Here is a 72089-nt window from a genome sequence, read left to right on the forward strand (position 1 = left end):
CCTAGTTGTCCTGACGCTAACCCTAGTTGTCCTGACGCTAACCCTAGTTGTCCTGACAGTAACCCTAGTTGTCCTGACGCTAACCCTAGTTGTCCTGACGTAACCCTAGTTGTCCTGACGCTAACCCTAGTTGTCCTGACGCTAACCCTAGTAGTCCTGACGCTAACCCTAGTTGTTCTGACGATAACCGTAGTTGTCCTGACGCTAAACCTACTTGTCCTGACGCTAACCCTAGTTGTCCTGACGCTAACCCTACTTGTCCTGACGCTAACCCTAGTTGTCCTGACACTAACCCTAGTTGTCCTGACGCTAACCCTACTTGTCCTGACGCTAAACCTACTTGTCCTGACGCTAACCCTAGTTGTCCTGACGCTAACCCTAGTTGTCCTGACGCTAACCCTAGTTGTCCTGACGCTAACCCTAGTTGTCCTGACGCTAACCCTAGTAGTCCTGATGCTAACCCTAGTTGTTCTGACGCTAACCCTACTTGTCCTGACGCTAACCCTACTTGTCCTGACGCTAACCCTACTTGTCCTGACGCTAACACTAGTTGTCCTGACGCTAACCCTAGTTGTCCTGACGCTAACCCTACTTGTCCTGACGCTAACCCTACTTGTCCTGACGCTAACCCTAGTTGTCCTGACGCTAACCCTAGTTGTCCTGACGCTAACCCTAGTTGTCCTGACTCTAACCCTAGTTGTCCTGACGCTAACCCTAGTTGTCCTGACGCTAACCCTAGTTGTCCTGACGCTAACACTACTTGTCCTGACGCTAACCCTACTTGTCCTGACGCTAACCCTAGTTGTCCTGACGCTAACCCTAGTTGTCCTGACGCTAAACCTAGATGTCCTGACGCTAACCCTAGTTGTCCTAACGCTAACCCTAGTTGTCCTGATGCTAACCCTAGTTGTAATGACGCTAAGCCTAGTTGTCCTGACGCTAACCCTAGTTGTCTTGACGCTAACCCTAGTTGTCCTGACGCTAACCCTAGTTGTCCTGACGCTAACCCTAGTTGTCCTGACGCTAACCCTAGCTGTCCTGACGCTAACCCTAGTTGTCCTGACAGTAACCCTAGTTGTCCTGACGCTAACCCTAGTTGTGCTGACGCTAACCCTAGTTGTCCTGACTTTAACCCTAGTTGTCCTGTCGCTAACCCTAGTTGTCCTGACGCTAACCCTAGTTGTCCTGACTTTAACCCTAGTTGTCCTGACGCTAACCCTAGTTGTCCTGACGCTAACCCTAGTTGTCCTGACGCTAACCCTAGTTGTCCTGACAGTAACCCTAGTTGTCCTGACGCTAACCCTAGTTGTCCTGACGTAACCCTAGTTGTCCTGACGCTAACCCTAGTTGTCCTGACGCTAACCCTAGTAGTCCTGACGCTAACCCTAGTTGTTCTGACGATAACCCTAGTTGTCCTGACGCTAACCTTACTTGTCCTGACGCTAACCCTACTTGTCCTGACGCTAACCCTAGTTGTCCTGATGCTAACCCTACTTGTCCTGACGCTAACCCTACTTGTCCTGACGCTAACCCTAGTTGTCCTGACTCTAACCCTAGTTGTCCTGACGCTAACCCTAGTTGTCCTGACGCTAACCCTACTTGTCCTGACGCTAACCCTACTTGTCCTTACGCTAACCCTACTTGTCCTGACGCTAACCCTAGTTGTCCTGACGCTAACCCTAGTTGTCCTGATGCTAACCCTAGTTGTCCTGACGCTAACCCTAGTTGTCCTGACGCTAACCCTAGTTGTCCTGATGCTAACCCTCGTTGTAATGACGCTAAACCTAGTTGTCCTGACGCTAACCCTAGTTGTCCTGACGCTAACCCTAGTTGTCCTGACGCTAACCCTAGTTGTACTGACGCTAACCCTAGTTGTCCTGACAGTAACCCTAGTTGTCCTGACGCTAACCCTAGTTGTCCTGACGCTAACCCTAGTTGTCCTGACGCTAACCCTAGTTGTCCTGACTTTAACCCTAGTTGTCCTGACGCTAACCCTATTTGTCCTGACGCTAACCCTAGTTGTCCTGACGCTAACCCTAGTTGTCCTGACGGTAACCCTAGTTGTCCTGACGGTAACCCTAGTTGTCCTGACGCTAACCATAGTTGTCCTGACGCTAACCCTAGTTGTCCTGACTTTAACCCTAGTTGTCCTGACGCTAACCCTAGTTGTCCTGACTTTAACCCTAGTTGTCCTGACGCTAACCCTAGTTGTCCTGACGCTAACCCTAGTTGTCCTGACGCTATCCCTAGTTGTCCTGACGCTAACCCTACTTGTCCTGACGCTAACCCTAGTTGTCCAGACGCTAACCCTAGTTGTCCTGACGCTAACCCTAGTTTGTCCTGACGCTAACCCTACTTGTCCTGACGCTAACCCTACTTGTCCTGACGCTAACCCTAGTTGTCCTGACGCTAACCCTAGTTGTCCTGACGCTAACCCTAGTTGTCCTGACGCTAACCCTACTTGTCCTGACGCTAACCCTACTTGTCCTGACGCTAACCCTACTTGTCCTGACGCTAACCCTAGTTGTCCTGACGCTAACCCTACTTGTCCTGATGCTAACCCTACTTGTCCTGACGCTAACCATACTTGTCCTGACGCTAACCCTAGTTGTCCTGACGCTAACCCTACTTGTCCTGACGCTAACCCTACTTCTCCTGACGCTAACCCTAGTTGTCCTGACGCTAACCCTAGTTGTACTGACGCTAACCCTACTTGTCCTGATGCTAACCCTAGTTGTCCTGACGCTAACCCTAGTTGTCCTGACGCTAACCCTACTTGTCCTGACGCTAACCCTAGTTGTCCTGACGCTAACCCTAGTTGTCCTGACGCTAACCCTACTTGTCCTGACGCTAAACCTACTTGTCCTGACGCTAACCCTAGTTGTCCTGACGCTAACCCTAGTTGTCCTGACGCTAACCCTAGTTGTCCTGACGCTAACCCTAGTAGTCCTGACGCTAACCCTAGTTGTTCTGACGCTAACCCTACTTGTCCTGACGCTAACCCTACTTGTCCTGACGCTAACCCTACTTGTCCTGACGCTAACACTAGTTGTCCTGACGCTAACCCTAGTTGTCCTGACGCTAACCCTACTTGTCCTGACGCTAACCCTACTTGTCCTGACTCTAACCCTAGTTGTCCTGACGCTAACCCTACTTGTCCTGACGCTAACCCTACTTGTCCTGACGCTAACCCTAGTTGTCCTGACGCTAACCCTACTTGTCCTGATGCTAACCCTACTTGTCCTGACGCTAACCCTACTTGTCCTGACGCTAACCCTAGTTGTCCTGACGCTAACCCTACTTGTCCTGACGCTAACCCTACTTCTCCTGACGCTAACCCTAGTTGTCCTGACGCTAACCCTAGTTGTACTGACGCTAACCCTACTTGTCCTGATGCTAACCCTAGTTGTCCTGACGCTAACCCTAGTTGTCCTGACGCTAACCCTAGTTGTCCTGACGCTAACCCTACTTGTCCTGACGCTAACCCTAGTTGTCCTGACACTAACCCTAGTTGTCCTGACGCTAACCCTACTTGTCCTGACGCTAAACCTACTTGTCCTGACGCTAACCCTAGTTGACCTGACGCTAACCCTAGTTGTCCTGACGCTAACCCTAGTTGTCCTGACGCTAACCCTAGTTGTCCTGACGCTAACCCTAGTAGTCCTGACGCTAACCCTAGTTGTTCTGACGCTAACCCTACTTGTCCTGACGCTAACCCTACTTGTCCTGACGCTAACCCTACTTGTCCTGACGCTAACACTAGTTGTCCTGACGCTAACCCTAGTTGTCCTGACGCTAACCCTAGTTGTCCTGACGCTAACACTACTTGTCCTGACGCTAACCCTACTTGTCCTGACGCTAACCCTAGTTGTCCTGACGCTAACCCTAGTTGTCCTGACGCTAAACCTAGTTGTCCTCACGCTAACCCTAGTTGTCCTAACGCTAACCCTAGTTGTCCTGATGCTAACCCTAGTTGTAATGACGCTAAGCCTAGTTGTCCTGACGCTAACCCTAGTTGTCTTGACGCTAACCCGAGTTGTCCTGACGCTAACCCTAGTTGTCCTGACGCTAACCCTAGTTGTCCTGACGCTAACCCTAGTTGTCCTGACAGTAATCCTAGTTGTCCTGACGCTAACCCTAGTTGTCCTGATGCTAACCCTAGTTGTCTTGACGCTAACCCTAGTTGTCCTGACGCTAACCCTAGTTGTCCTGACGCTAACCCTAGTTGTCCTGACGCTAACCCTAGTTGTCCTGACGCTAACCCTAGTTGTCCTGACAGTAACCCTAGTTGTCCTGACGCTAACCCTAGTTGTCCTGACGCTAACCCTAGTTGTCCTGACGGTAACCCTAGTTGTCCTGACGCTAACCATAGTTGTCCTGACGCTAACCCTAGTCGTCCTGACTTTAACCCTAGTTGTCCTGACGCTAACCCTAGTTGTCCTGACGCTAACCCTAGTTGTCCTGACGCTATCCCTAGTTGTCCTGACGCTAACCCTACTTGTCCTGACGCTAACCCTAGTTGTCCAGACGCTAACCCTAGTTGTCCTGACGCTAACCCTAGTTTGTCCTGACGCTAACCCTAGTTGTCCTGACGCTAACCCTACTTGTCCTGACGCTAACCCTAGTTGTCCTGACGCTAACCCTAGTTGTCCTGACGCTAACCCTACTTGTCCTGACGCTAACCCTACTTGTCCTGACGCTAACCCTACTTGTCCTGACGCTAACCCTACTTGTCCTGACGCTAACCCTAGTTGTCCTGACGCTAACCCTACTTGTCCTGATGCTAACCCTACTTGTCCTGACGCTAACCCTACTTGTCCTGACGCTAACCCTAGTTGTCCTGACGCTAACCCTACTTGTCCTGACGCTAACCCTACTTCTCCTGACGCTAACCCTAGTTGTCCTGACGCTAACCCTAGTTGTACTGACGCTAACCCTACTTGTCCTGATGCTAACCCTAGTTGTCCTGACGCTAACCCTACTTGTCCTGATGCTAACCCTACTTGTCCTGACGCTAACCCTACTTGTCCTGACGCTAACCCTAGTTGTCCTGACGCTAACCCTACTTGTCCTGACGCTAACCCTAGTTGTCCTGACGCTAACCCTAGTTGTCCTGACGCTAACCCTACTTGTCCTGACGCTAAACCTACTTGTCCTGACGCTAACCCTAGTTGTCCTGACGCTAACCCTAGTTGTCCTGACGCTAACCCTAGTTGTCCTGACGCTAACCCTAGTTGTCCTGACGCTAACCCTAGTAGTCCTGACGCTAACCCTAGTTGTTCTGACGCTAACCCTACTTGTCCTGACGCTAACCCTACTTGTCCTGACGCTAACCCTAGTTGTCCTGACGCTAACCCTAGTAGTCCTGACGCTAACCCTAGTTGTTCTGACGCTAACCCTACTTGTCCTGACGCTAACCCTACTTGTCCTGACGCTAACACTAGTTGTCCTGACGCTAACCCTAGTTGTCCTGACGCTAACCCTAGTTGTCCTGACGCTAACACTACTTGTCCTGACGCTAACCCTACTTGTCCTGACGCTAACCCTAGTTGTCCTGACGCTAACCCTAGTTGTCCTGACGCTAAACCTAGTTGTCCTCACGCTAACCCTAGTTGTCCTAACGCTAACCCTAGTTGTCCTGATGCTAACCCTAGTTGTAATGACGCTAAGCCTAGTTGTCCTGACGCTAACCCTAGTTGTCTTGACGCTAACCCGAGTTGTCCTGACGCTAACCCTAGTTGTCCTGACGCTAACCCTAGTTGTCCTGACGCTAACCCTAGTTGTCCTGACAGTAATCCTAGTTGTCCTGACGCTAACCCTAGTTGTCCTGATGCTAACCCTAGTTGTCTTGACGCTAACCCTAGTTGTCCTGACGCTAACCCTAGTTGTCCTGACGCTAACCCTAGTTGTCCTGACGCTAACCCTAGTTGTCCTGACAGTAACCCTAGTTGTCCTGACGCTAACCCTAGTTGTCCTGACGCTAACCCTAGTTGTCCTGACGGTAACCCTAGTTGTCCTGACGCTAACCATAGTTGTCCTGACGCTAACCCTAGTCGTCCTGACTTTAACCCTAGTTGTCCTGACGCTAACCCTAGTTGTCCTGACGCTAACCCTAGTTGTCCTGACGCTATCCCTAGTTGTCCTGACGCTAACCCTACTTGTCCTGACGCTAACCCTAGTTGTCCAGACGCTAACCCTAGTTGTCCTGACGCTAACCCTAGTTTGTCCTGACGCTAACCCTAGTTGTCCTGACGCTAACCCTACTTGTCCTGACGCTAACCCTAGTTGTCCTGACGCTAACCCTAGTTGTCCTGACGCTAACCCTAGTTGTCCTGACGCTAACCCTACTTGTCCTGACGCTAACCCTACTTGTCCTGACGCTAACCCTACTTGTCCTGACGCTAACCCTAGTTGTCCTGACGCTAACCCTACTTGTCCTGATGCTAACCCTACTTGTCCTGACGCTAACCCTACTTGTCCTGACGCTAACCCTAGTTGTCCTGACGCTAACCCTACTTGTCCTGACGCTAACCCTACTTCTCCTGACGCTAACCCTAGTTGTCCTGATGCTAACCCTACTTGTCCTGACGCTAACCCTACTTGTCCTGACGCTAACCCTAGTTGTCCTGACGCTAACCCTACTTGTCCTGACGCTAACCCTAGTTGTCCTGACGCTAACCCTAGTTGTCCTGACGCTAACCCTACTTGTCCTGACGCTAAACCTACTTGTCCTGACGCTAACCCTAGTTGTCCTGACGCTAACCCTAGTTGTCCTGACGCTAACCCTAGTTGTCCTGACGCTAACCCTAGTTGTCCTGACGCTAACCCTAGTAGTCCTGACGCTAACCCTAGTTGTTCTGACGCTAACCCTACTTGTCCTGACGCTAACCCTACTTGTCCTGACGCTAACCCTACTTGTCCTGACGCTAACACTAGTTGTCCTGACGCTAACCCTAGTTGTCCTGACGCTAACCCTACTTGTCCTGACGCTAACCCTACTTGTCCTGACTCTAACCCTAGTTGTCCTGACGCTAACCCTACTTGTCCTGACGCTAACCCTACTTGTCCTGACGCTAACCCTAGTTGTCCTGACGCTAACCCTACTTGTCCTGATGCTAACCCTACTTGTCCTGACGCTAACCCTACTTGTCCTGACGCTAACCCTAGTTGTCCTGACGCTAACCCTACTTGTCCTGACGCTAACCCTACTTCTCCTGACGCTAACCCTAGTTGTCCTGACGCTAACCCTAGTTGTACTGACGCTAACCCTAGTTGTCCTGATGCTAACCCTAGTTGTCCTGACGCTAACCCTAGTTGTCCTGACGCTAACCCTAGTTGTCCTGACGCTAACCCTACTTGTCCTGACGCTAACCCTAGTTGTCCTGACACTAACCCTAGTTGTCCTGACGCTAACCCTACTTGTCCTGACGCTAAACCTACTTGTCCTGACGCTAACCCTAGTTGACCTGACGCTAACCCTAGTTGTCCTGACGCTAACCCTAGTTGTCCTGACGCTAACCCTAGTTGTCTTGACGCTAACCCTAGTAGTCCTGACGCTAACCCTAGTTGTTCTGACGCTAACCCTACTTGTCCTGACGCTAACCCTACTTGTCCTGACGCTAACCCTACTTGTCCTGACGCTAACACTAGTTGTCCTGACGCTAACCCTAGTTGTCCTGACGCTAACCCTAGTTGTCCTGACGCTAACCCTAGTTGTCCTGACGCTAACACTACTTGTCCTAACGCTAACCCTACTTGTCCTGACGCTAACCCTAGTTGTCCTGACGCTAACCCTAGTTGTCCTGACGCTAAACCTAGTTGTCCTCACGCTAACCCTAGTTGTCCTAACGCTAACCCTAGTTGTCCTGATGCTAACCCTAGTTGTAATGACGCTAAGCCTAGTTGTCCTGACGCTAACCCTAGTTGTCTTGACGCTAACCCTAGTTGTCCTGATGCTAACCCTAGTTGTCCTGACGCTAACCCTAGTTGTCCTGACGCTAACCCTAGTTGTCCTGACAGTAATCCTAGTTGTCCTGACGCTAACCCTAGTTGTCCTGACGTAACCCTAGTTGTCCTGTCGCTAACCCTAGTTGTCCTGACGCTAACCCTAGTTGTCCTGACTTTAACCCTAGTTGTCCTGACGCTAACCCTAGTTGTCCTGACGCTAACCCTAGTTGTCCTGACGCTAACCCTAGTTGTCCTGACGCTAACCCTAGTTGTCCTGACAGTAACCCTAGTTGTCCTGACGCTAACCCTAGTTGTCCTGACGTAACCCTAGTTGTCCTGACGCTAACCCTAGTTGTCCTGACGCTAACCCTAGTAGTCCTGATGCTAACCCTAGTTGTTCTGACGATAACCCTAGTTGTCCTGACGCTAACCCTACTTGTCCTGACGCTAACCCTAGTTGTCCTGACGCTAACCCTAGTTGTCCTGACGCTAACCCTACTTGTCCTGACGCTAACCCTACTTGTCCTGACGCTAACCCTAGTTGTCCTGACTCTAACCCTAGTTGTCCTGACGCTAACCCTAGTTGTCCTGACGCTAACCCTAGTTGTCCTGACGCTAACCCTACTTTTCCTGACGCTAACCCTACTTGTCCTTACGCTAACCCTACTTGTCCTGACGCTAACCCTAGTTGTCCTGACGCTAACCCTAGTTGTACTGACGCTAACCCTACTTGTCCTGATGCTAACCCTAGTTGTCCTGACGCTAACCCTAGTTGTCCTGACGCTAACCCTAGTTGTCCTGACGCTAACCCTAGTTGTACTGACGCTAACCCTACTTGTCCTGATGCTAACCCTAGTTGTCCTGACGCTAACCCTAGTTGTCCTGACGCTAACCCTAGTTGTCCTGACGCTAACCCTACTTGTCCTGACGCTAACCCTAGTTGTCCTGACGCTAACCCTAGTTGTCCTGACGCTAACCCTACTTGTCCTGACGCTAAACCTACTTGTCCTGACGCTAACCCTAGTTGTCCTGACGCTAACCCTAGTTGTCCTGACGCTAACCCTAGTTGTCCTGACGCTAACCCTAGTTGTCCTGACGCTAACCCTAGTAGTCCTGACGCTAACCCTAGTTGTTCTGACGCTAACCCTACTTGTCCTGATGCTAACCCTACTTGTCCTGACGCTAACCCTACTTGTCCTGACGCTAACACTAGTTGTCCTGACGCTAACCCTAGTTGTCCTGACGCTAACCCTACTTGTCCTGACGCTAACCCTACTTGTCCTGACTCTAACCCTAGTTGTCCTGACGCTAACCCTACTTGTCCTGACGCTAACCCTACTTGTCCTGACGCTAACCCTAGTTGTCCTGACGCTAACCCTACTTGTCCTGATGCTAACCCTACTTGTCCTGACGCTAACCCTACTTGTCCTGACGCTAACCCTAGTTGTCCTGACGCTAACCCTACTTGTCCTGACGCTAACCCTACTTCTCCTGACGCTAACCCTAGTTGTCCTGACGCTAACCCTAGTTGTACTGACGCTAACCCTAGTTGTCCTGATGCTAACCCTAGTTGTCCTGACGCTAACCCTAGTTGTCCTGACGCTAACCCTAGTTGTCCTGACGCTAACCCTACTTGTCCTGACGCTAACCCTAGTTGTCCTGACACTAACCCTAGTTGTCCTGACGCTAACCCTACTTGTCCTGACGCTAAACCTACTTGTCCTGACGCTAACCCTACTTGTCCTGACGCTAACCCTAGTTGTCCTGACGCTAACCCTAGTTGTACTGACGCTAACCCTAGTTGTCCTGACGCTAACCCTACTTGTCCTGACGCTAACCCTACTTGTCCTGACGCTAACCCTAGTTGTCCTGACTCTAACCCTAGTTGTCCTGACGCTAACCCTAGTTGTCCTGACGCTAACCCTAGTTGTCCTGACGCTAACCCTACTTGTCCTGACGCTAACCCTACTTGTCCTTACGCTAACCCTACTTGTCCTGACGCTAACCCTAGTTGTCCTGACGCTAACCCTAGTTGTACTGACGCTAACCCTACTTGTCCTGATGCTAACCCTAGTTGTCCTGACGCTAACCCTAGTTGTCCTGACGCTAACCCTAGTTGTCCTGACGCTAACCCTAGTTGTACTGACGCTAACCCTACTTGTCCTGATGCTAACCCTAGTTGTCCTGACGCTAACCCTAGTTGTCCTGACGCTAACCCTAGTTGTCCTGACGCTAACCCTACTTGTCCTGACGCTAACCCTAGTTGTCCTGACGCTAACCCTAGTTGTCCTGACGCTAACCCTACTTGTCCTGACGCTAAACCTACTTGTCCTGATGCTAACCCTAGTTGTCCTGACGCTAACCCTAGTTGTCCTGACGCTAACCCTAGTTGTCCTGACGCTAACCCTAGTTGTCCTGACGCTAACCCTAGTAGTCCTGACGCTAACCCTAGTTGTTCTGACGCTAACCCTACTTGTCCTGATGCTAACCCTACTTGTCCTGACGCTAACCCTACTTGTCCTGACGCTAACACTAGTTGTCCTGACGCTAACCCTAGTTGTCCTGACGCTAACCCTACTTGTCCTGACGCTAACCCTACTTGTCCTGACTCTAACCCTAGTTGTCCTGACGCTAACCCTACTTGTCCTGACGCTAACCCTACTTGTCCTGACGCTAACCCTAGTTGTCCTGACGCTAACCCTACTTGTCCTGATGCTAACCCTACTTGTCCTGACGCTAACCCTACTTGTCCTGACGCTAACCCTAGTTGTCCTGACGCTAACCCTACTTGTCCTGACGCTAACCCTACTTCTCCTGACGCTAACCCTAGTTGTCCTGACGCTAACCCTAGTTGTACTGACGCTAACCCTAGTTGTCCTGATGCTAACCCTAGTTGTCCTGACGCTAACCCTAGTTGTCCTGACGCTAACCCTAGTTGTCCTGACGCTAACCCTACTTGTCCTGACGCTAACCCTAGTTGTCCTGACACTAACCCTAGTTGTCCTGACGCTAACCCTACTTGTCCTGACGCTAAACCTACTTGTCCTGACGCTAACCCTAGTTGACCTGACGTTAACCCTAGTAGTCCTGACGCTAACCCTAGTTGTTCTGACGCTAACCCTACTTGTCCTGACGCTAACCCTACTTGTCCTGACGCTAACCCTACTTGTCCTGACGCTAACACTAGTTGTCCTGACGCTAACCCTAGTTGTCCTGACGCTAACCCTACTTGTCCTGACGCTAACCCTACTTGTCCTGACTCTAACCCTAGTTGTCCTGACGCTAACCCTACTTGTCCTGACGCTAACCCTACTTGTCCTGACGCTAACCCTAGTTGTCCTGACGCTAACCCTACTTGTCCTGATGCTAACCCTACTTGTCCTGACGCTAACCCTACTTGTCCTGACGCTAACCCTAGTTGTCCTGACGCTAACCCTACTTGTCCTGACGCTAACCCTACTTCTCCTGACGCTAACCCTAGTTGTCCTGACGCTAACCCTAGTTGTACTGACGCTAACCCTAGTTGTCCTGATGCTAACCCTAGTTGTCCTGACGCTAACCCTAGTTGTCCTGACGCTAACCCTAGTTGTCCTGACGCTAACCCTACTTGTCCTGACGCTAACCCTAGATGTCCTGACACTAACCCTAGTTGTCCTGACGCTAACCCTACTTGTCCTGACGCTAACCCTAGTTGACCTGACGCTAACCCTAGTTGTCCTGACGCTAACCCTAGTTGTCCTGACGCTAACCCTAGTTGTCCTGACGCTAACCCTAGTAGTCCTGACGCTAACCCTAGTTGTTCTGACGCTAACCCTACTTGTCCTGACGCTAACCCTACTTGTCCTGACGCTAACCCTACTTGTCCTGACGCTAACACTAGTTGTCCTGACGCTAACCCTAGTTGTCCTGACGCTAACCCTAGTTGTCCTGACGCTAACCCTAGTTGTCCTGACGCTAACACTACTTGTCCTAACGCTAACCCTACTTGTCCTGACGCTAACCCTAGTTGTCCTGACGCTAACCCTAGTTGTCCTGACGCTAAACCTAGTTGTCCTCACGCTAACCCTAGTTGTCCTAACGCTAACCCTAGTTGTCCTGATGCTAACCCTAGTTGTAATGACGCTAAGCCTAGTTGTCCTGACGCTAACCCTAGTTGTCTTGACGCTAACCCTAGTTGTCCTGATGCTAACCCTAGTTGTCCTGACGCTAACCCTAGTTGTCCTGACGCTAACCCTAGTTGTCCTGACAGTAATCCTAGTTGTCCTGACGCTAACCCTAGTTGTCCTGACGTAACCCTAGTTGTCCTGTCGCTAACCCTAGTTGTCCTGACGCTAACCCTAGTTGTCCTGACTTTAACCCTAGTTGTCCTGACGCTAACCCTAGTTGTCCTGACGCTAACCCTAGTTGTCCTGACGCTAACCCTAGTTGTCCTGACGCTAACCCTAGTTGTCCTGACAGTAACCCTAGTTGTCCTGACGCTAACCCTAGTTGTCCTGACGTAACCCTAGTTGTCCTGACGCTAACCCTAGTTGTCCTGACGCTAACCCTAGTAGTCCTGATGCTAACCCTAGTTGTTCTGACGATAACCCTAGTTGTCCTGACGCTAACCCTACTTGTCCTGACACTATCCCTAGTTGTCCTGACGCTAACCCTAGTTGTCCTGACGCTAACCCTACTTGTCCTGACGCTAACCCTACTTGTCCTGACGCTAACCCTAGTTGTCCTGACTCTAACCCTAGTTGTCCTGACGCTAACCCTAGTTGTCCTGACGCTAACCCTAGTTGTCCTGACGCTAACCCTACTTGTCCTGACGCTAACCCTACTTGTCCTTACGCTAACCCTACTTGTCCTGACGCTAACCCTAGTTGTCCTGACGCTAACCCTAGTTGTCCTGATGCTAACCCTAGTTGTCCTGACGCTAACCCTAGTTGTCCTGACGCTAACCCTAGTTGTACTGACGCTAACCCTAGTTGTCCTGACAGTAACCCTAGTTGTCCTGACGCTAACCCTAGTTGTCCTGACGCTAACCCTAGTTGTCCTGACGCTAACCCTAGTTGTCCTGACGCTAACCCTAGTTGTCCTGACTTTAACCCTAGTTGTCCTGACGCTAACCCTATTTGTCCTGACGCTAACCCTAGTTGTCCTGACGCTAACCCTAATTGTCCTGACGCTAACCCTAGTTGTCCTGACGCTAACCCTACTTGTCCTGACGCAAACCCTAGTTGTCCTGACGCTAACCCTAGTTGTCCTGACGCTAACCCTAGTTGTCCTGACGGTAACCCTAGTTGTCCTGACGCTAACCCTAGTTGTCCTGACGCTAACCCTAGTTGTCCTGACTTTAACCCTAGTTGTCCTGTCGCTAACCCTAGTTGTCCTGACGCTAACCCTAGTTGTCCTGACGCTAACCCTACTTGTCCTGACGCTAACCCTAGTTGTCCTGACGCTAACCCTAGTTGTCCTGACGCTAAACCTTCTTGTCCTGACGCTAACCCTAGTTGTCCTGACGCTAACCCTAGTTGTCCTGACGCTAACCCTAGTTGTCCTGACGCTAACCCTACTTGTCCTGACGCTAACCCTAGTTGTCCTGACGCTAACCCTAGTTGTCCTGACAGTAACCCTAGTTGTCCTGACGCTAACCCTAGTTGTCCTGACGTAACCCTAGTTGTCCTGACGCTAACCCTAGTTGTCCTGACGCTAACCCTAGTAGTCCTGATGCTAACCCTAGTTGTTCTGACGATAACCCTAGTTGTCCTGACGCTAACCCTACTTGTCCTGACACTATCCCTAGTTGTCCTGACGCTAACCCTAGTTGTCCTGACGCTAACCCTACTTGTCCTGACGCTAACCCTACTTGTCCTGACGCTAACCCTAGTTGTCCTGACTCTAACCCTAGTTGTCCTGACGCTAACCCTAGTTGTCCTGACGCTAACCCTAGTTGTCCTGACGCTAACCCTACTTGTCCTGACGCTAACCCTACTTGTCCTTACGCTAACCCTACTTGTCCTGACGCTAACCCTAGTTGTCCTGACGCTAACCCTAGTTGTCCTGATGCTAACCCTAGTTGTCCTGACGCTAACCCTAGTTGTCCTGACGCTAACCCTAGTTGTACTGACGCTAACCCTAGTTGTCCTGACAGTAACCCTAGTTGTCCTGACGCTAACCCTAGTTGTCCTGACGCTAACCCTAGTTGTCCTGACGCTAACCCTAGTTGTCCTGACGCTAACCCTAGTTGTCCTGACTTTAACCCTAGTTGTCCTGACGCTAACCCTATTTGTCCTGACGCTAACCCTAGTTGTCCTGACGCTAACCCTAATTGTCCTGACGCTAACCCTAGTTGTCCTGACGCTAACCCTACTTGTCCTGACGCAAACCCTAGTTGTCCTGACGCTAACCCTAGTTGTCCTGACGCTAACCCTAGTTGTCCTGACGGTAACCCTAGTTGTCCTGACGCTAACCCTAGTTGTCCTGACGCTAACCCTAGTTGTCCTGACTTTAACCCTAGTTGTCCTGACGCTAACCCTAGTTGTCCTGACGCTAACCCTAGTTGTCCTGACGCTAACCCTACTTGTCCTGACGCTAACCCTAGTTGTCCTGACGCTAACCCTAGTTGTCCTGACGCTAAACCTTCTTGTCCTGACGCTAACCCTAGTTGTCCTGACGCTAACCCTAGTTGTCCTGACGCTAACCCTAGTTGTCCTGACGCTAACCCTACTTGTCCTGACGCTAACCCTAGTTGTCCTGACGCTAACCCTAGTTGTCCTGACGCTAACCCTACTTGTCCTGACGCTAACCCTAGTTGTCCTGACGCTAACCCAAGTTGTCCTGACGCTAACCCTAGTTGTCCTGACGCTAACCCTAGTTGTCCTGACGCTAACCCTACTTGTCCTGACGCTAACCCTAGTTGTCCTGACGCTAACCCTAGTTGTCCTGACGCTAACCCTAGTTGTCCTGAGGCTAACCCTAGTTGTCCTGACGCTAACCCTAGTTGTCCTGACGCTAACCCTACTTGTCCTGACGCTAACCCTACTTGTCCTGATGCTAACCCTACTTGTCCTGACGCTAACCCTACTTGTCCTGACGCTAACCCTAGATGTCCTGACGCTAACCCTAGTTGTCCTGATGCTAACCCTAGTTGTCCTGAAGCTAACCCTAGTTTTCCTGACGCTAACCCTACTTGTCCTGACGCTAACCCTAGTTGTCCTGACGCTAACCCTAGTTGTCCTGACGCTCACCCTACTTGTCCTGACGCTAACCCTACTTGTCCTGACGCTAACCCTAGTTGTCCTGACAGTAACCCTAGTTGTCCTGACGCTAACCCTAGTTGTCCTGACGTAACCCTAGTTGTCCTGACGCTAACCCTAGTTGTCCTGACGCTAACCCTAGTAGTCCTGATGCTAACCCTAGTTGTTCTGACGATAACCCTAGTTGTCCTGACGCTAACCCTACTTGTCCTGACGCTAACCCTAGTTGTCCTGACGCTAACCCTAGTTGTCCTGACGCTAACCCTACTTGTCCTGACGCTAACCCTACTTGTCCTGACGCTAACCCTAGTTGTCCTGACTCTAACCCTAGTTGTCCTGACGCTAACCCTAGTTGTCCTGACGCTAACCCTAGTTGTCCTGACGCTAACCCTACTTGTCCTGACGCTAACCCTACTTGTCCTTACGCTAACCCTACTTGTCCTGACGCTAACCCTAGTTGTCCTGACGCTAACCCTAGTTGTCCTGATGCTAACCCTAGTTGTCCTGACGCTAACCCTAGTTGTACTGACGCTAACCCTAGTTGTCCTGACAGTAACCCTAGTTGTCCTGACGCTAACCCTAGTTGTCCTGACGCTAACCCTAGTTGTCCTGACGCTAACCCTAGTTGTCCTGACGCTAACCCTAGTTGTCCTGACTTTAACCCTAGTTGTCCTGACGCTAACCCTATTTGTCCTGACGCTAACCCTAGTTGTCCTGACGCTAACCCTAATTGTCCTGACGCTAACCCTAGTTGTCCTGACGCTAACCCTACTTGTCCTGACGCAAACCCTAGTTGTCCTGACTAGTGTTGAGCATTCCGATACTGAAATATCGGGTATCGGCCGATATTCGCGGTATCGGTATTCCGATACTTAATTCCGATACTATTGCAATATCGTATACCGGAATCGGAAGTTCCCATAATGCAATGAGACATTTTCATTTTATTCAGCCAATGAGGATCCTAAGAAGTGTGGGCACATCCTGTTAGGCATGTAGGCATCTTAACTAATGGCATGGCTGTGATTGGCTGCTGAAATGATGTCATGATGCACTATAAAAGCCACCGCCGCCATTTTGAGCTCACTCTGCTGTGAATTCAGTTAGGGATAGGACGCTGTTGTTCTGAGGGACAGTTTTAGCTACCTATTTGCTCTATACTGCTTTACCCAAGCTACTTTCTAAATCACTGTGCCTTGCAGTGCTAGTGCACAGTTCCCTGTGCTGTTCACCGCTATCTGCAAGGTCTGTGTGTGTGAGTGCAGCTCACCCTGTAGTGTGTGCTTCAGCCAAGTCTGGTTGTAGTGCACTCAGTGTGTGTCACTGCCTCATACATTGTCCTTTTTTGCCAATTCATAATTTTTCCTGATATCTCCTATTAGTGTGGTGGTTCCATCTGTATTCAGCTAAATTGGTTCCAAACACACTATATAGGAGTAGATAGAGAAATTTTTTTCCGTCTTGCAGCACTAGTGCACAGTGCTCTGCATCTGTACTGTTCACCGCTGTCTGCAAGGTCTGGTGTGTGAGTGCAGCTCACCCTGTAGTGTGTGCTTCAACCCCGTCTGGTTGTAGTGCACTCAGTGTGTGTCACTGCCTCATACATTGTCCTTTATTGCCAATTCATAATTTTTCCTGATATCTCCTATTAGTGTGGTGGTTCCATCTGTATTCAGCTAAATTGGTTCCAAACACACTATATAGGAGTAGATAGAGAATTTTTTTTCCGTCTTGCAGCACTAGTGCACAGTGCTCTGCATCTGTACTGTTCACCGCTGTCTGCAAGGTCTGGTGTGTGAGTGCAGCTCACCCTGTAGTGTGTGCTTCAACCCCGTCTGGTTGTAGTGCACTCAGTGTGTGTCACTGCCTCATACATTGTCCTTTATTGCCAATTCATAATTTTTCCTGATATCTCCTATTAGTGTGGTGGTTCCATCCATATTCAGCTAAATTGATTCCAAACACACTATATAGGAGTAGATAGAGGAGCCTTTCTGCAGCATTGGGCCCTGCAGCCCCAGCCAGATTAGTATTAGCCTATTTTTTGCAGCCTCATCTATTGCATTGTAGGTTACCTTCCTACATTGTAATAGCTACAAAAAGTTTGTGATACTATCGTTATTACATCTTTAGGCACATCCAGTGTCTTTTTGTGACAAAAAAAACCTAAATAAAGTTCACCAAACACTCCACTTTACAGTTGTGTAGGCCACATTAGCTCATATTAAAGTCTAGTCCACACTTTATAAAATTAGTGTTTCTTATACCTGTTAGCAGCTGTTCAGGAATAAGCACACTAAGCCCTTAGTACTTTTCTGCCTATCTTTATCAGTCTACCAAGATGAAGAAGGCAGGGAGTAAGGCATGTGGTCGTGGTCGTGGGCGTGGGCGTGGAGTTTCTGCAGGGAGAGGACGTGAGGATTCTGTGCCTGCAGGGAGAGGACGTGGGGATTCTGTGCCTGCTGCGGGCACCAGTGACTCAGCATCCCCCAGTTTTACCAGGGAACAGTCCTTTATGCGCAGCTTTGTAGGAGCTAGCCGTACCCCACTGCTGCGCGAGGACCAAATTGAAGCCGTTGTCGGATGGATGGCAGCTAACGCATCGACTTCAATTAGTTCCAGATCCTCTCAGGTCCTGAGCACTGAAGAGCACCCATCTGTCTCTTCACCACCTGCCAAATTGCCCAGGCAGTCAGAGAGCCCTGGACAGGAGCCATCTCTACTTCTGTTCTCTGAATCTCTTGGCTTGGAAAGAGGGGGCCAGCCAAGCAGAATTCGAGAATTTGAAGAAGAGGTAGTATGCAGTGATGCGCAACCGTTTTGTCTCTCTGAATCTGAAGAGGCGGGTGGGCCAGTGCCTATGGTCAGCAGCACACCTCAGTACGCATCTGATGATGAGACTCAGGTGCCACTTTCTGGTGCGTACTGTGCTGTCGAGACTACCCAGGAGAAGCAGTTGTTTGAAGAGGGTGGTGTAGATGATGAGGTCCTTGACCCATCATGGCGTGAGGGACAGGAAGGTGGTGGGAGCAGCTCTGAGGAAGAGATTCCCCGAACGGCCCAAAAAGGAGGGAGAGGGAGGGGGCAGACTTGGTTGCCTGTAGCCTCCACTTCGGCACCCATTAGGAGCATGGCTCTTCCAAAATCCAAAGCGGGCGCTCCCAAGACTTGCAGTGCCTGGTCCTTTTTTGACACAGTTGCAGATGACATTTGCTTTGTCAAATGCAAGCTGTGTAATCAGAAGGTGAAAAGAGGGAAAAGTGTCAGCAACCTCAATACCACAAATATGTGGAAACATGTGCGGACCAAGCACGTGGTGGAGTTACACAAACACACTGAAGACCTAGGCCAACCTACAGCGCCACCTACCACCTCTTCAGCTCGTGTTGTAGCCTCTTCCTCCAGCTCACACACAGCTGGTTCGGCTTCCTCACAGGATCGCCATGGAAGAATCTCTGGCACTGTTGTACAGAGACACAGTGTAATTCCACCCACAGCACCACTTTCCCAGTCATCCTCACACTCCCAGGCCAGTCTACAGCCATCGTTAGCACAGGCATGGGAGAAAAGGCGCCCATACTCGGCAAACCACCCCCGAGCACAGGCTCTGAATGCTGGCATTGCTAAACTACTGGCCCTTGAAATGCTATCATTCAGGCTGGTGGAGACTGACACATTCCGTAACTTTATGGCATTGGCAGTCCCACAATACAACGTGCCCAGCCGCTTTTATTTCAGCAGGCAAGCCGTCCCTGCCCTGCAACATCATGTGGAGGGAAAAATTAAACATGCGCTACAAAACGCCGTCAGTAGCAAGGTCCACCTGACCACTGATGCGTGGACCAGTAAGCATGGACAGGGACGATACCTTTCCCTCACTGCCCATTGGGTAAATGTTGTGGAGCCGGGTACAGATCTTGAGAGTGGCGCTGTACGTGTTCTGCCAACTCCAAGGATTGCAGGAATCCAGTCTGTACACATTGACTCCTCCTCATACTCCAGTTCCTCTGAATCAGCGCTGCAGGAGCCGTCACGGTCTACCTCCACATCGACCCGTGAACAGTTACCTGTTATGATGACCGATATGAGCACAGCCGTGGCCAAACGTCAACAGGCCGTATTAAAATTAATTTCTTTGGGGAATCGAAGCCACACAGCGCAGGAGCTCTGGAATGCCATCAAGCAGCAGAGTGACGTGTGGTTTGTGCCAGCGAATCTCCAGCCAGGCATGGTAGTGTGTGACAATGGCCGAAATCTGGTGGCAGCTCTGGGCCTAGGCAACCTCACTCACATCCCATGTCTGGCACATGTGCTCAACTTGGTCGTGCAGAGTTTTTTGAGGGACTATCCGGATCTTGATGCACTGCTTCACAAGGTCCGCATAGAGTGCGCTCACTTGCGGCGTTCCAGCAATGCAAGATCACGCATTGCAGCTCTGCAGCGCCGATTATGTCTTCCGGAACATCGCATCATATGTGACCTACCCACCAGGTGGAATTCAACGTTACATATGTTGGAGAGGTTGTGTGAGCAGCAGGCAGCAGTAATGGAGTACCAGCTGCAGCAGGCGCAAACAAGTCGCAGTGCGCGCCGTTCACACTTCACCACCACTGAGTGGGCCTCTATGAAGGACATTTGCCACGTTTTGCGTGCCTTCGATTATTCCACGCGGATGGCGAGTGCAGATGATGCACTAGTCAGCATGACTATCCCCCTTATCTGCCTGCTTGAAAAAACACTGCAAGCACTAAGGGACGAGGTTTTGGAAGAGGTGGAGGATGAGGAGTCACAAATGCCATCTGCTTCTCTACAGTCTGCGCAACGTGGTTCCTCACAAAGGCCTAGGCAGGGGACACTTTGTGAGGAGGATGAGGAGGAGTCAATGGATGAGGAAGACATCTGTCCAGAGGAGGGAGGTACACAATGCTCTAGTAGTCAGTATCTAGAGCGAGGGTGGGGTGATGCAGAGCAGGCAGAGATCACGCCTCAAGCAGGGGACAGCGTTTCTTGGCCAGTTGGCAGTCTGCAGCACATGGTTGATTTCATGCTGCAGTGCCTCAGAAACGACCGCCGCATCGCCCACATTCTCAACACGGCTGATTATTGGGTGTCCACCCTCCTAGATCCTCGCTACCGGGACAACTTACAAAGCCTCATAACACCATTGAACCGGGAGCGTAAAATGCGGGAGTACCAAGACGCACTGGTGCATTCCATCATGTTCTCCATTCCAACCGAGAGCAGTGCTGCTAGTGCTTTACAAAGCAGCTCAGTGCGTCGAGGCAGTGGAGGAAGCTCTGCACAAAGAGGGAGCAGAAGCAGCGCCTCAGCACAAGGCAAGACCAGTATGGCCGAAATGTGGCAAAGTTTTGTGTCCCCGCCGCCACAAATGTCTACACCATCACAGACAGCTCCAGTCAGCAGGAGGCAACGTTTCCGTCAGATGGTGACAGACTACATGTCTTGCCCTCTTAGTGTACTCCCAGACGGCTCTTCTCCCTTCAAGTTTTGGGTCTGTAAGCTGGATACATGGCCAGAGCGTAGTCAGTATGCACTGGAGGTGCTAGCTTGCCCTGCTGCTAGTGTATTATCGGAACGCGTCTTTAGTGCCGCAGGTGGTGTACTAACAGACCGTCGCATGCGACTATCCTCCGATAACGTTGACCGGCTTACTTTTCTCAAAATGAACAAGGCCTGGATCTCTCATGAATTTGCCAGTCCTCTTCCAGAATAAATAATTGGTTGGCAACAGTATCCAGGTCTCCTGTTCTGTTCATGTTTCTACCACCTGAACTGTAATCCCTGAGCTCCAACACCGCCAGTTGGCGCTCGGAAGTGCCGTCTGCACAGTCAACACTTGCTGCCGTGTTATTGGGGTTCAGTAACGTCAGCTGTTCTCCTGCTGTGCGGACGGCAATTTCTCCTGATTTGTCCACATCCACTGTACTACACATTTTAAAGTTGCTCCAATTACTCCTCTGGCTCCTCTGTTTTCATTCTTATCCCTGGGCTCCAGCACCGCCAGTGGGCGCTCGGAAGTGCTGTCTGCACAGTCAACACTTGCTACCATGTTATTGGGGTTCAGTAACGTCAGCTGTTCCCCTGCTGTGCGGACGGCAATTTCTCCTGCTCTGTCCACATTCTCACTACTACAGATTTTAAAGTTGCTCCAATTACACCTCTGGCTCCTCTGTTTTCATTCTTATCCCTGGGCTCCAGCACCGCCAGTTGGCGCTCGGAAGTGCTGTCTGCACAGTCAACACTTGCTACCATGTTATTGGGGTTCAGTAACGTCAGCTGTTCCCCTGCTGTGCGGACGGCAATTTCTCCTGCTCTGTCCACATTCTCACTACTACAGATTTTAAAGTTGCTCCAATTACACCTCTGGCTGCTCTGTTTTCATTCTTATCCCTGGGCTCCAGCACCGCCAGTTGGCGCTCGGAAGTGCTGTCTGCACAGTCAACACTTGCTACCATGTTATTGGGGTTCAGTAACGTCAGCTGTTCTCCTGCTGTGCGGACGGCAATTTCTCCTGATTTGTCCACATCCACTGTACTACACATTTTAAAGTTGCTCCAATTACTCCTCTGGCTCCTCTGTTTTCATTCTTATCCCTGGGCTCCAGCACCGCCAGTTGGCGCTCGGAAGTGCTGTCTGCACAGTCAACACTTGCTACCATGTTATTGGGGTTCAGTAACGTCAGCTGTTCCCCTGCTGTGCGGACGGCAATTTCTCCTGCTCTGTCCACATTCTCACTACTACAGATTTTAAAGTTGCTCCAATTACACCTCTGGCTCCTCTGTTTTCAGTATTATCCCTGAGCTCCAACACCGCCAGTTGGCGCACGGAAGTGCCGTCTGCACAGTCAACACTTGCTGCCGTGTTATTGGGGTTCAGTAACGTCAGCTGTTCTCCTGCTGTGCGGACGGCAATTTCTCCTGCTTTGTCCACATCCACTGTACTACACATTTTAAAGTTGCTCGAATTACACCTCTGGCTCCTCTGTTTTCATTCTTATCCCTGGGCTCCAGCACCGCCAGTTGGCGCTCGGAAGTGCTGTCTGCACAGTCAACACTTGCTACCATGTTATTGGGGTTCAGTAACGTCAGCTGTTCTCCTGCTGTGCGGACGGCAATTTCTCCTGCTTTGTCCAAATCCACTGTACTACACATTTTAAAGTTGCTCGAATTACACCTCTGGCTCCTCTGTTTTCATTCTTATCCCTGGGCTCCAGCACCGCCAGTTGGCGCTCGGAAGTGCCGTCTGCACAGTCAACACTTGCTGCGGTGTTATTGGGGTTCGGTAACGTCAGCTGTTCCCCTGCTGTGTTCACGGCAATTTCTCCTGCTCTGTCCATATTCACTGTGCTACTTATTTAAAACTTGCTCCAATTACACCTCTGGCTCCTCCGTTTTTAGTATTTACCCTGGGCTCCAATACCGCTAGTTGCTGCTCAGAAGTGCCGTCTGCACAGTCAACGCTTGCTCCAGTGTTATTGGGATTCAGTAACGTCAGCTGATCCCCAGCTGTGTGTCCGGCAAATTCTCCTGCTTTGTCCACATCCACTGTAGTACGGATTTAAAACCTCCTCCAAATACACCTCTGGCTCTTCTGTTTTTAGTATTTACCCTGGGCTCCAGCACCGCCAGCTGGTTCTCGGCAGTTCCATTGGCTCTTGTACCTTCTGCTACCCATCCGGGTTCCAGTACCGTCAGCTGGTCCTCGGTAGTTCCATTTGCTCTTGTATCTTCTGCTACCCATCCGGGTTCCAGTACCGTCAGCTGGTTCTCGGCAGTGTCTTTGGCACGGGTACTCCCTCCTGCCCAGCCTGGTTCCAGCACGCCAGCTGTTTCCGGGTAGTGTCAACGTCACTTTGCCTCCAATGCGTTGTCCTGTCGTGTTGCGGTCGGGTTAGCCGACTCTATGGTGCCTGCAGTTTAGGTGACTCCTATGTGGGCTGCGGGATCTGGCAATGAAGGCTGGTTCCATAGTGCCAATAGGACAAGCACCCTCTGTAGGACTGTGGGTTTTGGTAACTGCGGCCGGCTCGCGGCCTTGAACTTTTTTTTTACATGGGTACCTTCTGCTACCCATCCGGGTTCCAGTACCGTCAGCTGGTTCTCGGCAGTGCCTTTGGATTAGGTGCCTCCTTCTCGGTATCCAAGTTCCACCAACGTCTGCTGGTCCTTGGTAGTGCTTTCTGGCACAGGTACCTCCTGCTTAGTAACCGAGTTCCAGTAACATCAGCTGGTCCTCGGTAGTTCCATTGGCTCTTGTACCTTCTGCTACCCATCCGGGTTCCAGTACCGTCAGCTGGTCCTCGGTAGTTCCATTTGCTCTTGTATCTTCTGCTACCCATCCGGGTTCCAGTACCGTCAGCTGGTTCTCGGCAGTGTCTTTGGCACGGGTACTCCCTCCTGCCCAGCCTGGTTCCAGCACGCCAGCTGTTTCCGGGTAGTGTCAACGTCACTTTGCCTCCAATGCGTTGTCCTGTCGTGTTGCGGTCGGGTTAGCCGACTCTATGGTGCCTGCAGTTTAGGTGACTCCTATGTGGGCTGCGGGATCTGGCAATGAAGGCTGGTTCCATAGTGCCAATAGGACAAGCACCCTCTGTAGGACTGTGGGTTTTGGTAACTGCGGCCGGCTCGCGGCCTTGAACTTTTTTTTTACATGGGTACCTTCTGCTACCCATCCGGGTTCCAGTACCGTCAGCTGGTTCTCGGCAGTGCCTTTGGATTAGGTGCCTCCTTCTCGGTATCCAAGTTCCACCAACGTCTGCTGGTCCTTGGTAGTGCTTTCTGGCACAGGTACCTCCTGCTTAGTAACCGAGTTCCAGTAACATCAGCTGGTCCTCGGTAGTTCCATTGGCTCTTGTACCTTCTGCTACCCATCCGGGTTCCAGTACCGTCAGCTGGTCCTCGGTAGTTCCATTTGCTCTTGTATCTTCTGCTACCCATCCGGGTTCCAGTACCGTCAGCTGGTTCTCGGCAGTGTCTTTGGCACGGGTACTCCCTCCTGCCCAGCCTGGTTCCAGCACGCCAGCTGTTTCCGGGTAGTGTCAACGTCACTTTGCCTCCAATGCGTTGTCCTGTCGTGTTGCGGTCGGGTTAGCCGACTCTATGGTGCCTGCAGTTTAGGTGACTCCTATGTGGGCTGCGGGATCTGGCAATGAAGGCTGGTTCCATAGTGCCAATAGGACAAGCACCCTCTGTAGGACTGTGGGTTTTGGTAACTGCGGCCGGCTCGCGGCCTTGAACTTTTTTTTTACATGGGTACCTTCTGCTACCCATCCGGGTTCCAGTACCGTCAGCTGGTTCTCGGCAGTGCCTTTGGATTAGGTGCCTCCTTCTCGGTATCCAAGTTCCACCAACGTCTGCTGGTCCTTGGTAGTGCTTTCTGGCACAGGTACCTCCTGCTTAGTAACCGAGTTCCAGTAACATCAGCTGGTCCTCGGTAGTTCCATTGGCTCTTGTACCTTCTGCTACCCATCCGGGTTCCAGTACCGTCAGCTGGTCCTCGGTAGTTCCATTTGCTCTTGTATCTTCTGCTACCCATCCGGGTTCCAGTACCGTCAGCTGGTTCTCGGCAGTGTCTTTGGCACGGGTACTCCCTCCTGCCCAGCCTGGTTCCAGCACGCCAGCTGTTTCCGGGTAGTGTCAACGTCACTTTGCCTCCAATGCGTTGTCCTGTCGTGTTGCGGTCGGGTTAGCCGACTCTATGGTGCCTGCAGTTTAGGTGACTCCTATGTGGGCTGCGGGATCTGGCAATGAAGGCTGGTTCCATAGTGCCAATAGGACAAGCACCCTCTGTAGGACTGTGGGTTTTGGTAACTGCGGCCGGCTCGCGGCCTTGAACTTTTTTTTTACATGGGTACCTTCTGCTACCCATCCGGGTTCCAGTACCGTCAGCTGGTTCTCGGCAGTGCCTTTGGATTAGGTGCCTCCTTCTCGGTATCCAAGTTCCACCAACGTCTGCTGGTCCTTGGTAGTGCTTTCTGGCACAGGTACCTCCTGCTTAGTAACCGAGTTCCAGTAACATCAGCTGGTCCTCGGTAGTTCCATTGGCTCTTGTACCTTCTGCTACCCATCCGGGTTCCAGTAACATCAGCTGGTCCTCGGTAGTTCCATTGGCTCTTGTACCTTCTGCTACCCATCCGGGTTCCAGTACCGTCAGCTGGTTCTCGGCAGTGCCTTTGGATTAGGTGCCTCCTTCTCGGTATCCAAGTTCCACCAACGTCTGCTGGTCCTTGGTAGTGCTTTCTGGCACAGGTACCTCCTGCTTAGTAACCGAGTTCCAGTAACATCAGCTGGTCCTCGGTAGTTCCATTGGCTCTTGTACCTTCTGCTATCCATCCGGGTTCCAGTACCGTCAGCTGGTCCTCGGTAGTTCCTCAGCTTTCTTGTACCTTCTGCTACATTTCCAAGTTCAAGCTTTTTGAAATGGTTCTTGGTAATCACTCTGGATCTCCCTGACGAGGACCCTGAAGACGAGGACCCTGAAGACCAACCCTAAGAAGACGAGGACCCCGAAGACAATGACCCTGAAGACGAGGACCCTGAAGACCACCCCGAAGAAGACGAGGACCCTGAAGACCACCCCGAAGAAGACGAGGACCCTGAAGACCACCCCGAAGAAGACGAGGACCCCGAAGACGAGGACCCAGAAGACCAACCCGAAGAAGACGAGGACCCCGAAGACGAGGACCCCCGAAGACGACGACCCTGAAGACCACCCCGAAGAAGACCAAGAAGATGACCCTGAAGAAGTTGACCAAGAAGACAAAGAAGAGAAGACAAGCACCAAGATACAGAAAAACAAGAGACAGAAAACCAAGAAGCAGAAATACAAGAAGCTGCAGAACAAAAAGCGGAAGAACATTAAGCATAAGACTAAAAATCAGAGCAAAAGATAATATCTAAATTATAAGCAGAAGATGACTAAGCAGTGTATGGGGGTGAGTCCGTTCCTCCTCGTGGTGCCCCTGGAAAAGACCTGCTGCTGCAGGCCAAACTGAACGCGGACAAATCCTGTTGTAAATCTTTTGTGACGGGCAGAACGAAAGGTGTAATGTCCAACCTTTTATAGATAACAACTACAGGAATGCCTGTCACAAATAAGAATATGATGAAGAAGAAGAATATGAAGAAGATGAAGAAGTAGAATATGAAGAATGTAAAAAAAAGAATAATACGAAGAAGGTGAAGAAGAAGGTGAAGAAGAAGTGGATGAAAAAGATGCTGAGGATGATGAAGGAGAAAGTGTGGGAGAAGTAAAAAAGAAGGTGAAGAGCATGGAAGTAGTGAAACATAAATATCTGACAAAATATAAAAATACTTAACATAGTTAATATTTCCGTAACTCAGAACATAATAAAAAAATATTAATTCCTGCTATTCCATTTGACAGGGCTAAACCTCTATGCCTTTATTGTCTCCCCCACCTCCCCCAATACATTCTACATTATTCTTAGTTGTTTTCCTTCATGTAGAAATAACTTACAAGGAAAGAAAGGGTTTATTTTAATTCCGATATTTATGTCCCATTGACTTGCATTGGTTTCCGGTATCGGAATCGGCGATATCCGATACTTTTTCGGTATCGGTCCGATCCAATCCGATCCGATATTTCCCGATATCGGAAGGTATCGCTCAACACTAGTCCTGACGCTAACCCTAGTTGTCCTGACGCTAACCCTAGTTGTCCTGACGGTAACCCTAGTTGTCCTGACGCTAACCCTAGTTGTCCTGACGCTAACCCTAGTTGTCCTGACTTTAACCCTAGTTGTCCTGACGCTAACCCTAGTTGTCCTGACGCTAACCCTAGTTGTCCTGACGCTAACCCTACTTGTCCTGACGCTAACCCTAGTTGTCCTGACGCTAACCCTAGTTGTCCTGACGCTAAACCTTCTTGTCCTGACGCTAACCCTAGTTGTCCTGACGCTAACCCTAGTTGTCCTGACGCTAACCCTAGTTGTCCTGACGCTAACCCTAGTTGTCCTGACGCTAACCCTACTTGTCCTGACGCTAACCCTAGTTGTCCTGACGCTAACCCTAGTTGTCCTGACGCTAACCCTACTTGTCCTGACGCTAACCCTAGTTGTCCTGACGCTAACCCTAGTTGTCCTGACGCTAACCCTAGTTGTCCTGACGCTAACCCTACTTGTCCTGACGCTAACCTTAGTTGTCCTGACGCTAACCCTAGTTGTCCTGACGCTAACCCTAGTTGTCCTGAGGCTAACCCTAGTTGTCCTGACGCTAACCCTAGTTGTCCTGACGCTAACCCTACTTGTCCTGACGCTAACCCTACTTGTCCTGATGCTAACCCTACTTGTCCTGACGCTAACCCTACTTGTCCTGACGCTAACCCTAGATGTCCTGACGCTAACCCTAGTTGTCCTGATGCTAACCCTAGTTGTCCTGAAGCTAACCCTAGTTTTCCTGACGCTAACCCTACTTGTCCTGACGCTAACCCTAGTTGTCCTGACGCTAACCCTAGTTGTCCTGACGCTAACCCTACTTGTCCTGACGCTAACCCTACTTGTCCTGACGCTAACCCTAGTTGTCCTGACGCTAACCCTAGTTGTCCTGACTCTAACCCTAGTTGTCCTGACGCTAACCCTAGTTGTCCTGACGCTAACCCTAGTTGTCCTGACGCTAACCCTAGTTGTCCTGACGCTAACCCTACTTGTCCTGACGCTAACACTACTTGTCCTGACGCTAACCCTACTTGTCCTGACGCTAACCCTAGTTGTCCTGACGCTAACCCTAGTTGTCCTGACGCTAAACCTAGTTGTCCTGACGCTAACCCTAGTTGTCCTGAAGCTAACCCTAGTTGTCCTGATGCTAACCCTAGTTGTAATGACGCTAAACCTAGTTGTCCTGACGCTAAACCTAGTTGTCCTGACGCTAACCCTAGTTGTCCTGACGCTAACCCTAGTTGTCCTGATGCTAACCCTAGTTGTCCTGACGCTAACCCTAGTTGTCCTGACAGTAACCCTAGTTGTCCTGACGCTAACCCTAGTTGTCCTGACGTAACCCTAGTTGTCCTGACGCTAACCCTAGTTGTCCTGACGCTAACCCTAGTTGTCCTGACTTTAACCCTAGTTGTCCTGACGCTAACCCTAGTTGTCCTGACGCTAACCCTAGTTGTCCTGACGCTAGCCCTAGTTGTCCTGACGCTAACCCTAGTAGTCCTGACGCTAAACCTAGTTGTTCTGACGCTAACCCTACTTGTCCTGACGCTAACCCTACTTGTCCTGACGCTAACCCTACTTGTCGTGACGCTAACCCTAGTTTTCCTGACGCTAACCCTAGTTGTCCTGACGCTAACCCTACTTGTCCTGACGCTAACCCTAGTTGTCCTGACGCTAACCCTAGTTGTCCTGACACGAACCCTAGTTGTCCTGATGCTAACCCTAGTTGTCTTGACGCTAACCCTAGTTGTCCTGACGCTAACCCTAGTTGTCCTGACGCTAACCGTAGTTGTCCTGACGCTAACCCTAGTTGTCCTGACGCTAACCCTAGTTGTCCTGACAGTAACCCTAGTTGTCCTGACGCTAACCCTAGTTGTCCTGACGTAACCCTAGTTGTCCTGTTGCTAACCCTAGTTGTCCTGACGCTAACCCTAGTTGTCCTGACTTTAACCCTAGTTGTCCTGACGCTAACCCTAGTTGTCCTGACGCTAACCCTAGTTGTCCTGACAGTAACCCTAGTTGTCCTGACGCTAACCCTAGTTGTCCTGACGTAACCCTAGTTGTCCTGACGCTAACCCTAGTTGTCCTGACGCTAACCCTAGTAGTCCTGACGCTAACCCTAGTTGTTCTGATGATAACCCTAGTTGTCCTGACGCTAACCCTACTTGTCCTGACGCTAACCCTACTTGTCCTGACGCTAACCCTAGTTGTCCTGACGCTAACCCTAGTTGTCCTGACGCTAACCCTACTTGTCCTGACGCTAACCTTACTTGTCCTGACGCTAACCCTAGTTGTCTTGACTCTAACCCTAGTTGTCCTGACGCTAACCCTAGTTGTCCTGACGCTAACCCTAGTTGTCCTGACGCTAACCCTACTTGTCCTGACGCTAACCCTACTTGTCCTTACGCTAACCCTACTTGTCCTGACGCTAACCCTAGTTGTCCTGACGCTAACCCTAGTTGTCCTGATGCTAACCCTAGTTGTCCTGACGCTAACCCTAGTTGTCCTGACGCTAACCCTAGTTGTCCTGATGCTAACCCTCGTTGTAATGACGCTAAACCTAGTTGTCCTGACGCTAACCCTAGTTGTCCTGACGCTAACCCTAGTTGTCCTGACGCTAACCCTAGTTGTACTGACGCTAACCCTAGTTGTCCTGACAGTAACCCTAGTTGTCCTGACGCTAACCCTAGATGTCCTGACGCTAACCCTATTTGTCCTGACGCTAACCCTAGTTGTCCTGACGCTAACCCTAGTTGTCCTGACTTTAACCCTAGTTGTCCTGACGCTAACCCTATTTGTCCTGACGCTAACCCTAGTTGTCCTGACGCTAACCCTAATTGTCCTGACGCTAACCCTAGTTGTCCTGACGCTAACCCTACTTGTCCTGACGCTAACCCTAGTTGTCCTGACGCTAACCCTAGTTGTCCTGACGCTAACCCTAGTTGTCCTGACGGTAACCCTAGTTGTCCTGACGCTAACCCTAGTTGTCCTGACTTTAACCCTAGTTGTCCTGACGCTAACCCTAGTTGTCCTGACGCTAACCCTACTTGTCCTGACGCTAACCCTAGTTGTCCTGACGCTAACCCTAGTTGTCCTGACGCTAACCCTAGTTGTCCTGACGCTAAACCTACTTGTCCTGACGCTAACCCTAGTTGTCCTGATGCTAACCCTAGTTGTCCTGACGCTAACCCTACTTGTACTGACGCTAACCCTAGTTATCCTGACGCTAACCCTAGTTGTCCTGACGCTAACCCTACTTGTCCTGACGCTAACCCTAGTTGTCCTGAAGCTAACCCTAGTTGTCCTGACGCTAACCCTACTTGTCCTGACGCTAACCCTAGTTGTCCTGACGCTAACCCTAGTTGTCCTGACGCTAACCCTACTTCTCCTGACGCTAACCCTAGTTGTCCTGACGCTAACCCTAGTTGTCCTGACGCTAACCCTAGTTGTCCTGACGGTAACCCTAGTTGTCCTGACGCTAACCCTAGTTGTCCTGACTTTAACCCTAGTTGTCCTGACGCTAACCCTAGTTGTCCTGACGCTAAACCTAGTTGTCCTGACGCTAACCCTACTTGTCCTGACGCTAACCCTAGTTGTCCTGAGGCTAACCCTAGTTGTCCTGACGCTAACCCTAGTTGTCCTGACGCTAAACCTACTTGTCCTGACGCTAACCCTAGTTGTCCTGACGCTAACCCTAGTTGTCCTGATGCTAACCCTACTTGTACTGACGCTAACCCTAGTTGTCCTGACGCTAACCCTAGTTGTCCTGACGCTAACCCTACTTGTCCTGACGCTAACCCTAGTTGTCCTGACGCTAACCCTAGTTGTCCTGACGCTAACCCTACTTGTCCTGACGCTAACCCTAGTTGTCCTGACGCTAACCCTAGTTGTCCTGACGCTAACCCTACTTCTCCTGACGCTAACCCTAGTTGTCCTGACGCTAACCCTAGTTGTCCTGACGCTAACCCTAGTTGTCCTGACGCTAACCCTACTTGTCCTGACGCTAACCCTAGTTGTCCTGATGCTAACCCTAGTTGTCCTGAAGCTAACCCTAGTTTTCCTGACGCTAACCCTACTTGTCCTGACGCTAACCCTAGTTGTCCTGACGCTAACCCTAGTTGTCCTGACGCTAACCCTACTTGTCCTGACGCTAACCCTACTTGTCCTGACGCTAACCCTAGTTGTCCTGACGCTAACCCTAGTTGTCCTGACGCTAACCCTAGCTGTCCTAACGCTAACCCTAGTTGTCATGACGCTAACCCTAGTTGTCCTGACGCTAACCCTACTTGTCCTGACGCTAACCCTACTTGTCCTGACGCTAACCCTAGTTGTCCTGACGCTAACCCTAGTTGTCCTGACGCTAACCCTAGCTGTCCTAACGCTAACCCTAGTTGTCATGACGCTAACCCTAGTTGTCCTGACGCTAACCCTAGTTGTCCTGACGCTAACCCTACTTGTCCTGACGCTAACGCTACTTGTCCTGATGCTAACCCTACTTGTCCTGACGCTAACACTAGTTGTCCTGACGCTAACCCTAGTTGTCCTGACGCTAACCCTAGTTGTCCTGACGCTAACCCTACTTGTCCTGACGCTAACCCTACTTGTCCTGACGCTAACCCTAGTTGTCTTGACTCTAACCCTAGTTGTCCTGACGCTAACCCTAGTTGTCCTGACGCTAACCCTAGTTGTCCTGACGCTAACCCTACTTGTCCTGACGCTAACCCTACTTGTCCTTACGCTAACCCTACTTGTCCTGACGCTAACCCTAGTTGTCCTGACGCTAACCCTAGTTGTCCTGATGCTAACCCTAGTTGTCCTGACGCTAACCCTAGTTGTCCTGACGCTAACCCTAGTTGTCCTGATGCTAACCCTCGTTGTAATGACGCTAAACCTAGTTGTCCTGACGCTAACCCTAGTTGTCCTGACGCTAACCCTAGTTGTCCTGACGCTAACCCTAGTTGTACTGACGCTAACCCTAGTTGTCCTGACAGTAACCCTAGTTGTCCTGACGCTAACCCTAGATGTCCTGACGCTAACCCTATTTGTCCTGACGCTAACCCTAGTTGTCCTGACGCTAACCCTAGTTGTCCTGACTTTAACCCTAGTTGTCCTGACGCTAACCCTATTTGTCCTGACGCTAACCCTAGTTGTCCTGACGCTAACCCTAATTGTCCTGACGCTAACCCTAGTTGTCCTGACGCTAACCCTACTTGTCCTGACGCTAACCCTAGTTGTCCTGACGCTAACCCTAGTTGTCCTGACGCTAACCCTAGTTGTCCTGACGGTAACCCTAGTTGTCCTGACGCTAACCCTAGTTGTCCTGACTTTAACCCTAGTTGTCCTGACGCTAACCCTAGTTGTCCTGACGCTAACCCTACTTGTCCTGACGCTAACCCTAGTTGTCCTGACGCTAACCCTAGTTGTCCTGACGCTAACCCTAGTTGTCCTGACGCTAAACCTACTTGTCCTGACGCTAACCCTAGTTGTCCTGACGCTAACCCTAGTTGTCCTGACGCTAACCCTACTTGTACTGACGCTAACCCTAGTTGTCCTGACGCTAACCCTAGTTGTCCTGACGCTAACCCTACTTGTCCTGACGCTAACCCTAGTTGTCCTGAAGCTAACCCTAGTTGTCCTGACGCTAACCCTACTTGTCCTGACGCTAACCCTAGTTGTCCTGACGCTAACCCTAGTTGTCCTGACGCTAACCCTACTTCTCCTGACGCTAACCCTAGTTGTCCTGACGCTAACCCTAGTTGTCCTGACGCTAACCCTAGTTGTCCTGACGGTAACCCTAGTTGTCCTGACGCTAACCCTAGTTGTCCTGACTTTAACCCTAGTTGTCCTGACGCTAACCCTAGTTGTCCTGACGCTAAACCTAGTTGTCCTGACGCTAACCCTACTTGTCCTGACGCTAACCCTAGTTGTCCTGAGGCTAACCCTAGTTGTCCTGACGCTAACCCTAGTTGTCCTGACGCTAAACCTACTTGTCCTGACGCTAACCCTAGTTGTCCTGACGCTAACCCTAGTTGTCCTGATGCTAACCCTACTTGTACTGACGCTAACCCTAGTTGTCCTGACGCTAACCCTAGTTGTCCTGACGCTAACCCTACTTGTCCTGACGCTAACCCTAGTTGTCCTGACGCTAACCCTAGTTGTCCTGACGCTAACCCTACTTGTCCTGACGCTAACCCTAGTTGTCCTGACGCTAACCCTAGTTGTCCTGACGCTAACCCTACTTCTCCTGACGCTAACCCTAGTTGTCCTGACGCTAACCCTAGTTGTCCTGACGCTAACCCTAGTTGTCCTGACGCTAACCCTACATGTCCTGACGCTAACCCTAGTTGTCCTGATGCTAACCCTAGTTGTCCTGAAGCTAACCCTAGTTTTCCTGACGCTAACCCTACTTGTCCTGACGCTAACCCTAGTTGTCCTGACGCTAACCCTAGTTGTCCTGACGCTAACCCTACTTGTCCTGACGCTAACCCTACTTGTCCTGACGCTAACCCTAGTTGTCCTGACGCTAACCCTAGCTGTCCTAACGCTAACCCTAGTTGTCATGACGCTAACCCTAGTTGTCCTGACGCTAACCCTAGTTGTCCTGACGCTAACCCTACTTGTCCTGACGCTAACGCTACTTGTCCTGATGCTAACCCTACTTGTCCTGACGCTAACACTAGTTGTCCTGACGCTAACCCTAGTTGTCCTGACGCTAACCCTACTTGTCCTGACGCTAACCCTACTTGTCCTGTCGCTAACCCTAGTTGTCCTGACGCTAACCCTAGTTGTCCTGACTCTAACCCTAGTTGTCCTGACGCTAACCCTAGTTGTCCTGACGCTAACCCTAGTTGTCCTGACGCTAACCCTAGTTGTCCTGACGCTAACCCTACTTGTCCTGACGCTAACACTACTTGTCCTGACGCTAACCCTACTTGTCCTGACGCTAACCCTAGTTGTCCTGACGCTAACCCTAGTTGTCCTGACGCTAAACCTAGTTGTCCTGACGCTAACCCTAGTTGTCCTGAAGCTAACCCTAGTTGTCCTGATGCTAACCCTAGTTGTAATGACGCTAAACCTAGTTGTCCTGACGCTAAACCTAGTTGTCCTGACGCTAACCCTAGTTGTCCTGACGCTAACCCTAGTTGTCCTGATGCTAACCCTAGTTGTCCTGACGCTAACCCTAGTTGTCCTGACAGTAACCCTAGTTGTCCTGACGCTAACCCTAGTTGTCCTGACGTAATCCTAGTTGTCCTGACGCTAACCCTAGTTGTCCTGACGCTAACCCTAGTTGTCCTGACTTTAACCCTAGTTGTCCTGACGCTAACCCTAGTTGTCCTGACGCTAACCCTAGTTGTCCTGACGCTAACCCTAGTTATCCTGAAGCTAACCCTAGTAGTCCTGACGCTAACCCTAGTTGTTCTGACGCTAACCCTACTTGTCCTGACGCTAACCCTACTTGTCCTGACGCTAACCCTACTTGTCGTGACGCTAACCCTAGTTTTCCTGACGCTAACCCTAGTTGTCCTGACGCTAACCCTACTTGTCCTGACGCTAACCCTACTTGTCCTGACGCTAACCCTAGTTGTCCTGACGCTAACCCTAATTGTCCTGACTCTAACCCTAGTTGTCCTGACGCTAACCCTAGTTGTCCTGACGCTAACCCTAGTTGTCCTGACATTAACCCTAGTTGTCCTGACGCTAATCCTAGTTGTCCTGACGCTAACCCTACTTGTCCTGATGCTAACCCTACTTGTCCTTACGCTAACCCTACTTGTCCTGACGCTAACCCTAGTTGTCCTGACGCTAACCCTAGTTGTCCTGACTCTAACCCTAGTTGTCCTGACGCTAACCCTAGTTGTCCTGACGCTAACCCTAGTTGTCCTGACGCTAACCCTAGTTGTCCTGATGCTAACCCTAGTTGTAATGAAGCTAAACCTAGTTGTCCTGACGCTAACCCTAGTTGTCCTGATGCTAACCCTAGTTGTCCTGATGCTAACCCTAGTTGTCCTGACGCTAACCCTAGTTGTCCTGACGCTAACCCTAGTTGTCCTGACAGTAACCCTAGTTGTCCTGACGCTAACCCTAGTTGTCCTGACGCTAACCCTAGTTGTCCTGACGCTAACCCTAGTTGTCCTGAGTTTAACCCTAGTTGTCCTGACGCTAACCCTAGTTGTCCTGACGCTAACCCTAGTTGTCCTGACGCTAACCCTAATTGTACTGACGCTAACCCTAGTTGTCCTGACGCTAACCCTAGTTGTCCTGACGCTAACCCTACTTGTCCTGACGCTAACCCTAGTTGTCCTGACGCTAACCCTAGTTGTCCTGACGGTAACCCTAGTTGTCCTGACGCTAACCCTAGTTGTCCTGACGCTAACCCTAGTTGTCCTGACTTTAACCCTAGTTGTCCTGACGCTAACCCTAGTTGTCCTGACGCTAACCCTAGTTGTCCTGACGCTAACCCTAGTTGTCCTGACACTAACCCTACTTGTCCTGACGCTAACCCTAGTTGTCCTGACGCTAACCCTAGTTGTCCTGACGCTAACCCTACTTGTCCTGACGCTAACCCTAGTTGTCCTGACGCTAACCCTAGTTGTCCTGACGCTAACCCTACTTGTCCTGACGCTAACCCTAGTTGTCCTGACGCTAACCCTAGTTGTCCTGACGCTAACCCTAGTTGTCCTGACGCTAACCCTACTTGTCCTGACGCTAACCCTAGTTGTCCTGACGCTAACCTTAGTTGTCCTGACGCTAACCCTACTTGTCCTGACGCTAACCCTAGTTGTCCTGACGCTAACCCTAGTTTTCCTGACGCTAACCCTACTTGTCCTGACGCTAACCCTAGTTGTCCTGACGCTAACCCTAGTTGTCCTGACGCTAACCCTACTTGTCCTGACGCTAACTCTACTTGTCCTGACGCTAACCCTAGTTGTCCTGACGCTAACCCTAGTTGTCCTGACGCTAACCCTAGTTGTCCTGACGCTAACCCTAGCTGTCCTAACGCTAACCCTAGTTGTCCTGACACTAACCCTAGTTGTCCTGACGCTAACACTAGTTGTCCTGACGCTAAACCTAGTTGTCCTGACGCTAACCCTACTTGTCCTGACGCTAACCCTACTTGTCCTGACGCTAACCCTACTTGTCCTGATGCTAACCCTACTTGTCCTGATGCTAAACCTAGTTGTCCTGACGCTAACCCTAGTTGTCCTGACGCTAACCCTAGTTGTCCTGACGCTAACCCTAGTTGTCCTGATGCTAACCCTAGTTGTCCTGACGCTAACCTTAGTTGTCCTGACGCTAACCCTACTTGTCCTGACGCTAACCCTACTTGTCCTGATGCTAACTCTGCTTGTCCTGACGCTAACCCTAGTTTTCCTGACGCTAACCCTAGTTGTCCTGATGCTAACCCTACTTGTCCTGACGCTAACCCTAGTTGTCCTGACGCTAACCCTAGTTGTCCTGACGCTAACCCTAGTTGTCCTGACGCTAACCCTACTTGTCCTGACGCTAACCCTAGTTGTCCTGACGCTAACCCTAGTTGTCCTGACGCTAACCCTACTTGTCCTGACGCTAACCCTAGTTGTCCTGACGCTAACCCTAGTTGTCCTGACGCTAACCCTAGTTGTCCTGACGCTAACCCTAGTTTTCCTGACGCTAACCCTACTTGTCCTGACGCTAACCCTAGTTGTCCTGACGCTAACCCTACTTGTCCTGACGCTAACCCTACTTGTCCTGACGCTAACCCTAGTTGTCCTGACGCTAACCCTAGTTGTCCTGACGCTAACCCTAGCTGTCCTAACGCTAACCCTAGTTGTCCTGACGCTAACCCTAGTTGTCCTGACTAGTGTTGAGCCACCCCCGTAGTGTTCGGGTTCGGTTCGGTTCGTCGAACACCGGGATGTTCGAGGAACTGTTCGTGGAACTGTTCGTCGAACACCTTAGAACACCGTCGAACACCGTTAAAACCAATGGCAGGCAAACAAAAACACATAGAAACACATAGAAAACACCTTCAAAGGTGTCCAAAAGCTGACAAACTGCTCAGAAGACGCTTTCTTTAAAAAAGCCGGCCGGCAATTCAGCAGCGGCATACACCGGTACCCGACAATTTAGACAAGAAGGAATAGAGCCTCACACATAGATTAGATAGATAGAAACATGTCAGTCACATATATATGAAGTACAGTGACACTGTTGCTTACTGTACTTGTCATTTAGTGTAAAGGATTTATTAAAAAATATAATAGTGTTTTCATGCACTGTCTCTTTAAAAAAGCCGGCCGGCAATTCAGCAACTGTACCCGACAATTTATAACAGACAGAATAGAGCTTCACACATAGATTAGATAGATAGAAACATGTCAGTCACATATATATGAAGTACATTGACAATGTTGCTTACTGTACTTGTCATTTAGTGTAAAGGATTTATTAAAAAAAATAATAGTGTTTTCATGCACCGTCTCTTTAAGAAAGCCAGCCGTCAATTCAGCATCTGTACCCGACAATTTATAACAGACAGAATAGAGCTTCACACATAGATTAGATAGATAGAAACATGTCAGTCACATATATATGAAGTACAGTGATAGTGTTGGTTACTGTACTTGTCATTTAGTATTAAAATAAAGGATTTATTATTAAAAAAAATTGGCGTGGGGTTCCCCTTAATTTTAGTCTCTAGCGGAGGTTAAGCAGACGGCTGGGGCAGATGTTTGAAGCTTGGGAAGGGGGTAATACCCACGGAGCTTCCCAGGCTACTAATATGAGCCCCCAGCTGAATACATAGCCTTTACTAGCTATTAAAATGGGGGACCCCATCAAAAAAATGACGTGGGGTCCCCCCTAATTTAATAGCTAGCAAAGGCTAGGCAGACAGCTGGGGGCTGATATTAATAGCCCAGGAAGGGTGCCATGAATATTGGCCCCCTCCCAGGCTAGAAACACCAGCCATCAGCCGCCCCAGAAATGGCGCATTCATAGAATGCGCCAATTCTGGCACTTAGCCTCGCTCTTCCACGCTGCCCTGTAGCGGTGGCAGGGGGTAATAGGGCTGGGGTTGATGTCAGCTTATAATGCCAGCTGACTTCAAGCCCAGGTTAGTAATGGAGAGGCGTCTATAAGACACCCCCATTACTAATCCCATAGTCAAAGTTAAAAGAAAACACAAACACCCAGAATAAAGTCCTTTAATTGAAATAAAGACACAATCCTTTATTGTTCTAAATTAAACCATACTTACCGTCACGCCCATTCCAGCTGAAGCCAACGATCTCCTGCAATAAAAGAAAAATAATAAAGCAACATCATCCTTACCTTTCCATGGTTCCCACGACAGCTTCAGCTCTGCTACATCGAGATGACAGGCTGGACCGCAGCAGAAAGCTGCCATCCAGCCTGTCATCCCGCAGACACTGAGAAGCGCAGGCTTGCTTGCGCTCTGCAGTGTCTGGCTGTGACGGCATAAAGATGAGACGAGTTCATGTCCAATTAACTCGGCGCACCTCATGCACGTCACTGACAGCGTGGGAAAATTCTCATGCTGAAGCGCTGAGTGCAGGAGAATTCTCCCACGCTGTCAGTGACGTGCATAAGGTGAGCTCATGTCCAATGAACTCAGCTCACCTCCTGCACGTCACTGACAGCGTGGGAGAATTCTCCTGCACTCAGCGCTTCAGCGTGAGAATTCTCCCACGCTGAAGTGCTGAGTGCAGGAGAATTTTCCCACGCTGTCAGTGACGTGCATAAGGTGAGCTCATGTCCAATGAACTCAGCTCACCTCCTGCACGTCACTGACAGCATGGGAGAATTCTCCTGCACTCAGCGCTTCAGTGTGAGAATTCTCCTACGCTGAAGCGCTGAGTGCAGGAGAATTTTCCCACGCTGTCAGTGACGTGCATGAGGTGAGCCGAGTTCATTGCACATTAACTCGGCTCATCTGGATGCCCTCACAGATAGACACTGTGGAGCGCAAGCAAGCCTGCGCTTCTCAGTGTCTGCGGGATGACAGGCTGGATGGCAGCGTTCTGCTGCGGTCCAGCCTGTCATCTCGATGTAGCAGAGCTGAAGCTGTCATGGGAACCATGGAAAGTTAAGGATGATGTTGCTTTATTATTTTTCCTTTATTTCAGGAGATCGTTGGCTTAAGCTGGAATGGGCGTGACGGTAAGTATGGTTTAATTTAGAGCAATAAAGAATTGTGTGTTTATTTCAATTAAATGACTTTTTTCTGGGTGTTGTGTTTTTTTAAATACTTTACTAGAAATTCATGGTGGTCATGTCTAATATTGGCGTGACCCCATGAATTTTGGGCTTAGGGCCAGCTGATAATGCCAAGCTGGCCCTAACCCCTTTATTACCCAGTGAGCCACCGCATCAGGGCCCTGGATGAGTTGGGTACAGCGCCAGAAGATGGCGCTTCTATGAACGCGCCATTTTCCGGGGTGGCTGCGGACTGCAATTTGCAGCGCGGGTGGCCCAGAAAGCTTGGGCCTCCCTGCGCTGCGGATTCCAGCCCCCAGCTGCATAGTTGTACCTGGCTGGACACAAAAACAGGGCGAAGCCCCACGTCAATTTTCTTTAAATTATTTCATGAAATAATTAAGAAAAAAAAGGGCTTCCCTATATTGTTGTGTCCGGCCAGGTACAAATAGGCAGCTGGTGGTTGGGGGCAGCCCGTTCCTGCCTGCTGCACCTGACTGGACACAAATATAGTGCGAAGCCCCACGTCAATTTTTTTTTAATTATTTCATGAATTTCCTGAAATAATTTAAAAAAATTGAAGTGGGGCTTCGCACTATATTTGTGTCCAGCCAGGTACAGCAGGCAGGAATGGGCTGCCCCCAACCACCAGCTGCCTATTTGTACCTGGCCGGACACAACAATATAGGGAAGGCCTTTTTTTCTTAATTATTTCATGAATTTCATGAAATAATTAAAAAAAATTGAAGTGGGGCTTCGCAATATATTTGTGTCCAGCCAGGTACAGCAGGCAGGAATGGGCTGCCCCCAACCACCAGCTGACTATTTGTACCTGGCCGGACACAACAATATAGGGAAGGCCTTTTTTTCTTAATTATTTCATGAATTTCATGAAATAATTAAAAAAAAAATACGTGGGGCTTCGCCCTATTTTTGTGTCCAGCCAGGTACAACTAGGCAGCTGGGGGCTGGAATCTGCAGCGCAGGGAGGCCCAAGCTTTCTGGGCCCCCCCCGCTGCAAATTGCAGTCCGCAGCCACCCCGGAAAATGGCGAGTTCATAGAAGCGCCATCTTCTGGCGCTGTACCCAACTCATCCAGGGCCCTGGTGCGGTGGCTAACTGGGTAATAAAGGGGTTAGGGCCAGCTTGGTATTATCAGCTGGCCCCAAGCCCAAAATTCATGGGGTCACGCCAGTATTAGACATGACCGCAATGAATTTCTAGTAAAGTATTTAAAAAAAACACAACACCCAGAATAAAGTCATTTAATTGAAATAAACACACAATTCTTTATTGTTCTAAATTAAACTATACTTACCATCACGCCCATTCCAGCTGAAGCCAATGATCTCCTGCAATAAAAGAAAAATAATAAACCAACCTCATCCTTACCTTTCCATGGTTCCCACGACAGCTTCAGCTCTGCTACATCGAGATGACAGGCTGGACCGCAGCAGAACGCTGCCATCCAGCCTGTCATCCCGCAGACACTGAGAAGCGCAGGCATGCTTGCGCTCCTCAGTGTCTCGCTGTGACGGCATCCAGATGAGCCGAGGTCATGTCCAATGAACTCGGCTCACCTCATGCACGTCACTGACAGCGTGGGAAAATTCTCACGCTGAAGTGCTGAGTGCAAGAGAATTCTCCCACGCTGTCAGTGACGTGCATGAGGTGAGCTCATGTCCAATGAACTCAGCTCAGCTCATGAGGTTGGTTTATTATTTTTCTTTTATTGCAGGAGATCGTTGGCTTCAGCTGGAATGGGCGTGACGGTAAGTATGGTTTAATTTAGAACAATAAAGAATTGTGTCTTTATTTCAATTAAAGGACTTTATTCTGGGTGTTTGTGTTTTTTTTAACTTTGACTATGGGGTTAGTAATGGGGGTGTCTTATAGACGCCTCTCCATTACTAACCTGGGCTTGATGTCAGCTGGCATTATAAGCTGACATCAACCCCAACCCTATTACCAGGGCAGCGTGGAAGAGCGAGGCTAAGTGCCAGAATTGGCGCATCCTATGAATGCGCCATTTCTGGGGCGGCTGACAGCTGGTGTTTCTAGCCTGGGAGGGGGCCAATATTCATGGCTCCCTCCCTGGGCTATTAATATCAGCCCCCAGCTGTCTGCCTAGCCTTTGCTAGCTATTAAATTAGGGGGGACCCCACGTCATTTTTTGGGGGGGGTCCCCCATTTTAATAGCTAGTAAAGGCTATGTATTCAGCTGGGGGCTGATATTAGTAGGCTGGGAAACTCCGTGGGTATTACCCCCTTACCAGGCTTCAAACATCTGCCCCAGCTGTCTGCTTAACCTCCGCTAGAGCCTAAAATTAAGGGGAACCCCACGCCAATTTTTTTAATAATAAATCCTTTATTTTAATACTAAATGACAAGTACAGTAACCAACACTATCACTGTACTTCATATATATGTGACTGACATGTTTCTATCTATCTAATCTATGTGTGATTCTCTATTCCTTCTATTCTAAATTGTCGGGTACAGATGCTGAATTGCCGGCCGGCTTTTTTAAAGAGATGGTGCATGAAAACACTAATATTTTTTTGATAAATCCTTTACACTAAATGACAAGTACAGTAATCAACACTGTCACTGTACTTCATATATATGTGACTGACATGTTTCTATCTATCTAATCTATGTGTGATTCTCTATTCCTTCTATTCTAAATTGTCGGGTACCGCTGCTGAATTGCCGGCCGGCTTTTTTAAAGAGACGGTGCACGAAAACACTATTATTTTTTTTGATAAATCCTTTACGCTAAATGACAAGTACAGTAAGCAGCACTTTCACTGTACTTCGTAAATATGTGGCTGACATGTTTATATCTATCTAATCTATGTGTGAAGCTCTATTCTTTCGGTTCTAAATTGTCGGGTACCGGTGTATGCCGCTGCTGAATTGCCGGCTTTTCATGTTTCACTGTTGGCACTGTTCCCATCGATTTGGGCAATCACTGTAATGCCACAACCACCATGGCTGTGGCATTACAGTGAGTGGCAGACAATCCCTGCATGATTGGTGCTCTAAATAGCACCAGACAGGCAGGACACGCTTTTGGTGCACGAACAGTTATCGAACATAACCTCGAACAGCCGAATTTTTTGCAAATCGTTCGGGTTCATCGAACAACTCGAACACCGCCCAAAACAGCTCGAATTTGAGATTGGCGAACAGTTCTAGTCGAACACCGCTCATCTCTAGTCCTGACGCTAACCCTAGTTGTCCTGACGCTAACCCTAGTTGTCCTGACGCTAACCCTACTTGTCCTGACGCTAACCCTACTTGTCCTGACGCTAACCCTAGTTGTCCTGACGCTAACCCTAGTTGTCCTGACGCTAACCCTAGTTGTCCTGACGCTAACCCTAGTTATCCTGACGCTAACCCTAGTTGTCCTGACGCTAACCCTAGTTGTCCTGACGCTAACCCTACTTGTCCTGACGCTAACCCTACTTGTCCTGACGCTCACCCTACTTGTCCTGACGCTAACCCTAGTTTTCCTGACGCTAACAGTAGTTGTCCTGACGCTAACCCTACTTGTCCTGACGCTAACCCTAGTTGTCCTGACGCTAACCCTAGTTGTCCTGACGCTAACCCTAGTTGTCCTGACGCTAACCCTACTTGTTCTGACGCTAACCCTACTTGTCCTGACGCTAACCCTAGTTGTCCTGACGCTAACCCTAGTTGTCCTGACGCTAACCCTAGTTGTCCTGATGGTAACCCTAGTTGTCCTGACGCTAACCCTAGTTGTCCTGACGCTAACCCTAGTTGTCCTGACGCTAACCCTACTTGTCCTGATGCTAACCCTAGTTGTCCTGAGGCTAACCCTACTTGTCCTGACGCTAACCCTAGTTGTCCTGACGCTAACCCTAGTTGTCCTGACGCTAACCCTACTTATCCTGATGCTAACCCTACTTGTCCTTACGCTAACCCTACTTGTCCTGACGCTAACCCTACTTGTCCTGACGCTAACCCTAGTTGTCCTGATGCTAACCCTAGTTGTCCTGACGCTAACCCTAGTTGTCCTGACGCTAACCCTAGTTGTCCTGATGCTAACCCTAGTTGTCCTGACTCTAACCCTAGTTGTCCTCACGCTAACCCTAGTTGTCCTGACGCTAACCCTACTTGTCCTGATGCTAACCCTACTTGTCCTGACGCTAACTCTACTTGTCCTGACGCTAACCCTAGTTTTCCTGACGCTAACCCTAGTTGTCCTGACACTAACCCTACTTGTCCTGACGCTAACCCTACTTGTCCTGACGCTAACCCTAGCTGTCCTGACGCTAACCCTAGTTGTCCTGACGCTAACCCTAGTTGTCCTGACGCTAACCCTACTTGTCCTGACGCTAACCCTACTTGTCCTGACGCTAACCCTAGTTGTCCTGACGCTAACCCTACTTGTCCTGACGCTAACCCTACTTGTCCTGACGCTAACCCTACTTGTCCTGACGCTAACCCTAGTTGTCCTGACGCTAACCCTAGTTGTCCTGACGCTAACCCTAGTTGTCCTGACGCTAACCCTAGTTGTCCTGACGCTAACCCTAGTTGTCCTGACGCTAACCCTAGTTGTCCTGATGCTAACCCTAGTTGTCCTGACTCTAACCCTAGTTGTCCTGACGCTAACCCTACTTGTCCTGACGCTAACCCTAGTTGTCCTGACGCTAACCCTGATTGTCGTGACGCTAACCCTAGTTGTCCTGACGCTAACCCTACTTGTTCTGACGCTAACCCTACTTGTCCTGACGCTAACCCTAGTTGTCCTGATGCTAACCCTAGTTGTCCTGACGCAAACCCTACTTGTCCTGACGCTAACCCTAGTTGTCCTGACGCTAACCCTAGTTGTCCTGACGCTAACCCTACTTGTCCTGACGCTAACCCTACTTGTCCTGACGCTAACCCTAGTTGCCCTGACGCTAACCCTAGTTGTCCTGACGCTAACCCTAGTTGTCCTGACGCTAACCCTACTTGTCCTGATGCTAACCCTAGTTGTCCTGATGCTAGCCCTAGTTGTCCTGACTCTAACCCTAGTTGTCCTGACGCTAACCCTACTTGTCCTGACGCTAACCCTAGTTGTCCTGACGCTAACCCTGATTGTCCTGACGCTAACCCTAGTTGTCCTGACGCTAACCCTACTTGTTCTGACGCTAACCCTACTTGTCCTGACGCTAACCCTAGTTGTCCTGACGCTAACCCTAGCTGTCCTGACGCTAACCCTAGTTGTCCTGACGCTAACCCTACTTTTCCTGACGCTAACCCTACTTGTCCTGACGCTAACCCTAGTTGCCCTGACGCTAACCCTAGTTGTCCTGACGCTTACCCTAGTTGTCCTGACGCTAACCCTAGTTTTCCTGACGCTAACCCTACTTGTCCTGACGCTAACCCTTGTTGTCCTGACGCTAACCCTACTTGTCCTGACGCTAACCCTAGTTGTCCTGACGCTAACCCTAGTTGTCCTGACGCTAACGCTACTTGTCCTGACGCTAACCCTAGTTGCCCTGACGCTAACCCTAGTTGTCCTGACGCTAACCATAGTTGTCCTGACGCTAACCCTACTTGTCATGACGCTAACCCTACTTGTCCTGACGCTAACCCTAGTTGTCCTGACGCTAACCCTTGTTGTCCTGACGCTAACCCTAGTTGTCCTGACGCTAACCCTACTTGTCGTGACGCTAACCCTACTTGTCATGACGCTAACCCTACTTGTCCTGACGCTAACCCTAGTTGTCCTGACGCTAACCCTACTTGTCCTGACGCTAACCCTAGTTGTCCTGACGCTAACCCTAGTTGTCCTGACGCTAACTCTACTTGTCCTGACGCTAACCCTAGTTGTCCTGACGCTAACTCTACTTGTCCTGACGCTAAACCTAGTTGTCCTGACGCTAACCCTACTTGTCCTGACGCTAACCCTACTTGTCCTGACGCTAACCCTAGTTGTCCTGACGCTAACCCTAGTTGTCCTGACGCTAACCCTAGTTGTCCTGACGCTAACCCTAGTTGTCCTGATGCTAACCCTAGTTGTCCTGACTCTAACCCTAGTTGTCCTGACGCTAACTCTTGTTGTCCTGACGCTAACCCTACTTGTCCTGATGCTAACCCTACTTGTCCTGCTGCTAACTCTACTTGTCCTGACGCTAACCCTAGTTTTCCTGACGCTAACCCTAGTTGTCCTGACGCTAACCCTACTTGTCCTGACGCTAACCCTAGTTGTCCTTACGCTAACCCTAGTTGTCCTGACGCTAACCCTAGTTGTCCTGACGCTAACCCTACTTGTCCTGACGCTAACCCTACTTGTCCTGACGCTAACCCTACTTGTCCTGACGCTAACCCTACTTGTCCTGACGCTAACCCTAGTTGCCCTGACGCTAGCCCTAGTTGTCCTGACGCTAACCCTAGTTGTCCTGACGCTAACCCTACTTGTCCTGACGCTTACCCTAGTTGTCCTGACGATAACCCTACTTGTCCTGACGCTAACCCTACTTGTCCTGACGCTAACCCTAGTTGCCCTGACGCTAGCCCTAGTTGTCCTGACGCTAACCCTAGTTGTCCTGACGCTAACCCTACTTGTCCTGACGCTTACCCTAGTTGTCCTGACGCTAACCCTAGTTTTACTGACGCTAACCCTACTTGTCCTGACGCTAAACCTAGTTGTCCTGACGCTAACCCTACTTGTCCTGACGCTAACCCTAGTTGTCCTGACGCTAACCCTAGTTGTCCTGACGCTAACCCTACTTGTCCTGACGCTAACCCTAGTTGCCCTGACGCTAACCCTAGTTGTCCTGACGCTAACCCTAGTTGTCCTGACGCTAACCCTACTTGTCATGACGCTAACCCTACTTGTCATGACGCTAACCCTACTTGTCCTGACGCTAACCCTACTTGTCCTGACGCTAACCCTTGTTGTCCTGACGCTAACCCTAGTTGTCCTGACGCTAACCCTACTTGTCCTGACGCTAACCCTACTTGTCATGACGCTAACCCTACTTGTCCTGACGCTAACCCTAGTTGTCCTGACGCTAACCCTACTTGTCCTGACGCTAACCCTAGTTGTCCTGACGCTAATTCTACTTGTCCTGACGCTAACCCTAGTTGTCCTGACGCTAACTCGACTTGTCCTGACGCTAACCCTAGTTGTCCTGACGCTAACCCTAGTTGTCCTGACGCTAACCCTAGTTGTCCTGAGGCTAACCCTAGTTGTCCTGACGCTAACCCTAGTTGTCCTGACGCTAACCCTAGTTATCCTGACGCTAACCCTAGTTGTCCTGACGCTAACCGTAGTTATCCTGACGCTAACCCTAGTTGTCCTGACGCTAACCCTAGTTGTCCTGACGCTAACCCTAGTTGTCCTGACGATAACCCTAGTTGTCCTGACGCTAACCCTAGTTGTCCTGATGCTAACCCTAGATGTCCTGACGCTAACCCTACTTGTCCTGACGCTAACCCTGGTTGTCCTGATGCTAACCCTACTTGTCCTGACGCTAACCCTAGTTGTCCTGACGCTAACCCTAGTTGTCCTGATGCTAACCCTAGTTGTCCTGACGCTAACCCTAGTTGTCCTGACGCTAACCCTAGTTGTACTGACACTAACCCTAGTTGTCCTGACGCTAACCCTAGTTGTCCTGACGCTAACCCTAGTTGTCCTGACGCTAACCTTAGTTGTCCTGACGCTAAACCTACTTGTCCTGACGCTAAACCTACTTGTCCTGACGCTAAGCCTAGTTGTCCTGATGCTAACCCTAGTTGTCCTGACGCTAACCCTACTTGTCCTGACGCTAACCCTAGTTGTCCTGACGCTAACCCTAGTTGTCCTGACGCTAACCCTAGTTGTCCTGACGCTAACCCTACTTGTCCTGACGATAACCCTACTTGTCCTGACGCTAACCCGACTTGTCCTGACGCTAACCCTAGTTGTCCTTACGCTAACCCTAGTTGTCCTGACGCTAACCCTAGTTGTCCTGACGCTAACACTACTTGTCCTGACGCTAACCCTAGTTGTCCTGACGCTAACCCTAGTTGTCCTGATGCTAACCCTACTTGTCCTGACGCTAACCCTACTTGTCCTGACGCTAACCCTAGTTGTCCTGACGCTAACCCTAGTTGTCCTGACGCTAACTCTAATTGTCCTGACGCTAACCCTAGTTGTCCTGACGCTAACCCTAGTTGTCCTGACGCTAACCCTAGTTGTCCTGACGCTAACCCTAGTTATCCTGACGCTAACCCTAGTTGTCCTGACGCTAACCCTAGTCGTCCTGACGCTAACCCTAGTTGTCCTGACGCTAACCCTAGTTGTCCTGACGCTAACCCTACTTGTCCTGACGCTAACCCTACTTGTCCTGACGCTAACCCTACTTGTCCTGACGCTAACCCTACTTGTCCTGAAGCTAACCCTAGTTGTCCTGACGCTAACTCTATTTGTCCTGACGCTAACCCTAGTTGTCCTGATGCTAACCCTAGTTGTCCTGACGCTAACCCTAGTTGTACTGACGCTAACCCTAGTTGTCCTGACGCTAACCCTAGTTGTACTGACGCTAACCCTAGTTGTCCTGACGCTAACCCTAGTTGTCCTGACGCTATCCCTAGTTGTCCTGACGCTAACCCTACGTGTCCTGACGCTAACCCTAGTTGTCCTGACGCTAACCCTAGTTGTCCTAACGCTAACCCTAGTTGTCCTGACGCTAACCCTACTTGTCCTGACGCTAACCCTAGTTGTCCTGACGCTAACCCTAGTTGTCCTGACGCTAACCCTACTTGTCCTGACGCTAACCCTAGTTGTCCTGACGCTAACCCTACTTGTCCTGACGCTAACCCTAGTTGTGCTGACGCTAACCCTAGTTGTCCTGACGCTAACCCTAGTTGTCCTGACGCTAACCCTAGTTGTCCTGACGCTAACTCTAGTTGTTCTGACGCTAACCCTAGTTGTCCTGACGCTAACCCTAGTTGTCCTGACGCTAACCCTAGTTGTCCTGACGCTAACCCTAGTTGTCCTGACGCTTACCCTAGTTGTCCTGACGCTAACCCTAGTTGTCCTGACGCTAACCCTAGTTGTCCTGACGCTAACCCTAGTTGTCCTGACGCTAACCCTAGTTGTCCTGACGCTAACCCTAGTTGTCCTGACGCTAACCCTAGTTGTCCAGACGTTAACCCTAGTTGTCCTGACGCTAACCCTACTTGTCCTGACGCTAAGCCTACTTGTCCTGACGCTAACCCTAGTTGTCCTGACGCTAACCCTACTTGTCCTGATGCTAACCCTAGTTGTCCTGACGCTAACCCTACTTGTCCTGACGCTAACCCTAGTTGTGCTGACGCTAACCCTAGTTGTCCTGACGCTAACCCTAGTTGTCCTGACGCTAACCCTAGTTGTCCTGACGCTAACTCTAGTTGTTCTGACGCTAACCCTAGTTGTCCTGACGCTAACCCTAGTTGTCCTGACGCTAACCCTGGTTGTCCTGACGCTAACCCTAGTTGTCCTGACGCTTACCCTAGTTGTCCTGACGCTAACCCTAGTTGTCCTGACGCTAACCCTAGTTGTCCTGACGCTAACCCTAGTTGTCCTGACGCTAACCCTAGTTGTCCTGACGCTAACCCTAGTTGTCCTGACGCTAACCCTAGTTGTCCTGACGCTAACTCTAGTTGTTCTGACGCTAACCCTAGTTGTCCTGACGCAAACCCTAGTTGTCCTGACGCTAACCCTAGTTGTCCTGACGCTAACCCTAGTTGTCCTGACGCTTACCCTAGTTGTCCTGACGCTAACCCTAGTTGTCCTGACGCTAACCCTAGTTGTCCTGACGCTAACCCTAGTTGTCCTGACGCTAACCCTAGTTGTCCTGACGCTAACCCTAGTTGTCCTGACGCTAACCCTAGTTGTCCTGACGCTAACCCTAGTTGTCCAGACGTTAACCCTAGTTGTCCTGACGCTAACCCTACTTGTCCTGACGCTAAGCCTACTTGTCCTGACGCTAACCCTAGTTGTCCTGACGCTAACCCTACTTGTCCTGACGCTAACCCTAGTTGTCCTGACGCTAACCCGAGTTGTCCTGACGCTAACCCGAGTTGTCCTGACGCTAACCCTAGTTGTCCTGACGCTAACCCGAGTTGTCCTGACGCTAACCCGAGTTGTCCTGACGCTAACCCGAGTTGTCCTGACGCTAACCCGAGTTGTCCTGACGCTAACCCTAGTTGTCCTGACGCTAACCCTAGTTGTCCTGACGCTAACCCTACTTGTCCTGACGCTAACCCTACTTGTCCTGACGCTAACCCTATTTGTCCTGACGCTAACCCTACTTGTCCTGACGCTAACCCTAGTTGTCCTGACGCTAACCCTAGTTGTCCTGACGCTAACTCTAGTTGTCCTGACGCTAACCCTAGTTGTCCTGACGCTAACCCTAGTTGTCCTGACGCTAACCCTAGTTGTCCTGACGCTAACCCTACTTGTCCTGACGCTAACCCTAGTTGTACTGACGCTAACCCTAGTTGTCCTGACGCTAACCCTAGTTGTCCTGACGCTAACCCTAGTTGTCCTGACGCTAACCCTATGTGTCCTGACGCTAACCCTAGTTGTCCTGACGCTAACCCTAGTTGTCCTGACGCTAACCCTAGTTGTCCTAACGCTAACCCTAGTTGTCCTGACGCTAACCCTACTTGTCCTGACGCTAACCCTAGTTGTCCTGACGCTAACCCTAGTTGTCCTGACGCTAACCCTAGTTGTACTGACGCTAACCATACTTGTCCTGACGCTAACCCTAGTTGTCCTGACGCTAACCCTAGTTGTCCTGACGCTAACCCTAGTTGTTCTGACGCTAACCCTAGTTGTCCTGACGCTAACCCTAGTTGTCCTGACGCTTACCCTAGTTGTCCTGAGACTAACCCTAGTTGTCCTGACGCTAACCCTAGTTGTCCTGACGCTAACCCTAGTTGTCCTGACGCTAACCCGAGTTGTCCTGAGGCTAACCCGAGTTGTCCTGACGCTAACCCTAGTTGTCCTGACGCTAACCCGAGTTGTCCTGACGCTAACCCGAGTTGTCCTGACGCTAACCCGAGTTGTCCTGACGCTAACCCGAGTTGTCCTGATGCTAACCCTAGTTGTCCTGACGCTAACCCTAGTTGTCCTGACGCTAACCCTACTTGTCCTGACGCTAACCCTACTTGTCCTGACGCTAACCCTATTTGTCCTGACGCTAACCCTACTTGTCCTGACGCTAACCCTAGTTGTCCTGACGCTAACCCTAGTTGTCCTGACGCTAACTCTAGTTGTCCTGACGCTAACCCTAGTTGTCCTGACGCTAACCCTAGTTGTCCTGACGCTAACCCTAGTTGTCCTGACGCTAACCCTAGTTGTCCTGACGCTAACCCTACTTGTCCTGACGCTAACCCTAGTTGTCCTGACGCTAACCCTAGTTGTCCTGACGCTAACCCTAGTTGTCCTGACGCTAACCCTATGTGTCCTGACGCTAACCCTAGTTGTCCTGACGCTAACCCTAGTTGTCCTGACGCTAACCCTAGTTGTCCTAACGCTAACCCTAGTTGTCCTGACGCTAACCCTACTTGTCCTGACGCTAACCCTAGTTGTCCTGACGCTAACCCTAGTTGTCCTGACGCTAACCCTAGTTGTTCTGACGCTAACCCTAGTTGTACTGACGCTAACCCTAGTTGTCCTGACGCTTACCCTAGTTGTCCTGAGACTAACCCTAGTTGTCCTGACGCTAACCCTAGTTGTCCTGACGCTAACCCTAGTTGTTCTGACGCTAACCCTAGCTGTCCTGACGCTAACCCTAGCTGTCCTGACGCTAACCCTAGCTGTCCTGACGCTAACCCTAGTTGTCCTGACGCTAACCCTAGTTGTCCTGACGCTAACCCTAGTTGTCCTGACGCTAACCCTAGTTGTCCTGACGCTGACCCTAGTTGTCCTGACGCTAACCCTAGTTGTCCTGACGCTAACCCTAGTTGTCCTGACGTTAACCCTAGTTGTCCTGACGCTAACCCTACTTGTTCTGACGCTAACCCTATTTGTCCTGACGCTAACCCTAGTTGTCCTGACGCTAACCCTACTTGTCCTGACGCTAACCCTAGTTGTCCTGACGCTAACCCGAGTTGTCCTGACGCTAACCCGAGTTGTCCTGACGCTAACCCTAGTTGTCCTGACGCTAACCCGAGTTGTCCTGACGCTAACCCGAGTTGTCCTGACGCTAACCCGAGTTGTCCTGACGCTAACCCGAGTTGTCCTGACGCTAACCCTAATTGTCCTGACGCTAACCCGAGTTGTCCTGACGCTAACCCTAGTTGTCCTGACGCTAACCCTAGTTGTTCTGACGCTAACCCTAGTTGTCCTGACGCTAACCCTAGTTGTCCTGACTAGTGTTGAGCCACCCCCGTAGTGTTCGAGTTCGGTTCGGTTCGTCGAACACCCGTGTGTTCGCCGAACTGTTCGTCGAACTGTTCGTCGAACACCTTCGAACACCGTTAAAACCAATGGCAGGCAAACAAAAACACATAGAAACACATAGAAAACACCTTCAAAGGTGTCCAAAAGCTGACAAACTGCTCAGAAGACACAATTAACACATGGAAAAGTGACAAGTACATATAGTCATGCAAAAAGAAAAGAGGTGGAGGAGTAAAAGGAGGGGGAGACACAGATATAGGCATGTCATGCCCTTCTAAAATCCAAAAAGTGAAAAGCCGACACGGCCAGTCCGCTCCTGCCCGTGCCACCTCCGTGTCGCCGGGTTTGTGCCAGAGCCGCGGTGAACCCTGACGGCCAGCCCCCCTCTCCCAATACTGGTGCCTGTCCGCTGGTGGGTCGAGAGAGCCCCCCTGTGGTGGAGGCAGCTCTAAGCTTTTTAATTTAAATTGTCCCTCTAATTTGAATGAATACACTTTAAATCCATTTACAAGGATCTATTGGAGGGCAAGTCTCATGCCAGCAGCCGCGTAATTCCAGCTCCAGTAGCGTCCACTAATGCTGCTGCAGTTAAAAAGCTTTTATAAGGATCGAGCTCGGCTGTCCACCGCAAGGCATCCTAGTGCCAGTCCCAGCCCCTATGCCTTGGGGTGCCTCCTGATGCTCTTCACTGAGTATCCCGTGGTCCCGAAGCATTTCCTTTGAAAAAATTAAGTGTCCAAACTACAGGTGGTGTAGCTTGCTTAACAGCCGGGATAATCCGCTGACTAGCAGACACTGCTACTAGGCACAAAGTATTTCCTGGGCTAGATGCAGTTAAAAATTTGTAAGTAGATACTCTCGTTGGATGCTGAGAAAGCATTCCATAGAGTCTCCTGGCACGCCATATATGATTCTCTTAAAAAGCTTGGGGTAGGGGTCTAGGGGACCCTTTTATAGCCAAAATCACGGCCCTGTATCACAATACGTCACCTAGGCTGAAGATAAATGGAACTGTAGCACCGAGGGCTCGGTTGCTACAGACGTATTGCACCTCACCCAGAGGTGTGATATCTCACTCTCAGATAAGGATGGAGTGTGGATCAGGACCCGACACCTGCATGCATTACACCACATTGCCGTGGGGCAGGACGACCAATATGCCCCTGAGATGGGCACGACAGTCCCTGTCCCTGGCTGGAGTGGGGGGAGGGAACACTGAGGAAGGGGAACCCTGCAGTGCAGGAGCAGGGAGGAAGCAGTTCCTGGGTGCATTGAGAAGGGAGTATAAAAGGTGGGCACCATCTTAGTTCAGTGCAGAGAAGTCTGAGCAGAAGTGGCAGGGAGCAGGGGCTCTGCATGAGCTCTGCTCCGGAGGCGGGCCTAGTAACAGAGGCCCAGGCCTGCAAGAGGGAGAAGGAAGGAAGAGGAGCGGAGAAGGCTCCAGGAACGAGGAATGAAGGGATCCCAGGGGTGCGGACGGGCGAGTCGCCACCGCACGCCCGAATCCACCTGCGTGGAGGGGTCAGGCCAAAGGGGGAGACCGGTCCCCGAACTAGTGGACGCAGGAAACGACCCTCAGCTAGAAACCGGAGGCTCTGACATTTTATGTGGCGCAGCCCCTTGCTCCACCCGCTAGGAAGGCACCACATAGGGTCAGGGAAACTGGCGCCAAGTTTACCAAGAGGAGGCCCGAGGCAGCCGGACAGAAGTGTTGGTAAGAAAGGCCAGACAAAGGACACACAAAGGGGGTCCTGTGAAGCGCTCCAAAGTTATCTGGGAGTTGTCTGAGCCCCTCACCTGGTGAGCACAGTACGACGTGGGCAGCCGTTACCTGCAGACGTGGTCTGGATAATAAGAACTGTGAGTAAAGGCCCTGAACTGCATCACTGACTACGTGTCGTTACTGCTGCTGCCCTGCACCATCACCCCCATCCTCCGCATACACTGCCCTGAGGCTATACTCCTCCCGTAGGGAGTTATGCTACGCTCTGCTGCACCCACAACACCAGCCTTAGCGGTCTGCCCTGTAGCGGCGGTTCACTCTGACCGCAATCCACGGGTGGCGTAGTCGGACATTTAAACATCAAAACCACATAAATAGTTCCGCCACTGGTTTGACCGCCCTGAGCCACGGAACCGGATCGCCGCCACGAAGACTACAACCACCAGCATCCACCAAAAAGGGTCCGGCTCCGGGTGTCCCAAGGCCCAGGGGGTGCGTCAGAACATTTTCATCACCTTTCACAATCACCAATTTGACAAGGCAGGGATGTCCTCTGTCCCCTCTCTTATACATCCTAGTGACGGAGCACCTGCTCTCATCAATTCGCCATAACCCCAATATTAGGTGGATTGAGGTGGGAGGCACCGAGTACAAGTGCTCTCTATTTGCTGATGATGTCCTAGTATATATCACTCAATCACATATATCCATCCCTGCTGTTATGGCTGAAATAGATCACTTTGTTACATGGTAAAATTTTAAAATCAATGCAGCGAAGTCTGAGGCCCTCGATGTCTCCCTCCCTAAATCCATATAGGATTCCATCCAGTCCAACTTTCCCTTTGCCTGGCCCTCACAGGGTATCAAATACTTAGGAATTCCTATTCATAGAGACCTCTCCCATCTATCTTATCTTAATTTTGGGCCCTTTATTGAACAATTCCATACAGACCACGGTTGGCAAGTTAGAACTGTAAGATTCACTACGTGAACCACTGGTGTTTGGTGGAAAAGCACATGTACACCGCGTTCCAAATTATTATGCAAAAAGTGTTTAGGAGTGATAAGGGAAGAATTTGTTTGTTTGTCAGTTAAACTCATTGATGGTGATGTGTGTCAGGGCTCTTTATATCACTGTAAGCAATTGCAGACACCTGTGCTAATTAGCTTGGCAGGTGTGTCCAATGAAAGGCAAGACTACTTAAGAAGGCTCTCTCACATTATTAAGCAGCCTACATTTTCTGCCAAAATGGGAAAGAAAAAGGATGTGTCGGCTGCTGAGAAGCAACAAATTGTGGAGTGTTTAGGTCAAGGCATGACTACAATCAACATTGTGCGATGATCAGGATGAAGTGTCTTGGCAATCAAGAAGTATGTAGCTGATTCACAGTACACACGTGTGCGTGCTGATAAGGGCAAATTGAGGACTCTTTCCTACAGGCAATTACGTCAGGTTGAAAGAGCAGCGGCAAAAAAGCCTTGTCATAGCAGCAGACAAGTTTTTGAAGCTGCTTGTGCCTCCAACGTCCCCCGAACAACAAGATGCAGGGTCCTTCAGAGGTTTGCAGCTGTGCATACGCCATCCTGTCGACCTCCTCTATCCACTTCACACAAGCAGAAACGGCTCCAGTGGGCCAAACATTACATGAAGACTGATTTCAAAACTGTTTTGTTCACGGATGAGTGCCGTGCAGCGCTCGATGGTCCAGATGAATGGAGTGGAGGATGGCTGGTTGATGGACACCCCACGCAAACACGGCTACAGCGCCAACAAGGAGGAGGTGGAGTAATGTTTTGGGCTGGAATCATGGGGAGAGAGATTGTCGGCCCCTTTAGGATCCCTGAAGGCGCTAAAGATGAACTCCATAATGTATGTGGATTTTCTCAAACAGCACTTCCTGCCATGGTTCAAGAAGAAGAACCGTGTATTTCACAGCAAGATCATTTTTCTGCATGATAATGCACCATCTCATGCTGCACATAAAACATCTGCATCTCTGGCTGATATGGGCATAAAAGGGGACAAACTTATGGTGTGACCCCCATGCTCCCCTGACCTCTACCCCATTCAGAACCTTTGGAGCATCATTAAAAGGAGTGTCTATGATGGCGGGAGGCAGTTCACATCTAAGCAACAGCTCTGGGAGGGTATTCTGTCCTCATGCAAAACAATTGAAGCAGAAACCATCCAAAACCTGACAAATTCAATGGACGAGAGAGTTCAGAAGCTCCTTTCGAACAAGGGGTCCTATGTAAAAATGTAACATCACCTAGAATAAAGTTTTGAGTTGAAAACTGTTTGATTTCAGTTTCTAACAACCTGCTAATGCTTATAATTTCAAAAATGACCATTTTTTTGGTCTTTATTAAAATGAAAAGGTTGATCGAAAAGTTTGGGGGATCTAAGAGTGTGGCAACCCAGTAGTCATGATTACTTCGAATTCTGACAATATGAGGGTCATGCTGCAGGTAGTGCAGCAAGAAGGCACTTATGTGTCTTGCGCATCTCGGAGCCCCAAAATTATTTTCCGGGCTAGATGCAGCTAAAAATTATTTTTAATTTTAAATCTGGTGAAGCTTATTATAGATGGCCTAATAGGATCAGTGCTGCACACTGCTACAAAGCCCAAATTATTTTCCAGTCAAGATACAGATAAACATGATTAGTAATTTGAAAGCTTAAAACGGTTGGTAGGGTGATTTTAACCAATCATCAAGCTTTTACTCTCCCCAGGATGACACAGGGGTAGAAAAGTCGTTTCGGATCCATGATTTGTTCATCTTTATGAACGTGAGTCTGTCTACATTATCAGTGGAGAGCCGCGTGCGCTTATCTGTCAGCACACCACCAGCAGCGCTGAACACACGTTCAGACAGAACGCTGGCTGCGGGGCATGACAAGATCTCCAAGGCGTAAGTGGCTAGCTCCGGCCATTTATCCAGATTGGAAGCCCAAAAAGAGCAAGGGTCCAGTGACACAGTCGTGGCTTCAATGTTTACTTGGAGATACTCCTGTACCATCGTCTCTAGGCGTTGACTATGTGTCAGACTTCTTGTCTCCTGTGGCCTTGCAAAGGATGGGCTAAAAAAGTGGTGAAATGATTCCGCAAAATTGATGTTACCAGCAGATACTGTGGTTCTGTTACGGTTTGAGTGCTGAACACTTGACGGTCCCACGGTTGGCAAGTTGGAACTGTGAGATTCACTACGTGCACCACTGGTATTTTGTGGAAAAGCACATGTAAGATTCTGCAACAGTCTCTGCTGATACTCCTGCATGCGTGCATCCCTTTCTATGGCAGGAATAATTTCTGCAAATTTACTTTTGTACCGGGGATCTAACAGTGTGGCAACCCAGTAGTCAGGATTATTTCTAATTCTCACAATTCGAGGGTCATGTTGCAGGTAGTGCAGCAAGAAGGCACTCATGTGTGTTGCGCATCCAGGAGCACCAAGTCCCTGTTGTGTTGGTGGCGAGGTAACAATCATGCTTCCTTCCTCTGTCCTCTCCCCCCAACCTCGCACAACAGAAATGTGATCAAGGTCTCCCTCATCTGATGAGTCTTCCATCAGTTCGTCCTCCACTTCTTCCTGGGCTCCTGCACCTTCCTCACTAGTTTGGCTGCTACCATGCGCCCTGGTAAAATCATCTCCCCCACCCTCACATGCCTGCCGCCTTGGTGCTGCCGACCGTCTGGACCTTGCAGATGTTAGCCCTTCCGCATACAACTCCTCCTCCTCTACTTCCTCCACCTCCTCTTGTGCCACCACCTGACTCCGAATTCTGTTTAACATGTGCTCCAGCATGTAAATCACCGGAATAGTCATGCTGATAATGGCATCGTCAGCACTAAACATCTTCGTCGCCATTTCAAAACTGTGCAGAAGGGTGCATAGGTCCCTGATCTGAGACCACTCCTCCAGCGTGATTTGCCCCACCTCTGAATCTCGTTGGCCCAGGCTATACGTCAGAACGTATTGCACCAGGTCTTGTCGGTGCTGCCACAGTCGCTGCAACATGTGCAGAGTTGAATTCCACCGGGTAGGCACATCGCATTTTAGCCGGTGAAGTGGCAGGCCCAACGACTTCTGTAGAGATGTAAGTCGCTGAGCTGCGGGATGCGAATGGCGGAAGTGAGCACACAGCAACCGTGCCCTCTGCAGAAGGCCATCTAGTCTGGGATAGTGGGCTAAAAATTGCTGGACAACCAGGTTCAACACGTGAGCCATACAAGGCACGTGTGTGACATTGCCCCGGCGAAGGGCCGCACCCAGGTTTGCAGCATTGTCGCACACGGCCTTCCCTGGTTTCAGATCCAGTGGAGACAACCATTCATGAAATTGGTTCTCCAGAGCTGACCACAACTCCTCAGCTGTGTGACTCACATTTCCCAGACATTTCAATGTAAAAACCGCCTGATGACGTTGAGCCCTACTGCCAGCATAGTAAGGAGGTGTGCAGGATCCCTTCTGCGCAGTTAGAAAGCTTGTGGCATGACCAGACAGGCTTTGGGTGCAGGTGGAAGACCGAGAGGAGGTTGAGGAGGCAGAAGCAGTGGAGGAACTTTGACATAAAGAGGATTGACGCACAACTCGTGGGGACGGCAAGACTTGGACAGCAGCCCCTTGTCCTGCTGTCACCATAGTTACCCAGTGCCCAGTCAGCGACATGTAACGCCCCTGTCCATGCCTACTCGTCCAAGTGTCTGTGGTGAAATGCACCCTGTCACACACAGAGTTTCTCAAAGAAGCGGTGATGTTGTGTGCGACATGCTGGTGGAGCGCAGGCACACCTTTCTTTGAGAAGTAGTGCCGACTGGGCATCTGGTACTGGGGCACTGCGACCGACATAAGGTCTCGAAAATCCTCTGTGTCCACCAGGCGGAAAGGCAGCATTTCTGTAGCCAAGAGCTTGCAGATGGTGAAATTCAACCTCTTAGCTTTCTCATGGCTAGGAGGAAATGGTCTTTTACTTGTCCACATCTGAGGGACCGAGGGCTGGCTATTGTGCTTAGACGGGGTTGATAAGGGTGTCCCCGGCAAACTGCCGGTCTGTGAGGAAGATGCAGGCGGACATGTTAGGTTGCCTTGATCCAAAGGTGGTGCTATCGATGTCGGACAGCGCTCAAGACCAGCTGGTGTTACCACCTCCAAAGAAAATGATGACCTGCCAATCACGCTGGCTGTTGCGGTTAAAGAGGTGGCAGGTCTGCGCCCCAAAACAGGTGTGACTGCTGTCCCCCCAGTCACAGAGCATGAAGAGGCCGCGGATGCACAAGATATGGCAGACGGTGGTTGGCCCGGCCGGCTAGGCCGCATTGTAGCACACTGAGCTTCCCACTGCAACTTATGCTTCATGTCCATGTGCCGGTTCATGCATGAAGTACTCAAACTATGTATTTTTTGGCCTCTACTTAGCTTTTGCTGACAAATGTTACAGATAACACGAGTTGGGTCATCTTTATCGATCTGAAAAAATGCCCAGGCTATGCAAGGCTTAGCACCCATGTGACCTGAAGAGCCACCACGACTTGTGGTGAGAGGCAGAGTTGTGTTTGAGGATGCAGTTGTTGACGTGCTTCCAGTACTACGTCTCTGTCCAGGAAGGCGCAACCTGACCTCGTCGTCACTAGCATCTTCCTCCACCTCCTCTGCTGACCTCATCTCTTGGCTGACTGTGGGTTGACAGTAAGTGGGATCTCCGACCTCATCATCATCACCCTGTGCGTTATCACACCCATCGTCCTCAGAGCCAACCTGTTCCTGCCCTGACAAAAAACTAAAGTTGTCGCTCCAATCAGGTATTTGAGTCTTATCATCGTCTTCCTCATTGTCTCCACCAACAGGAGTTACAGTTTGGGAATGAGGGTCTACATTATGGTCAGAACCTTCTGCGTCTGGTCCTGGATCCGACTCATAAAGATTCTGGGCATCAGTGCAGATCATTTCCTCGTCTGGATTCACAGAAGCGCTGGAGTCGACCTCTGATTCCCAGGCTATAGTATGAGTAAACAGCTCTGCAGACTCAACCATCTGTTCTACCTCATACTCAGACGGGCAGCTGGAGATTTGGGAGCTGTGAGGAAGCAAGTGCGATTTGGGTGACACCTTTGAGGACTGGAGTATTTGTGATGTTGAAGTTGATGTGGAGGAAAGCCCACTTAAAGGAGCACTTGATATCCGTTGAAGCACCTGCTGTTTTTGTGCCTCATCTGGAATTTGTAGCGATTGGCGTGGCCGTAAGAAAGGGATCTTATCACATTGTCCGGTAAAAGAAGTAGACATTTTAGTTTGGCTGGAAGATGGTCTTTCTTCTGCACCTACCCCACGGACACAACCTTTTTTCCCCTTCCCAACACGCCTATTCCCCTTTCCACCAGCAGCAGGCCTTTTTCCACTCATTTTGGTGGTTAACTAATTCACAACTCTGGAGTTGTTTGCACAAAAAAACAATGGATGGTAACCGAGCAGAGCTGAGTGGCCAAACTGTGGTATTAGGCCAAAACTATTGGCTGGGTTAGATGCAGAAAAAAATTATTTTTAATTTGCAACCTGATGGAGGTCAGTATAGATGGACTAATAGACCAAGTCCCACACACTGCTAGAAGCCCAAATATTTTTTCAGAGCTAGATGCAGAAAAAAATTATTTTTAATTTGCAACCTGATGGAGGTCAGTATAGATGGACTAATAGACCAAGTCCCACACACTGCTAGAAGCCCAAATATTTTTTCAGAGCTAGATGCAGAAAAAAATTATTTTTAGTTTGCAACCTGATGGAGGTCAGTATAGATGGACTAATAGACCAAGTCCCACACACCGCTAGAAGCCCAAATATTTTTTCAGAGCTAGATGCAGAAAAAAATTATATTCAATTTGCAACCTGCTGGAGGTCAGTATAGAAGGACTAATAGAACAAGTCCCACACACTGCTAGAAGCCCAAATATTTTTTCAGAGCTATATGAAGAAAAAAATTATTTTTAATTTGCAACCTGATGGAGGTCAGTATAGATGGACTAATAGACCAAGTCCCACACACTGCTAGAAGCCCAAATATTTTTTCAGAGCTAGATGCAGAAAAAAATTATATTCAGTTTGCAACCTGATGGAGGTCAGTATAGATGGACTAATAGAATGATGCTATGCCCAAAAGATTTTACTTCACTAGGTGCAGTAAAAAAATTGGTATTCTATACACAGGTGGTATATCTTGCAACACAGATAGGCTACTCCACTGACTAACACACTCTGCAGTAGGCCAAAAAGGATTAGCTTTGCTAGATTCAGCCAAATGCTGTGAAAAAAACTTGCACAGCACTGGCACAGACCTGCCTGGCAAAAACTGATAGGAACTGATGTAACCTAGTCCTGAAAAGGACTCCAATTACAATTAGTCTTTACTCCCACAATCTATCTATTTAAGAGCACAGACCTGCTTGATAAAAGTCGTAGGAAATGCTGTAACCTAGTCCTTAAAAGGACTGCAATCACAACTATTCCCTACTCCCAAGCTATCTGTATATTTGTGCGAAAATTGGCTTGAAATTAACAAGGTATAGCGCACACAGCAACAGCGGTGCCATCTAACACGCAGCTGCAGCAGTGAGAAAATGGTGGCGACGGGGAAAATGGCTTGGTCTTATAGGGCAAAGACATGTGACATACACTGCCAATCACACATGCCCTTGCTTGTGTGAAAAAAAGCACTTCGCTCCGTGTGTGCGCTGCTGATAGGCTGACAGATTGCACCTCCCCACTGCAAATGCGGGAAAGAGAAAAAAAAATGGAGATCTTCATTGTTCCTGCAGAGATCCATCCCCTGCCCCTCCCCCCACCCCGCTGCACACTCAAACTGTGTATTAACATTAATTTTCATCATTACTGAGAAAAAATCCAGTTATGATTTTGGTGCACGAACAGTTATCGAACATAACCTCGAACAGCCAAATTTTTCTCAAATTGTTCGTGTTCGCCGACCGGCTCGAACACCGCCCAAAACAGCTCGAATTTGAGATTGGCGAACAGTTCGAGTAGAACAACGCTCATCTCTAGTCCTGACGCTAACCCTAGTTGTCCTGACGCTAACCCTAGTTGTCCTGACGCTATCCCTAGTTGTCCTGACGCTAACCCTACTTGTCCTGACATTAACCCTAGTTGTCCTGACGCTAACCCTAGTTGTCCTGACGCTAACCCTAGTTGTCCTGACGCTAACCCTACTTGTCCTGACGCTAACCCTACTTGTACTGACGCTAACCCTAGTTGTCCTGACGCTAATCCTAGTTGTCCTGACGCTAACCCTACATGTCCTGACGCTAACCCTAGTTGTCCTGACGCTAACCCTAGTTGTCCTGACGCTAACCCTAGTTGTCCTGACGCTAACCCTACTTGTCCTGACGCTAACCCTACTTGTCCTGACGCTAACCCTAGTTGTCCTGACGCTAACCCTACTTGTCCTGACGCTAACCCTAGTTGTCCTGACGCTAACCCTAGTTGTCCTGACGCTAACCCTACTTGTCCTGACGCTAACCATAGTTGTCCTGACGCTAACCCTACTTGTCCTGACGCTAACCCTAGTTGTCCTGACGCTAACCCTAGTTGTCCTGACGCTAACCCTAGTTGTCCTGACGCTAACCCTAGTTGTCCTGACGCTAACCCTACTTGTCCTGACGCTAACCCTAGTTGTCCTGACGCTAACCCTAGTTGTCCTGACGCTAACCCTAGTTGTCCTAACGCTAACCCTAGTTGTCCTGACTAGTGTTGAGCGATACCTTCTGATATCAGGGAATATCGTATCGGATTGGATCGGGCCGATACCCAAAAAGTATCGGATATCGCCGATTCCGATACCGGAAACCAATGCAAGTCAATGGGACACAAATATCGGAATGAAAATAAACCCTTTCTTTCCTTGTAGGTTAATTCTACATGAAGTAAAACAACTAAGAATAATGTAGAATGACATGAAAAGCCGGCTATTCATCAGCGGCATTCACCGGTACCCGACAATTTACAACAGAAAGAATAGAGCTTCACACATAGATTAGATAGATAGAAACATGTCAGTCACATATCTATGAAGTACAGGGACAGTGTTGCTTACAGAACTTGTCATTTAGTGTAAAGGATTTATTTAAAAAAATATTAATGTTTTCGTGCACCGTCTCTTTAAAAAAGCCGGCCGGCAATTCAGCATCTGTACCCGACAATTTATAACAAACAGAATAGAGCTTCACACATAGATTAGATAGATAGAAACATGTCAGTCACATATATATGAAGTACAGTGACAGTGTTGCTTACTGTACTTGTCATTTAGTGTAAAGGATTCATTTAAAAAAATATTAGTGTTTTCATGCACCGTCTCTTTAAAAAAGCCGGCCGGCAATTCAGCAGCGGTACCCGACAATTTATAACAGACAGAATAGAGCTTCACACATAGATTAGATACATAGAAACATGTCAGTCACATATATATGAAGTACAGTGATAGTGTTGGTTACTGTACTTGTCATTTAGTGTTAAAATAAAGGATTTATTTAAAAAAAAATTGGCGTGGGGTTCCCCTTAATTTTAGGCTCTAGCGGAGGTTAAGCAGACAGCTGGGGCAAATGTTTGAAGCCTGGGAAGGGGGTAATAGCCACGGAGCTTCCCAGGCTACTAATATCAGCCCCCAGCTGAATACCTAGCCTTTACTAGCTATTAAAATGGGGGAACCCCCCCAAAAAAATAACGTGGGGTCCCCCCTAATTTAATAGCTAGCAAAGGCTAGGCAGACAGCTGGGGGCTGATTTTAATAGCCCAGGAAGGGTGCCATGAATATTGGCCCCCTCCCAGGCTAGAAACACCAGCCGTCAGCCGCCCCAGAAATGGCGCATCCATAGGATGCGCCAATTCTGGCACTTAGCCTCGTTCTTCCCACTGCACTGTAGGGGTGGCAGTGGGGTAATAGGGCTGGGGTTGATGTCAGCTTATAATGCCAGCTGACATCAAGCCCAGGTTAGTAATGGAAATCATCTATAAGACACCCCCATTACTAACCCCATAGTCAAAGTTAAAGAAAAACACAAACACCCAGAATAAAGTCCTTTAATTGAAATAAACACACAATTCTTTATTGTTTTAAATTAAACCATACTTACAGTCACGCCCATTCCAGCTGAAGCCAACAATCTCCTGCAATAAAAGAAAAATAATAAAGCAACATCATCCTTACCTTTCCATGGTTCCCACGACAGCTTCAGCTCTGCTACATCGAGATGACAGGCTGGACCGCAGCAGAACGCTGCCATCCAGCCTGTCATCCCGCGGACACTGAGAAGCGCAGGCATGCTTGCGCTCCTCAGTGTCTGGCTGTGACGGCAAAAAGATGAGCCGAGGTCATGTCCAATGAACTCAGCTCACCTCATGCACGTCACTGACAGCGTGTGAAAATTCTCACGCTGAAGCGCTGAGTGCAGGAGAATTTTCCCACGCTGTCACTGACGTGCATGAGGTGAGCTCATGTCCAATGAACTCAGCTCACCTCATGCACGTCACTGACAGCGTGGGAAAATTCTCCTGCACTCAGCGCTTCAGCGTGAGAATTTTCCCACGCTGTCAGTGACATACATGAGGTGAGGTCATGTCCAATGAACTCAGCTCACCTCATGCACGTCACTGACAGCGTGGGAAAATTCTCACGCTGAAGCGCTGAGTGCAGGAGAATTTTCCCACGCTGTCAGTGAGGTGCATGAGGTGAGCTGAGTTCATTGGACATGACCTCACCTCATGCACGTCACTGACAGCGTGGGAAAATTCTCCTGCACTCAGCGCTTCAGCGTGAGAATTTTCCCACGCTGTCAGTGACGTGCATGAGGTGGGCTGAGTTCATTGGACATGACCTCGGCTCATCTTTATGCCGTCACAGCCAGACACTGAGGAGTGCAAGTATGCCTGCGCTTCTCAGTGTCTGCGGGATGACAGGCTGGATGGCAGCGTTCTGCTGCGGTCCAGCCTGTCATCTCGATGTAGCAGAGCTGAAGCTGTCGTGGGAGCCATGGAAAGGTAAGGATGAGGTTGCTTTATTATTTTACTTTTATTGCAGGAGATCGTTGGCTTCAGCTGGAATGGGCGTGATGGTAAGTATGGTTTAATTTAGAACAATAAAGAATTGTATGTTTATTTCAATTAAAGGACTTTATTCTGGGTGTTGTGTTTTTTTAAATACTTTACTAGAAATTCATGGTGGTCATGTCTAATATTGGCGTGACCCCATGAATTTCGGGCTTAGGGCCAGCTGATAATGCCAAGCTGGCCTTAACCCCTTTATTACCCAGTGAGCCACCGCACCAGGGCCCTGGATGAGTTGGGTACAGCGCCAGAAGATGGCGCTTCTATAGACGCGCCATTTTCTGGGGTGGCTGCGGACTGCAATTTGCAGCGGGGGTGGCCCGGAAAGCTTGGGTCTCCCTGCGCTGCGGATTCCAGCCCCCAGCTGCCTAGTTGTACCTGGCTGGGCACAAAAATAGGGCGAAGCCCCACGCATTTTTTTTTTTAATTATTTCATGAAATTCATGGAATAATTAAGAAAAAAAGGGCTTCCCTATATTGTTGTGTCCAACCAGGTACAAATAGGCAGCTGGTGGTTGGGGGCAGCCCGTTCCTGCCTGCTGTACCTGGCTGGACACAAATATAGTGCGAAGCCCCACGTCAATTTTTTTTTAATTCTTTCATGAAATATTTTTTTTAAAAAAAGGGCTTCCCTATATTGTTGTGTCCGGCCAGGTACAAATAGGCAGCTGGTGGTTGGGGGCAGCCCGTTCCTGCCTGCTGTACCTGGCTGGACACAAATATAGGGCGAAGTCCCACATCAATTTTTTTTTAAATAAATCCTTTATTTTAACACTAAATGACATTTGAGGAGTTAATAAAGATGCAGTCCCTAAATTATTATTTATTTTTTAATTAATTTTTCCCAAAACTTTTGACGTGGGCTTCGCCATATTTTTGTATGCCAGCCAGGTACAGCATCCAGCTTCTATTAACGCGCCATTTTCCGGGGTGGCTGCGGACTGCAATTTTCAGCGGGGGGGGGGGGCAGAAAGCTTGGGCCTCCCTGCGCTGCAGATTCCATCCCCCAGCTGCCTAGTTGTACCTGGCTGGACACAAAAATAGGGAGAAGCTTCACGTATTTTTTTTTTTAAATTATTTCTTGAAATTCATGAAATAATTAAGAAAGAAAGGGCTTCCCTATATTGTTGTGTCCAACCAGGTACAAATAGGCAGCTGGTGGTTGGGGGCAGCCCGTTTCTGCCTGCTGTACCTGGCTGGACACAAATATAGTGCGAAGCCCCACGTCAATTTTTTTTTAATTATTTCAGGAAATTCATGAAATAATTAAAAAAAATTGATGTGGGGCTTCGCCCTATATTTGTGTCCAGTCAGGTACAGCAGGCAGGAACGGGCTGCCCCCAACCACCAGCTGCCTATTTGTACCTAGCCGGACACAACAATATAGGGAAACCCTTTTTACCTTAATTATTCCATGAATTTCATGAATTTAAAAAAAAAATACGTGGAGCTTCGCCCTATTTTTGTGTCCAGCCAGGTACAACTAGGCAGCTGGGGGCTGGAATCTGCTGCGCACGGAGGCCCAAGCTTTCTGGGCCCCACCCGCTGCAAATTGCAGTCCGCAGCCGCCCTGGAAAATGGCGCGTTCATAGAAGCGCCATCTTCTGGCGCTGTACCCAACTCATCCAGGGCCCTGGTGCGGTGGCTCACTGGGTAATAAAGGGGTTAAGGCCAGCTTGGCATTATCAGCTGGCCCTAAGCCCGAAATTCATGGGGTCACGCCAATATTAGACATGACCACCATGAATTTCTAGTAAAGTATTTAAAAAAAACACAAACACCCAGAAAAAAGTCCTTTAATTGAAATAAACACACAATTCTTTATTGTTCTAAATTAAACCATACTTACAGTCACGCCCATTCCAGCTGAACCCAACGATCTCCTGCAATAAAAGTAAAATAATAAAGCAACATCATCCTTACCTTTCCATGGTTCCCACGACAGCTTCAGCTCTGCTACATCGAGATGACAGGCTGGACCGCAGCAGAAGGCTGCCATCCAGCCTGTCATCCCGCAGACACTGAGAAGCGCAGGCATGCTTGCGCTCCTCAGTGTCTGGCTGTGACGGCATAAAGATGAGCCGAGGTTATGTCCAATGAACTCAGCTTGGGCCTCCCTGCGCTGCAAATTCCATCCCCCAGCTGCCTAGTTGTACCTGGCTGGACACAAAAATAGAGCGAAGCCCCACGTATTTTTTTTTAAAATTATTTCATGAAATTCATGGAATAATTAAGAAAAAAAGGGTTTCCCTATATTGTTGTGTCCGGCTAGGTACAAATAGGCAGCTGGTGGTTGGGGGCAGCTCGTTCCTGCCTGCTGTACCTGACTGGACACAAATATAGGGCGAAGCCCCACATAAATTTTTTTTAATTATTTCATGAACTTCCTGAAATAATTAAAAAAAAATTGACGTGGGGCTTCGCACTATATTTGTGTTCAGCCAGGTACAGCAGGCAGGAACGGGCTGCCCCCAACCACCAGCAGCCTATTTGTACCTGGTTGGACACAACAATATAGGGAAGCCCTTTTTTTCTTAATTATTCCATGAATTTCATGAAATAATTAAAAAAAAAAAAACGTGGAGCTTCTCCCTATTTTTGTGTCCAGCCAGGTACAACTAGGCAGCTGGGGGATGGAATCTGCAGCGCAGGGAGGCCCAAGCTTTCTGCCCCCCCCCCCGCTGAAAATTGCAGTCTGCAGCCGCCCCGGAAAATGGCGCATTCATAGAAGCTGGATGCTGTACCTGGCTGGCATACAAAAATATGGCGAAGCCCACGTCAAAAGTTTTGGGAAAAGTTAATTAAAAAATAAATAATAATTTAGGGACTGCATCTTTATTAACTCCTCAAATGTCATTTAGTGTTAAAATAAAGGATTTATTTAAAAAAAAAATGGCGTGGGATCCCCCATAATTTTAGTCTCTAGCGGAGGTTAAGCAGACGGCTGGGGCAGATGTTTGAAGCCTGGGAACGGGGTAAAACCCACGGAGCTTCCCAGGCTACTAATATCAGCCCCCAGCTGAATACCTAGCCTTTACTAGCTATTAAAATGGGGGACCCCCCCCAAAAAAATGACGTGGGGTTCCCCCTATTTTAATAGCTAGCAAAGGCTAGGCAGACAGCTGGGGGCTGATATTAATAGCCCAGGAAGGGTGCCATGAATAATGGCCCCCTCCTAGGCTAGAAACACCAGCCGTCAGCCGCCCCAGAAATGGCGCATCCATATGATGCGCCAATTCTGGCACTTAGCCTCGCTCTTCCACGCTGCCCTGGTGCGGTGGCAGGGGGTAATAGTGGTGGGGTTCATGTCAGCGCCAGCTGCCATGAAGCCCAGGTTAGTAATGATGTGCGTCTATAAGACACCCCCATTACTAACCTACAAAGTGTTAAAAAGAAAACACACACTACACCCAGAAAAAAATAATTTATTTGAAATAAAACACACAATTTTATTTAATTCTTAGTTTACTAAAAATAATAGTTACCTGTCCACGTTCCTGCGCTGATCTCCCATGCACAGCTGTCACATCTGGAGATGGTGTCAGCTGTGCATGGCTACTGTAAGATCATGCTGCCGGGAACACGTCCGCTCCCGGCAGCGGGAGCCCCTGACTGAGGTCACTGTAGTGCATTCAGGCAGCGCAGCTCCGGAGACCTCCTTTACGGCAGTGCTGTACCGTGGGAACTTCTCACGATACAGCAGGGCCGTAAAGGAGCTAACCGGAGCAGCGCTGCCTGAACTCCGGTGAACCCTTACGGCCCCGTCAATCTAGCGGCGGCAGCGGTTCAGAGCGGTCACATTCTATGTGGCTGCTCTGAACTGGAGATCATCGTGGGACACTCGTGGACTACTACGGAGGGGTAAGGATAAGGTTGTGGTTTATTATTTTATATTTTATTACAGGAGATCGATGGCTTCGGGGAATTAGGTGTCTAGGTGAGTATAGGTGTAGTTTTTTATTTTTTACTTTATTTTAGGTGGCGATCGGCGGGGACAGGTAATGTATGAACTAATTTATTGTAGGCAACCACTGGCCACCAATGACATGTATCTAACATTTATTGGGGACACAGTAGGGCAATTTAAATAGCAGGATCAGGCTGATGGGAACTACTGCTCCCATCGAGCTGATCCTGCTGGCACGAGTGGACGGGGGACAGACATAGGCCGATGGGAGTAGTAGTGTCACATCGGCCTATGTCTGCCTGCACGCACAGACACCGCGCACACCCGCACAAACATCGCACAGACACCCCGCACACAAACGCAGACATCGCACAGACACATCGCACAGACACCGCGCACACCCGCACACACTCGCAGACATCTCACAGACACCGCACACACTCGCAGACATCGCACAGACACCGCACACATCCGCAGACACACGCACAGACACCCGCACACACACTAATCATGACCGGTCTGGGAGGTGAGGCTGACCTGTGCGACCGTGGGAAAGTTCATGTGAGTTCATGCAATGCAGTCAAGCATGAACTCACATGAACCCTCTGAGGGCACCGCGGCGACTTCAAATGAACAGCTGATCGGCATCACCTGATACCTCAGCTGTTCATTTGAAATAACCGGCGGGAAAGCGCAGCACAGAACGGGAAAGCCGGCGGTGAAGTCTTTTCACTGCCGGCTTCCCCGCCCGGGTCCTTCGCTCCCCGCTCCTTGGTGCTGCACTCCCCGCCCGGTCCTAATTTACGATCGGGATGGGAGGTGGCGAGGGGAGCGGAGGATCGGGGTGGGCGGCTGCGGGGAAGCAGTATTGGGCTGTGTGATTGTTTAAAAGCCGGCGGCTTTTTACCGCGCGCCGGCTTTTAAACAAACAGGAGAATTCGCCCCCGTTGGGATGGCATTCTGATGACAGGCTGGATCGCGCTGCCATCCAGCTTGTCATCCTTCACAGACAATGCAGAGCGCAGGCTTTATGGGAACTTCCGATTCCGGAATTCGATATTGTAAAAGTATCGGAATTAAGTATCGGAATTCCGATACCGCGAATATCGGCCGATACCCGATATTTCAGTATCGGAATGCTCAACACTAGTCCTGACGCTAACCCTAGTTGTCCTGACGCTAACCCTAGTTGTCCTGACGCTAAACCTAGTTGTCCTGACGCTAAGCCTAGTTGTCCTGACGCTAACCCTAGTTGTCCTGACGCTAACCCTAGTTGTCCTGACGCTAACCCTAGTTGTCCTGACGCCTACACTAGTTGTCCTGACGCCAACCCTAGTTGTCCTGACGCCAACTATAGTTGTCCTGACGCCAACCCTAGTTGTCCTGACGCTAACCCTAGTTGTCCTGACGCCAACCCTAGTTGTCCTGACGCTAACCCTAGTTGTCCTGACGCTAACCCTAGTTGTCCTGACGCTAACCCTAGTTGTCCTGACACTAACCCTAGTTGTCCTGACGCTAACCCTACTTGTCCTGATGCTAACCCTAGTTGTCCTGACGCTAACCCTAGTTGTCCTGATGCTAACCCTACTTGTCCTGACGCTAACCCTAGTTGTCCTGACGCTAACCCTACTTGTCCTGACGCTAACCCTACTTGTCCTGACGCTAACCCTAGTTGTCCTGACGCTAACCCTACTTGTCCTGACGCTAACCCTAGTTGTCCTGACGCTAACCCTAGTTGTCCTGACGCTAACCCTAGTTGTCCTGACGCTAACCCTAATTGTCCTGACGCTAACCCTAGTTGTCCTGAGGCTAACCCTAGTTGTCCTGACGCTAACCCTAGTTGTCCTGACGCTAACCCTACTTGTCCTGACGCTAACCCTACTTGTCCTGACGCTATCCCTACTTGTCCTGACGCTAACCTTACTTGTCCTGACGCTAACCCTACTTGTCCTGACGCTAACCCTAGTTGTCCTGACGCTAACCCTAGTTGTCCTGACGCTCATTCTAGTTGTCCTGACGCTAACCCTAGTTGTCCTGACGCTAACCTTACTTGTCCTGACGCTAACCCTACTTGTCCTGACGCTAACGCTACTTGTCCTGACGCTAACCCTACTTGTCCTGACGCTAACCCTAGTTGTCCTGACGCTAACCCTAGTTGTCCTGATGCTCATTCTAGTTGTCCTGACGCTAACCCTAGTTGTCCTGACGCTAACCCTAGTTGTACTGACGCTAACCCTAGTTGTCCTGACGCTAACCCTAGTTGTCCTGACGCTAACCCTAGTTGTCCTGACGCTAACCCTAGTTGTCCTGACGCTAACCCTATGTGTCCTGACGCTAACCCTAGTTGTCCTGACGCTAACCCTAGTTGTCCTAACGCTAACCCTAGTTATCCTGACGCTAACCCTAGTTGTCCTGACGCTAACCCTACTTGTCCTGACGCTAACCCTAGTTGTCCTGACGCTAACACTAGTTGTCCTGACGCTAACCCTACTTGTCCTGACGCTAACCCTAGTTGTCCTGACGCTAACCCTACTTGTCCTGACGCTAACCCTAGTTGTCCTGACGCTAACCATACTTGTCCTGACGCTAACCCTAGTTGTCCTGACGCTAACCCTAGTTGTTCTGACGCTAACCCTAGTTGTCCTGACGCTTACCCTAGTTGTCCTGACGCTAACCCTAGTTGTCCTGATGCTAACCCTAGTTGTCCTGACGCTAACCCTAGCTGTCCTGACGCTAACCGTAGCTGTCCTGACGCTAACCCTAGTTGTCCTGCCGCTAACCCTAGTTGTCCTGACGCTAACCCTAGTTGTCCTGACGCTAACCCTAGTTGTCCTGACGCTAACCCTACTTGTCCTGACGCTAACCCTACTTGTCCTGACGCTAACCCTAGTTGTCCTGACGCTAACCCTAGTTGTCCTGACGCTAACCCTACTTGTCCTGACGCTAACCCTAGTTGTCCTGACGCTAACCCTAGTTGTCCTGACGCTAACCCTAGTTGTCCTGACGTTAACCCTACTTGTCCTGACGCTAACCCTACTTGTCCTGACGCTAACCCTAGTTGTCCTGACGCTAACCCTAGTTGTCCTGACGCTAACCCTACTTGTCCTGACGCTAACCCTACTTGTCCTGACGCTAACCCTAGTTGTCCTGACGCTAACCCTAGTTGTCCTGACGCTAACCCTACTTGTCCTGACGCTAACCCTAGTTGTCCTGACGCTAACCCTAGTTGTCCTGACGCTAACCCTAGTTGTCCTGACGTTAACCCTACTTGTCCTGACGCTAACCCTACTTGTCCTGACGCTAACCCTAGTTGTCCTGACGCTAACCCTAGTTGTCGTGACGCTAACCCTAGTTATCCTGACGCTAACCCGAGTTGTCCTGACGCTAGCCCGAGTTGTCCTGACGCTAACCCTAGTTGTCCTGACGCTAACCCTAGTTGTCCTGACACTAACCCGAGTTGTCCTGACGCTAACCCTAGTTGTCCTGACGCTAACCCGAGTTGTCCTGACGATAACCCGAGTTGTCCTGACGCTAACCCGAGTTGTCCTGACGATAACCCGAGTTGTCCTGACGCTAACCCGAGTTGACCTGACGCTAACCCGAGTTGTCCTGACGCTAACCCGAGTTGTCCTGACGCTAACCCGAATTGTCCTGAAGCTAACCCGAGTTGTCCTGACGCTAACCCGAGTTGTCCTGACGCTAACCCTAATTGTCCTGACGCTAACCCGAGATGTCCTGACGCTAACCCTAGTTGTCCTGACGCTAACCCTAGTTGTCCTGACGCTAACCCTAGTTGTCCTGATGCTAACCCTACTTGTCCTGACGCTAACCCTAGTTGTCCTGACGCTAACCCTACTTGTCCTGACGCTAACCCTAGT

The sequence above is a fragment of the Phyllobates terribilis genome, unplaced genomic scaffold, assembly GCF_046119375.1.
Source record: "Phyllobates terribilis strain yellow unplaced genomic scaffold, ASM4611937v1 Scaffold_3__8_contigs__length_932513732, whole genome shotgun sequence".
In the NCBI taxonomy this organism is placed as follows: domain Eukaryota; kingdom Metazoa; phylum Chordata; class Amphibia; order Anura; family Dendrobatidae; genus Phyllobates; species Phyllobates terribilis.